This window comes from Paroedura picta, chromosome 5 (assembly GCF_049243985.1).
Source record: "Paroedura picta isolate Pp20150507F chromosome 5, Ppicta_v3.0, whole genome shotgun sequence".
NCBI classification, from domain to species: domain Eukaryota; kingdom Metazoa; phylum Chordata; class Lepidosauria; order Squamata; family Gekkonidae; genus Paroedura; species Paroedura picta.
This window is the reverse complement of record NC_135373.1, coordinates 78,072,630-78,124,153: the sequence shown is the minus strand read 5'-3', so window position 1 is coordinate 78,124,153 and position 51,524 is coordinate 78,072,630. Positions and strand designations below refer to the sequence as shown.

At 41.8% G+C, this 51,524-nt stretch overlaps 1 long non-coding RNA gene across 1 annotated transcript; it reads right to left on the bottom strand.

Moving 5' to 3' along the window:
* Window positions 1-12,643: 12,643 nt before the first annotated feature.
* Window positions 12,644-35,095, bottom strand: LOC143839087 (uncharacterized). The gene is made up of 3 exons (XR_013231597.1): window positions 35,044-35,095; window positions 13,261-13,325; window positions 12,644-12,887 (listed from the first exon to the last, which is right to left on the bottom strand). It is a non-coding gene; the product is annotated as an uncharacterized LOC143839087 (long non-coding RNA).
* Between the last annotated feature and the right edge of the window lie 16,429 nt (window positions 35,096-51,524).

The window sequence follows — 51,524 nt, the reverse complement described above, 5'->3', positions numbered from 1 at the left end:
TCCTCGTCCTCCTCCCCAGCTGCTGCCTCGGGGGCTGCCCTGCCACTCTGCCCCGGCTCACCTTTGGTGCTCTCCAGTGGCCGCCATGGCTGGGGCTCCCCCTCGGCGTGGCATTGCACAGCTGCTGCTGGCAGTGCCCCCAGTGGGAAGTCAGGAGCGCCGGCGAGAAAGCAAAAGACCCTCAGCAAAAGACTACCCCCCTCCCCAGGCCTTAGCAAAATTGTCAAGCATTGACCGGACCCCGGTGATAGAAAGGTTGGGGACCATTGTTCTAGAATACATTATTCTTGTGATAAATAAACATAAATGTGTGATGCACTGGAATATGCAATATACGAGAAATTAATATAAATGGGTAATAAAAAGTATTGTTACAAAAAAATTGCAGATCTATTGCATTATCCCGCAATTTGCCGATGCATGTTTCTACACCCCACAGGTGTTACAGGGCTCCACTCCAGTGTCACATAATTGCTTAACTGTAACTACCCATGGCCTCTAGGAAAAATCAATTTTACATATTGTATAGGTACAGCAAACACCAAAAAAAGAAAAGACTAAATGACTGCAAAGTTCAACATGTTGGAATCAGACAGCAGTGAAATAGGTGTGTTTCATGAAGAATAGCAGCTGTCAAAGAGTATACTTCTCTGCTAAATAGGTTTATCACAAGGTTCTCAGCATTCCTACTTAGTTATCTTTATTTTCTACACAAAAATCCCAAACTTTTAGATCTGTCTTCATATAGATCATTTTAGAAGTGCTGCTGGGAGATGAGAGAAGACCAGAGGTAATTCCAAATGAGGAAGTGCCTGCAGATTCCTATGGCAGCATGGTCCCTGTTTAATCTAATTTTCAGTCTCTTTACTAAAAATAACTACCACTGAGTTTGCCCTTTTCCCTGCTGCATCATGCTGAGCTTATATTTTCAACAAGCTTTTTACTACTACTTTTTTTGGTTGAAAGTCACTTTAGACCCTCATGTCTATCCCCCATCACATCTTTATTTTAATAGGGGGAAATTCTTCCCATCAAGATCAAACAATTTGTTCTCTTACTGCAATCTCTTTTCTTGGCTATTACAAGGGTGCTGATCTTCTAAAACATCTTTTCAATATGTGCCAATTTTCTGGTTTATAAAAGTTACTATAACCCTTTTGAACAGCTTTGACTCTTAGAACAACAATATTAATTTCCGTCTCAGATGTAGAAACCGAAGGAAGTATTGAGTTTACTCTGTAATTTTTTTTTTAAATAAAAAATCTTATCTCCATGGCTGAAGGGTATATGGAAATCCCCTACCAATTGTTTCAACTATTACTTGAAAGTCCTGGACACAAGGGAAATCTCTGGATTGGAGTGGGAAACTATTTCTGATTGTTGGAAATGTGCCTAACAAGTGTATCTGGTTTGGATTGTTCTACTTTAGAGAAGAGGGAAAGTTTATCTGTTTAAACATAATAGTTGGGAACATAAGGGGTACAGGTCTACTTAAACATGGTAACAACAGATCTATAATTGGCTGATCAAACATCTGTGTAAGCATTTGTATTTTAAAATTAGCATCAATATCCACATGATTTTGATTTAAAAAAATTTAGTGCTGGATTTTCCTTGCCTTGCAAATGCTGTGGGGACCTGAATCCTGCCCTGCACTGTGGCAGGGGAGAGGGGAGAAGTTCTTCAACCCTGGACCATTTTTCAAGAGCCTAAATCTCTGAGGATAGGGGCTGCAGTGTGGGAGGTTGATATCACCCTGCCCTCCTTCTTATGTTCAGTTAGCTCTGCTAGTTGGGCAATTTCACCCCCTTTCTTCTTCCCCAGAACCTGAACTGGATAGCCAAGGCTAGCCTGATCTTGTCAGATCTCAGAAGCTAAGCAAGTTGGGCTAGTAACCAAGAATCCTTAGCATAAGATTCAGATTACTACACGACATAGGGGGGAAAGAGGACTGGCAGTTCCAAACATCGTTGGATTACCAAGCAGCTAGCTTGTTCTGAATTACAGATTGGATCAATGTCAGCTGAATTTGACAGCAAAACAAACAAACCCCAGCAGGGTGCTCACTAAAAGTATTTGAGCGACTTAAAAATGAGCTGGGTACATTTTTAAAAATTCAGCATGCCATCATTAGTTTGTGTGTGGCCTATGTCCTGAAAACCAAGTCATTTTAGTTGTCCGTTTGGGGAAATGAAGCTAACAACTAATTGCCCAAGCAGGAAACAACTTCTACATTTCTTCCTATGTGTTGCTTTTGCTCTCACATTTAGATCATTTCAGTCAAAGGCAAAAAAATAGGTTGACATGATTAAAAATCTGACATTGCAACACATTATCTGATACCTCACAGCTTCGAAGATTTCAGGATTCTAAAATACCCACTGTAATATGTCAGAACCCTGTGTTTTTCTCAGACATGAGCAGAAGAGAGTTAATGCTCTGCACCTGAATAGAAACGTATTGTTAGAAGTTGCCATTGGTTACTGCAGAGACTTAGAAGGAAAGAGTAAGGTTCATTTGGTATCCCAGGAGAGCCTGAAAACATTATACATGAACATGATATCTTTCTTAAGGAAAGCAAACCTTGGAGTTGAGAAACAATGTTGATGAGAAACTTGAAAGAAAGTTGACTGAAGCAATGAGTATACTTGTCACCAAATACTATAGTTTATCTTGAGACATTATTAGAATTAACTTTTTTTTATTCCCAATTTCAGATGTGATCCAATCAGGTCTGCAAATCATATGCACAGCAATCCTACACAGCAGAATGATTTCTACTTTTGTTGTGAGTTTGTGTCAGTTGTGGTTAAAGTTATTTGAACACAGTAGACGGAGTTATGGAAAGAGCTGCTTTATTGTCAGACAGATCCCTCCAGTTTCATTAAATTATAACTGGTATGAAACAGACCTTTTGTTCTTCATTCATTTCAGTCTTTCTTGTCAATGTTTGTTTTTCCCCACCTAACTACATCTTTTAATCTTCTTAATGTAACTTGAGATTAGACTTTAAGAATGACTGTGTGGAGCTGGATCTACCTTCAAGTGATCATATTTAAATACAGTTCCAATACTCCTGATACCTAAGGTGTTCTACCAACTTTTTTCCAGTGTTATTTTCCAAGAAATATTTGAACCAGATCTAAAGGAAATCATTAGGGGTGTTCATTAGAAAAATTATCATTTCACTTCTATATCATAATTTTTTTAAGTTGATATATCCATTTTTTTAAATCTCAGAAATGTTATTATAGTGTGAAAACCTGTCAGGTTCAATTTCTGTTTTCATTAAGATCAGTTCAGATATCTGTCCATTATTTTCCACATATTGAAAATGGCAAATATGCCTGAGCATACTGTATTCACAAATGCTATCAGAATTTGAGAAAGTCACTGGAAATTAGTCCACCCTCTTCTCCCCAAGTTCAATGTGACTTGTACAAAGGATTCTGATTAAAGCCCCTTGAATAAGATCCCTCCAGTCATTCTCTTTGCATAGTGGGGAAAGGTCCTTCAAGAGGGACTATCTAATTAGATACCCTTTGTTTGTTGGAAGGAAGGGATGGGGGTTTGTTTGGGGTTGTTTGTTCTTATCTGTTTTGGTTTTAAATTGCATATTCCATTGTTGCGAACTGCCCCGAGTTGGCAGTCCAGGAGGGGTAGCATATAAGTCGAATTAATTAATTAATTAATTAATGGTTAGCTTGAGGTAATTTGCCTAGTTTGTCCTGTGCCTCTGATGGTCTGAGAGAAAAGCTGTTTCTTGGGAGCTGTGAAAAACATTTTAAAAAAAAGTTCAAGTGGACTCTGTTAAATTCCTGACAATTAATTCACAACATTTAAAGCTCCAGGAACGGTTTCAGGAAGACTTTAAACAGACAATATATCCAGTGCTGGTCTTTTAAAGGATGTGTCTAATTGGAGGGAAGTGAGGATAGCATGGAGTAGTTCCAGGTTTAAGAAGTAGATTAGTGACTTGGCCATCACCTTTCCCTGGAATCTGAAAAGATTTAGCCAGTTTTGTTATTTGTTACTTATTACAACAGAACAACAAGAAATATGCAGGCACAAAGATGCATGGCATGGTGCTCAAGACAAAATGCAACCAAAGCTATATTAACCTGATATGGAGCTCTCTTCATGCATAATCAATGAAGTTCAAGCAAGGAAAGCGTATCTCATGATAGGGTTTATATTAAAGTTAGCATACTTAGTGTGTACCTATATGCTTATGGTCACAAATGCAGCTGGGAACTTACCTCCAACTGCCCATTGATGCCACAGAGGAGCCGGGCAGAGAAGGAAGATGTACTGGGTGAACAAGCCTGGCAGCACATGCAAGAGGAGTGGAATTGCATCGTCCCAGCACAGGGCAGGGAGGCACAGACACTGGCCTTAAAAGGGCCACATGCGAGGAACCTGGCCTTGTTTGCCTGAGCTGCCAACAGGGCAGCTTCCCTCCCACTCCCCCACCTTATTATGTTGGCTAATATTGTTTATAGTTTTGTATGGGCCACTGTCACATATATATTCAGTCTGCATTTTGTCACAGCTTGTGGTTTGGCATGGGATGGCATGGGATGGGTTTGGCATTGGGGGGAATTCAGTCTGTGCATCAGACTCCCCAGGTTTGGGGCCTCCTTAGGCGGCAGTTATGTGAGCGAGGCCAACCCAGCTGGGAAGGCATGGGGCTCACAGTGCCAGGTAGCCAATGGTGGGACTAAGATGGTAGGCACCTCTCCGTCACACTCCAGGCTTTACAGTGCCAGGTGGCCTGGGGTGGGACCAAGAGAAGTGTACGCTTCCTCTTGGCACCTCATGTGGGTCACTTCCCTACAGGGAATCCAGCGGCCAGGGGACCCATGTTCCCATCAGGGGAACCCAGTGGCCCCCAGGGCACCGCTGGGCTCTGGGTTCTTATGGTCAGCTGACTACAAGTCAGGCTCCCTGTCCCATGCTGCGCCAACACTCCTGTGGAGTTAACAGTAAAGCTGTGGCCTTGTTTAAGCCAATGAAAATGTGTGCATATCTTCCTTAAGCCCAAGGTGTCCTCCTGAAAGTCAATGTGACAATCAGGGAATTGTATTGTTCATCATAATTGATGTCATGGACACTAGCAACTCAGCACCCATGGTGTTCACACGGCTACATTCCACACAGCACTCAAGTTGCAGTTATTCCACTGTTAAACATAACAAGATTTTTACAGCAAGAATATATTGCTGTTCAATTGCTTGAAAATGCAATGCCCCTAAAGAGAAATGTTTCTTTGAGAGAAGTCTATGATTCCCATGCAGCAAATTAGCATTTGTTGTGCAATAAACTAATTGTCTGGAATGGTTCGAGAATTATAGAAGAATGGGGCCAACTGTGATGTGCCAACTGTGTTCTCCAGTTAATTTAGCATTTTTAAATACCAAGCTTTGGTATTCTGGGCCTTCCCTTCTCTTGTTAGTTTTTTTTTAACTTGCTGCTACTTTAATTTCCCTCTCAGCACAGACAAAAATACTTTCCTGTATTCATTGATGTTAATTAATTATTCTTGTGAATGGTAATAGCTTTTAAATGAGTGTACATACCAACTGGGTCTTCTTAGTAGGCTCTGCTCCATAAAGATATGCAAAGAACTAGTCCTAGGCATTCAACTTAGCATGTGCTTTTTCAGAAAGAATTACATTTTCATGCTTTATTTGGCAGATGTATTTCAGATGATTGAGAAATCATGATTTTGTATTATTGTGAAAACTTTCCCAGGCAAAATAACTTTGAGTTCTAGCCATGAGTAGGATAGCACAATGGGTATTAAATCCTTTATGCTGGTGGATCAAAGTGAAATGTTGGCAGATTTACACAAAATGCTGTGTAAGAGTTATGTTCTGTTAATATATCCATGGCCTAGCCAGACCATAAGATCCACTTGTTCAGCAGTTCTCCATCCGCGCTAGCCCTATGACAGAAGTATTTAAAATGCTCGGGGGGGGGGGGGGTTATGTAAGTGGGTGGAAGCAAGATAATATCGGTGTGATATACATTTTCATTGGAACATGCCTACAGAGAATGTATTTACCCCTGCATGTGGATAGGGCCTTTTCTTCTCAAGGAAGTATGGGGTGTATAATGCAGACAAAGCAATTCACTAGTACATATATGTCTGTTTCTGCATGTAGACTCAATACATGCTTTTTCACTGAACATATTTAGGTCAAGAATAAAATCGCCATGATTTTGATATTCCCAGTACATATTCATCATCACCCCCTTACAGCATCCACAGAGGGCTTGGCTGAATATCAGTAGAGATCAAGAATGCCTCAAGCTTTCCTCTCCTATTTATCATGTATATAGATATATAGATGAGATTAGTAATGTTTTAGAAAGGAAACACTATAGTTTTGTTCTGTGCTAATGTTGAAGGCTCTTCTGACTTTCATTTCTATGTTAAATGTGCAGATATGAACCAGATTCATGCTGTTCAAATGAGCAATTTTACAGTGCTGAATCAGAATTTGTTTAAAAAGATAGAGGACAAAATGTTTCACTTGACAAACATCACAATTTGCATGGTCTGTTTTGGAATTTTGTCTTCCTGAAAATGTCAAACTTCCTCACTGTCATCTTGAGTTTGGGATTACTTCTGGCCTTTTTGGAGCATGGCTCTGGTTATTTAGCATCAAGGAGTAAAATAACTCTGCATACAATGTTCAAAGGCATTTCCTTATCAGTACAAAAATGTTAATAACCAGGATTCCTGCCAGGATTCACCGCAGCCATCAGTTGATACTGTGGAGAGCTAGCTGGAGGCAGACGCGACTGCCCCAGTGGCCCGTTTATGGCACGAGCTGCACATGCACATGTGCACAACATCTAAGTGGGTAGGCAGGATCTGCAGCACCTATAAAGGTACGATGTGTGCGGATCCTGGCCACGTAATCAAAGATGCGTTGGAGCTGCTTCCTTCCCACCCACCCTGTGTTTATGTGGAAACAGCCTTGTTCTAGTGTTTGAGGTGGATGTTTCATGGTTAATATTCATCACAGCTGTAGGTTTGCATGGGATGGAGCCTGTTGGCAAGGACTTCCTGGGGTGTGGGGCCTCCAGAAGAGGTGGCATGTAAACAAGCACAGCTTATCCAGCTGGGAGGCCAGGGGTTCGTTGCCGGGCAGCCTGGGGGCAGCCAAATGAGGTGGATGTCCTTTGGCTTCCCCTCTCAGGTTGCTTCACTTAGACGTTTGCGCATTAGAGGTTTCATGCCGGGCTGCAAGCTGGAGTTTTAGTCATGGCAGGTTGCCCCACCTTTTCTTGCACCCACATGGGGGAGCATTTGGCCTGGTGCACTTCAATCGCCTCCAATCTGTGCTCCTGCATGGGAGGTGGTACAGTGAAGTTCCCAGTGTATAAATGGTCCTAGGGAGGACTTCAGTAGGCAAGTGGACCTGCTCTCCCAGCTGGGAATGTTGTGGATCCCCAGGGCGCTTCGGGTGTTGGTGCAGTCCAGTGACTGATAGGTCAGGCTTCCCCTCCCATGCTGTGCCAACCCTCCCGTATGGAGGTAATAAAGTTGTGGCCTTATTTATACCCAACATTGGCATGGCATGCCTATTCCAGCCCAAAATGGCCTCCTGCAAGCCAACTAATATAGTAAACTAGGGGTAGGAGTGGGTGTGAAAAAGAGATGGATGACCAGAAGTGCACACATATGTACACAAGAAAAATATATAGGTGTGCTGCAATAGTATGCCTTACATGTGCAAAGAGAGAGAATATGCTTATTATCCATGTACCAGTTCCAAATCTTTCTACCAATTCCAAATGTTACCAGTCATCCTTGTCTAAATTTTCTTTGTGAAAAACCCTGTTTGTGTGTACTGATATGAGAACCTGCAAAGGTTTAAAGACAGACAAGCACTTCACCAATCAGCTTGGAGGCTTCCATGCAAAGCTAAAAATGATTTTAAAAAAAACATGTAGAAATTATTCCTTTTCCTCTAATGTGTGTGGGACAGGAGTATGAAGCAACTTCTGGTTTCACATTGTCCAAATCAGGCATTAGAGAATTTAAATCTTCAAGAAGCTCTGAACAATACACTGATTCCTCAAATATTGTTTGAATGCTTTTTAGGTGGGGAACTCACAATCCTTTCAGTATTTTAGCCAGAAGTTCATATTTAAACTAGCCAAAACAAATATGCTCTGTCTTGACATTTGTGAGTTCCAGAGATTAGCAAGTAGAAAGGCCTTTAGTACTCTAGTTCCCTGTGCTACTGCTAGGGAAAACTGGAATATTGGCAAAGGATATTCATGACAGGAATTAAATTTGGATAAAACTGGAATAACAGTTCTGCAATGGGACATGATTCTGTGGAATTTCATCATTGATAGGTTTTCAAGAAAAGGATAGAATGGCATCTATTAGAGATACTTCAGATAAAATGTACTCTGCCACAGAACAGAGTTCAGCTACACATTTCACTGAGCTTCTGTTTATAATTCTCACATTCTGTGATCCATGTAGATCAGATGCATATAATATGTGAAAATAGGAAAAGAGTTATTATTTCTGTACTCAGTGAATGTGCTGAAGGCTACCTTCATAAATCAGAAGATACAATTCTGTTCAGAAGTAGATGTCTAATACATTTTTCATTGAGGGACCTCTTACAGATACTACCAGAGCAGAACAACTAGTTCAAGTCCAGGTCACAGAAATACTTAGTTTAGGGTGAAATGATCAAATGTTTCTATAAATGCTGACATTTCATTAAAGTGGTTTTTAATGGCTTTGCCTCCTCCCAGTAGCCTCTTCTGCTCATCTGATAAAGAGAGGGAAGGAGACCTGAACAAAAATCAGTTGAGTAAATTCACTCTATTCATGGAAGTATTAATGTCATTTACATTGCTCTTTTTAATCATTTAGAAAAAGTACATGGCTATGTTATAATATGTATTACATTATTATACTGCATTGTTAGAAAATGTGAACTAGAAACACACAAATTGTAAAGTAAAATTTGAGATAGAGCGTTCGTCTGTCTGGAGCAAGGGAAAAGAGCAAGATCATCATGGTGGGACAAGAAGCAGAAATGAAATGAGAAACCCCGGGAAAAAAACAATTTATATACAATCATGAACAATGGATCTATATGACATTGGTCAGTTTCGGTTTAATTTCTGTGAAAAAATATTTGCATAATTTTATGGTTGGGAGGAGATCAACCCTGACTGCTCTTTAGAAGGCCAGATCCTGAAGATGAAACTCAAATACTTTGGCCACCTTGTGAGAAGGAAGGACTCCCTGGAGAAGAGCCTAATGCTGGGAGCGATCGAGGGCAAAAGAAGAAGGGGACGACAGAGAATGAGGTGGCTGGATGGAGTCACTGAAGCAGTAGGTGCAAACTTAAATGGACTCCGGGGAATGGTAGAGGACAGGAAGGCCTGGAGGATCATTGTCCATGGGGTCCCGATGGGTCGGACACGACTTCGCACATAACAACAACAACAACAATGGTTGGGAATCACCACAACATGAGGAACTATATTAAACGGTTGTGGCATTAGGAAGGTTGAGAACCACTGGCTTAGAGGATCTTCCTTTCTTGACGGTTGAAGATATTCTTTGTTTTAAAAAATGGATGTGAAAATGTTATTTTTTAAGCTACCTATTACGTTTTCTGCTTTTTACCCTTCCACCCAGTTGTGAATGTTATATGAAACCTGTGACAGATCCAGGTCTCCTTCAGTTTAAAAATGTCATCCGTGGGAAAAATTATATCTCTGGGGAGCAAGTTGGATATGATATCCATTGTGACACTTCCTTGACTTGGGCAATGTGCTTCTTTTGTTGTTGTTGTTGTTCATTATTTGAGATTCACCCAAATTAGATCATAGCAAAGCTACATACAATAAATCCTTACAACACTTTTTCCCCCTAAGCAGAAACAGAGGAGAACAGCATGAATAAAAAATGTCTTTGTAAAAGGAAGGTGTAAAGAAGAAGAAGAAAAAGAAGAAGAAGAAGGTGAAGGGTGAAGGTGACGATACTGGCCAGGGGAAGGGACAAGTGTATGTATAAGGACAGGCTTGTACAAGCATGTTCATCCCTTGATGCTACAAGTACATGTGAATTGGCTGTCAATCAGATTATTCATTACTCCATCCTGATATTCCATTCTGTTCAGCTTCTAAGGTCTGAATTAAACAAATCTTAGAGGCTGGGCAGTGTTGGCCCTTATTAGTACTTCAGTGGAACACCACCAAAGATGACAGGATTGCTGTGCAGAGACAGGCACTGGCACACCATCTCTGTTTATCTCTTGTCCTGAAAACCTTACAGAGATTCCATTTGTCAGCTGCAACTTGAAGAGTATCCTCTGTGATACTATTTTTGATCACTTTCATAAAACACAATAAAATCAGAGTCCAGTAGCACTTTTAAGAGCAACAAAAATTTATTCAAGGTGTGAGTTTTCAAGTGTAAGCACTCTTCCTCAGACTCAGTTTGAGGAAGAGTGCTTGCACTCGAAAGCTCATGCCTTGAATAAATCTTTGTTGGTCTTAAAGATGCTACTGGACTCTGATTTTATTGTGCTACTTCCGATCAACACGGCTATCCATTTGAATCTTTCATAAAACAGTTATTGCTAACTGTTGCTTGGACAGGAAGTTGCTTGAAGGAAAAGTGTACCTGTGAGATACCTTCAGTGTTTTATTCTCATTCACTGGAATGGACATGGAATGGAATTGATTTCAAGACAACCAGTGATGGGTTATTCCTATGTCAATAGTCAAGTTTAGCTAGAGTCTAAGTGGTCATTATTTACAGAGTGCCATACATATCCTTCCATTCATCATACCCTCTGAAAATGTTATTTCATGATACATGTTGAAATCCAGGGCCTGTCAAACAAAGGGTAAAAGCTCCCTTTAAAAAATGCAACCATGTTTACATCCTTGCTCTTTGTTGGGATTACGCACCATCAACAACCACTCTGTTCTGTGTATACTTCTCTTTTACCTGTCCTGGCAAATACAGTTATTTTGGGCTTGGCTCAGTTATTCAAAATTTGGGTTACTATTGACAATCTCACTTTAAAGAGAACGAGAGAAAGGAAAGAGTGGGGTAAAGCAAAAAAAAAACAAGAGGGGGTCATTTTATTTATAAGTTGTAGGTATGGTTTTTGTAGAACATTTACGGGGGAGTCATTCTACATTCAGGGTCATCTTCCTTTTGGGTAAAACAGGTCATACTTTGGCATGTCGTTTTTTTAACACGTCCTTATGTCAGGGGGGGGAATCAAAACAATGAAGCAAAGCAACAAACAATTAACAAGGGAAAGGAGGAATGATGGCTTAGCTGTTAACGTATTATTTAACGTGCCTATCTGTGCCTCATGTGGCTGTTATACAGGTAAGACCACACACACAGTCATTTATTGAGACTGCAGGTCCCTAGCTCCATTATTTCATATTCTTTCATTTTAAGATTTTTCTGGTTGCATTATTGATACAGTAGTCATTTACTTTTGAAAGTAACATAACTTTATGATGATTTATAATGTGCAATCATGCTTGTGGTATAAGAGAGACTCATAAGTGGATTTGATTCATCATGTTGTATATACTATTCTGACTCATCAAGCAAAAAAAAAGAATGGCTCTTGAAGAAAGTCCTTTCCTTGTCATTTATTTTTGTTGACATTAATGAAAGAAAACAAAAGTGAAAAAAATGTTGAAGGATTGGCATGGGTGCACATTTTTCTATGTAAAACTGAAGAAGCTGCACTGCCAAAGAAATACCATGTTGCCTTAGACAACTATTTTCAATGGTTACCATTAATATAATGGCTGATCCTTTACAGAAATAAATGCTATTAAGCTCAATGGGATTTATTTTCCAGTTAAGAAAAAAACCCTTAGGATTGTAGCCAGTCAAGAACATCTTGAAATGGATGTTGCTACACCAGAGCTTTAGTTAATATAAGTTGTTAGGGCCCTATGCTCCCTCAGGCAGTAAAAGAAGGATACAATAATGGAAGCAGGAGGAAAAAACAATGACAGCTGACCCATCCAAGTCTCTAGTGACTCTGGCACAACCTACCAATCATAACATCATTCCAAATGATGCCCCCATATTAGCCACGAATGGAAGATACTAATCAACTTATCATGAAAACATTATCCTTATGATGACATCATAGAAACCATTCCATGCAATTTCACATTGGAATCTCCATACAGGAGGCAATTCCTTGAGCTCATCTGGAAAGGGCATTACAATAAATTCAAGTCTCAGCCCAGAGAAATGGATATGCCGCATCCATAAGAACATAAGAAGAGCCCTACTAGGCCAGAGACATAAGTACAGTACCCTGTCTCATACAGTGGCCAACCAGTTCTTTGGAGTGGCCAACTATATAGCATTGAGGCCAAGGCCTTCCCCTGATATTTCCTCATGGCTCTGGGATTCAGTATCTTATATCTCTGAATCCCCTCAGTCATCATGGCTAATAGTCATTGATAGACATATCTTGCATGAATCTATCTAATCTCCTTAAGCAGTTTATTCCTGTAGCTATTACTACTTCCTCTACCAGAGGATTCCACCTTTTAATCACTGTCTGGAATTTACTGCCTATCAGCTTCATTGGATACTCTAAAGTTCTAGTATTTTGGGAGAAGAAAATTTCTCACAAGGTGAGACTTACCATTCAGAGACCCAGCTGGTATCAGTAATCTAAATTAAGCTGAAATAAAAATCTGATATTGGGGAAGTATTATCAACTTTACTTCAGGCTCGTTCCTTCAGGTAATCATTATAAAATGCTTGATTGGTTATTATTTCCTTGTGAAGAACCACCATTAATAAAGCATGGTGATGAAGAATCGCCACTCTGTGAATGAAATCAATGACATATCATCAATATAGAATCATAGAGTTGGAAGGGAACTCCAGGGCCGTCTAGTCCAACCCACTGTACAATGCAGGAACTCACAACTAGCTGCCCATACACAGTGACCCCAATTTCATGTCCCAGTGATCCCATTACCAAAATTTCCAGAATCCAGCCTGAGTTGGCAGAAATTTACCTACCATCCCACAGTGGTGATCAGCAATTCCCTGGGTATGCAAGGAAGGGCCACAAGAGACAAACACTGACACATCCCTTCCTGCCCACCCATTCATAATCTGCCTAAGTTCATAAAATCAGCATTTCTGTCAAATGACTATCTCTGCTTAAAAACTTTGAAAGAAGGAGAACTCACCACCTCTGGAGGAAGCCAGTTCCTCCAAGGAATGCTCTGTTAGGAACTTCTTCCAGATGTTTAGCCTAAAGTTCAATATAAAGTTCAATTTAATTATTAATTAAAAAGCATTGTGCATGCCCCAACAAAAGTCAGAAATATTCAGAGAAATGTGTCCCCCAAGTTTGAAACAAAATCCATTTAGCCTCAGTGTGGCCCTGATCCTCAGATTTAAGTATATGCAAATGGAGGCCACACATGGCTAATACTATATAGAGAAGTGAAGGCCTGCAAGACCCGTGAGGGGAAACCTATTTCTCCTTCCCATTGAGACTCCAGGCCCCACCACCCACCTGAGGTGACAACATCAAGCATCCGCTGCAATGGTAATCAGACACCAAACTGATCCTGGAGTCTGCTGTCTCAGCAACCAAGCCTGTAGCCACTCGGGGCATCCTCCACAATTGTCAGAACCCTGTGGTATTTTTGTTTTGATTTGGTTTTGCAAGCTGAAAGCCATTAAGCTCTACAAATTCTACATGCCTCTCACACCCCATACATCACTCACATTCTCTAGTCTTCTGCTTATCCCCCACATCCTCCCAGTCACCCCCCTGGGCTAGCCCGGCACCAGGGCTACTTCCTACTGAGAGTGACCAGCCCCCCACCATTGCCATACTGACCACCTGCAATTTCAGGCAAAGTGTTACCCTGTGGGGGAGTGGGGGTAGACTGTTGAAAAGATATTTAAGACCTGAACTGGGTCTATCTCCCCAGTTCAAGGAAGAACCGTGTATGGTGTTGCTTCGATGTTTCCTATTAAAAATTCTGATTTTTACAAATCACGAGTATTTGTCGTGTCTACGAGACAATCCTCACAACAATAGCAGCTGGGCTCAGAGTTGAAATCTGCAGTAGTGGCCATTACTGACTGCTCATCTGATAAGCGTGCTGTCTGCTCATGTGACAACATTGTGCTTTGCACCTTCCGATTGGCCCCTCACCTGACTGGCTGGAATTCTTGTCAGTCCGGGGTCAAGGGGCCAATCATTGGCCCCTGTTTCCTTTCCTGGACTCAGCCTGCCCCCCTTACTGTTTTATTTATACCACTCCCCGAGCGGTTTACAGATGTGTATTAATTAAGAAATATGTTCCCTGGCTGAGACATGTATATTCCTTGTGCTTTTAAGTGATGCAGTCTTAGTAGTCTTCCATTTTGGCTGTGGGGGTGGAGAAAGAAGAATTGAGAGGAATGAGTTGTTATGGAACAATACCTTCTAAACCAATGTGAACTACAGCTTAAAATGGAGGAAGAGATTTAGCAGATAACAGTGAGGAAAATGAAGTGGGCCAAGTCTCAGATTGGCCAAGTCATGCATATGCAATTTAATTTAGAAATAATTTATTTGAAAATCCGTTCTCTCCTTAGTTTGGATGTAATCCCAACAGATCCACAGAACGTTGAGAGTGATGTCAAATTAGACAGTAATTGAGCATAGACCAGAGCAGACAGGTTTATCCCATATGGTTAGGGCAGACTGTAAGAACGAGACCTATGAATGAAAAATTACTTTCAACTGAATTGCTGAAAAATCACATTCTGTTCATATTATTCAGGAGCCAGGTAGCACCTTGAGAAATGAACTCTGATCCTGGAATAATTTCGGTTAGTTTTAATTTTTGTTTAATTTTGCCAAAACAGACTAACACTGCTACCATTGCTATCATTAGTACTATGAAAAAGTATATTTGCAATTTTTTAGGACTATACTTTTTGCAATATTTTTTTCTATGTTAGTGCCGAAGAATTGCAAGTATACCAATTACAGTTTACCCAAAAGCTACTGGGCACCAAATCCCTCTCCTCTGCTTAGCTTCAATGAGAGCCCACTTTGCTCAAATACAATGCCAGAAACTACTCATTTTGTTTATTAGTTGCTGTCTGTAGCTCCAGCATCTCAACTGTGGCTTTATCCTGGAGAGGGAGCTGCCTCATTTTGATGTTTATGTTGTTGCTGGCTGGAGCACAGTGCTATCTTGCCACCATCAAATTGCTAGATACTCTTCTCTAGTCCACACCATCTCTTTTCTCGCATAATGTTATATTGTAGCAAGCATGCAACCAGACTCTTAGTGGATACAGGATCATCTTTACTGCCTGAATTTTGGGCATTTTTCTCCTTCCATGCGGTCTTGTAGTTACATCTCTGATTTTCTGAATAGGTCACTATGGACACGAAGAACACAGAAATCCATGTTCAGCCCATTCAAACTTTCCTGAAATGCTAATTTGACACTGATCTATGTTTCAGTGGACTAGCATTCCTGAACAAGTCCTAAACGCAGGACTTGTTTTTAATGTCAAGAGACAGGCCTGGAATATGTGAGTCATAAAGCATTTGAACATATGTTTTCCAGTTCACAAAAACTGATTTTGTATACATTTAATAGCACCTGAAACAATATAATTTGGTCAGTAATTTTAATGTATAGAACAATATGCAAATATTGCTGAGGTGATTCTTACCCAAATATAAAGAAGATAAATTGTCCTTTCCCATCCTTGTCCTTGATATACAATACTTGCCATAGTCATGGGCTCTGCTGCAGCTATTACTGGGCCTGCTATGGTTCTGCAGGTTTTGCCACAGGCTCTGCCAGGCCCACCATAACTTTCAGGCTCTGATCAAGCTTCCACTAGACCAGCTGCAGCCCCCAGGTTCCAATGCAGCTGCTATTGGCCTGGTTCCCAGAATCCACCACAGCCCCCACATACCCCACAGTGTGTGGGGGGGAGGAAATACCCCCCCATGTATATATTAAAGTCTCTTCCAAGACTGCTGTGTGAGAAATAGATATATAGATGATGATTTCACTCAGGGCCAACTCTTATGTTCTTACTTTCTTCCTCTTAATAAGGAATGTGTATCTTGGAGTGTCTTCAGATCAATAAATCAGTGGAATAGGCTGCCTAAGGAGGTGGTGAGCTCCCCCTCACTGGCAGTCTTCAAGCAAAGGTTGGATACACACTTTTCTTGGATGCTTTAGGATACTTAGGGCTGATCCTGCGTTGACCAGGGGGTTGGACTAGATGGCCTGCATGGCCCCTTCCATCTCTATGGTTCTATGATTCTATGATTCTATTACCCAATTCCTGCAAGCCACTTGCCCTTTTCATGTGTACTATACTAGTTTTAAAAAAATCTGTCCCTTATACTGGATTCTGAAACAAGCAAGAGGGTCCCAAATGCATACATTATCTCACTAGGATAACTAATCAGACCGCAGGGTAAAACCAGCTAAGATACTGGGGCTTCCATATCCAGAACCCCCAACAAGTTTAAAATTTTCAGTTACTAAATGCATGGAGGTCCAATTCAGGATGGACTAAGGTGAGAGGGATGGAGGGATTAAAAAAATTCTTTTGCATCCATTATCCAATTTAAAATCCGCCAGTGTACACAGACTGCCCCAGCATAGCGTGTGTAAAACGCCGGGGCTGGAAATCCTGGTGCACTGTCTGCTGACAGCAGGGGGAGCGGGGGGCATGGGGCCCCCACCACACAATGGTAGGGGAATGGCATGCCTCTCTCCCAACAAAGTGGGGGTGAGGGAATGCTCCGGCCAGCTCCATGGCTCCGCAGAGCTGACAGAGATATGGGGTGTCCCTGCAGGCACACCGTAGGTTGGAGGAGGAGCTGGGCCCAAAGGCCTGGCTCTTCCAATTATGCACAGCACTTGCCTGACCCAGCCTCCAGTGGCACCCATGGCATCTCAGGAAATGCAGAAGAATATGTGTTCCCTTACTGGGGGCCATCCGAGGGCCTGAGTTAGGCCAGGGCTGGGAGGCGACTGAGATGGTGGCAATGTTGGGCATAATTGAGGATTAGCCCTACAGTCCTGTCACTGCCAGCCTGGGCATTCCGGCCCATGCATAATTGGTCTGATATGGGTAAGGCAAATATAGGGTCCCTGGGGCCATTTTAGCTTATGACAATGACTCAGGCAGGAGGTTTCCAGCACAGTTGCATCTTTAATCAGGCTTCCCATACCTGGTAACTGAATTTATAAAAATACTGAGAGCTCAGAGCATAGAACTAGCTTGGCCCTGTGATTGATAAATTTAGATAAGTTGGTTTCAAAATATTCACACTATATCTGTTTATCATGTTGAGGATTTTATTCTTTCCTATGTGCTGCTATAATGCTATATGTGATGCTGGCAAAGTGAATGACAGTTCTTATAACAAGTACTCATTACCTAAAAATTACTGCAAATGTCACTTGATGTAGATGACTTTCTTGACAGTTGAAGGAGTACAGACCTAATTTCCAGCCTCCCCCAAGAAAGGGAGCTGTGAGTTTTTGCATTCTGATTTCCCATGAACAGGGAACCTGACTCATTATGCAGCTTTGAACAGTAACACTTAGATGTGTAGAGATTTTCCTTGAAATTACAGCTTTCTTGTCAGAGTATTATGGCCTGTTTTGGTTAGTGTGGCAGCATTGCAGAGATTGTTTTATATCTCACACCTTTGTTTGTTGTGGGGAGAAGAATGGGAAGGCGACTGTAAGCCGCTTTGAGCCTCCTTCGGGTAGGGAAAAGCGGCATATAAGAACAACTCTTCCTCTTCTTCTTCTTCTTCTTCTTTAACTTTTCATCACAATATTTCTTAGCTTATACTAGAACACTTTTGCCCCCGTAGCAGGTGGAAAGGTCTTTCTGCTTTAATTAGCATAGAATTTGTTACTTTTTCTGCTCAGCATGGAGAGAAAGAAAAATTGGGATCTGATACTATGGAAAGTCAAGAGCCAGCATATGACTGCAAGATTACAACCTAGCAAAGGGGCCTATATTTTACATCCCCAAATACAGGATAAGAGTCCACAACTGCATAAAGAAGCCTTTAGGCTGAGCAACCTAGAGCAGAGTGGATGGAATTAGAGGCTAGAGATTCATGTTTCCTATGTCCTTTGCCTCAAAGAAGCCTATTTACTTAGTGCAACCTTAGGGAATAGGACATGACTGAGGTAAATATTCAGTCAAGTGATCATGCCAACTTCCTATTTTCCCTTTCCACAACCCATTCCAGGTCTTTATTCTTGATAATAAATGCACAGTTCTGGAATAGGGCATCTGGCAGTGGATGAAGCAATTCATTATCTCTCTGTTTATTTGTTCATTTTTTCATGTGCAAAAGATTTTTATTTGAGACAGCTGTTCATTTCAGTTCACTGGTGGTTGTGGCTCTATGGTGTTAGATCTGTTAGTTTTAGATTGTTTTTGTAAGTATAATTTTGATTGGGTTGTTTTATTTTTTCTAAAGAGAAGGGTAAAAGCCAAAATAATGTGTTCATCTACTAGTAGCAAAATGAGAGGAGATTGCTGGTGAATTAGCACATTTTTATTTGCATCTCTCTCTCTCAACAAATTATTGAGCAGTAGTTATAGCTAGAGGGTGTCACTCAAAGAATCAAACACTGGAATTAAGATTGGAGGAAAGAATACAAATAATCTTTGGTATATTGATAACACTACCTTCCTATCAGAAACTAAGGAAGGCGTGGGACAGCTGATTACAAAAATCAATGAAGTTAGTAAGAAATTTGGCCTTTTATTAAACACTAAAAAAGCAAAAATAATGACCATTGCAAAAGAAAACCCCAGACATCACAATAAAAATTGATGATGAATAAATCAATGCATTCAAGAATTCATTTTTCTTGGATCACAAATTGATGAGAATGGTGATTGCAGCATGGGAAAAATGTCAAATTGCTCTGGATCACTCAGTAATGATGAGCTTGAACAGAACATGGAAAAGCAAGGACATAAGCCTGATATCAAATGTGGATTAGTTAAATCTATCATATTTCCAGCAGTTACTTATGGCTGTGAAAGTTGAATGATGAAAAATTTGGACAACAGGAGAATCTATTGTTATTGTTATTGTTATTGTTATTGTTATTGTTATTGTTATTGTTATTGTTATTGTTATTGTTATTGTTATTGTTATTGTTATTGTTATTGTTATTAAATGTATATCCCACCTCCCCCCAGAGGCTTGAGGCGGGTCACATAAAAACCAATCCCCTAAAACAATAAAAGCACACTAAAACATAATACAATTAATACAATCACCAGAGTTGTTTGAACTCTGGTGTTGGAGAAGGCTTCTGCAGGTTCCATGGACAGCAAAAGTCACAAACAAGGAAATACTACAGTGCATAAAGCCTGATTAAAATCACGAAACTCAGACAAAATCACGAAACTCAGGCTCACTTACTTTGGCCATATCAGGTGTTCCAACTCAATGGAGAAAGCAATTATGCTGGGATTGGTCAGTGGAAAAAGGAAACCAGGCTGATGAAGAACTTGGTGGTTAGATATGAAATGGACACCAACCAGAACATTATACAACTAAAAAAAGCAATGCAAGATCGAAACTTGTGGAAACAGTTGAGCCATAGGATTGCCAAGAGTCAGACTTGACCTAATAGCTAACATCACCAGCACAACCCAGAATTGCATTTTCTCTTAACTGGGGTGGGAATATCACTTGTGACATGTGGGGAGGGGGTATCCAAAAGTTTTCTTTTAAAATATGCAATTGCCCTGTGGCAGGTATGCAGTAGCTTCAAGTAAGCACCTTCCATGTGGTTCAGTTTCTTGAATAAAATGATCTCTAAGGAATGCAGTCAAAGTGAAAAAAAAATCCTGAAATTAATCAAGCTATTTTTAAAACTGTCTAGAGCAGCTACCAAGCTCTCTTTTCCTATTGTCAAGCTCTAGTTGTATTATTGGCTACTGAGAAATATGGGAAATAATCACCACCCTCTGCCATACCCCCTCTTTCATTGCCAGTCTTTCCCTCCCCGCTTACCCCTTTTAGAGGATGTGAAGAGGCTTTTTGAAGAGCTGCCAGAGAAACACGGTTTCCCCACCCTGTGAACTGAGACTAGCAATAATGCCAGATCATCACTAAGCTCATACTGATTTTTTTAAAAAGTAAAACAATGAGGGAAAAGGACATGACGTGAGACAATGAAGGGGGTTGGTGATGGAGAATCAGCCTTTAAAAAAGTGCTTGGTAGCCCATTCTGCATGTGGACACAAATACACCAGCTGAGAATTTGCCACTGCCACATTGTTTCTGTGAGAGAAAATTGTCTGATTTTGTATTAACGGTGTCAATTAGTGGCAACACCCCCTTCCCCAGATACATCACTTTGGTATGCTGCTTTCCATTCCTGTAAAAGAGGTGGCAGGTGCTCCTTGATGTGGCCAGGATGGAGGAGGCTGGGACTATTCATACTGGCACATAGGCTAGAGAGGGCAAGTCAGAGGGCTCTTGCTTCTTCTGTGAAAGGAAGGTGGGCAGTGGAAGCCCCAGCATTTCATAAGCCTCTGTTGCATCAGAGTTGGAGCTGCTCCCCAAAAATGAATAATGGGGCTGCTTCTGACAATGAGCAACCTTATCTAAATTATATTTAAGGAACTTTTTGCACAGCCTGAAACCTAGAGAGCCATAGCACGGAAATGAAGGAAGCGTTTATATTTGGGTACTCTGATTCAGCAGGATAGGGGAAGCTTCTCTGGTGTGGAGCCAAAAGGAAGGCAAAACTCCCTTTCTTTTATGCCAAGAAGGGCTACCAGACATCTAACCGGGTTCTGTGTTTAAAACATTGAGAAAGTCTTCTCCCCCTGTCTTTTGCTTTCTCTTCCTCTTTTGCTCCCAATGTAGGTGGTGGAATGGCCTTTAAGGGACAAAAAAGGGAGGGGAATCCAAGGGAATCTATGCTTTTGAATTATCTTCAGCTTAGAAGCAAATCTAGGGGGAAAACCAGGACATAACCACTGTCAGAAAATGCAGGGAAACAGTGAGCAGAAAGCAAACTGAGTGTTGGAAGGAGGAAAATCTATGCAGAATGAAAGAGAAAATGTGATGGACATGCACAGTGAAAATAAATGAAAACGCAGGTCAAAAAAGAAAACCTGACAGATATGCACAGTGAACATGAGAGAAAACAACCAATAGTCTCTGCAAGCTCTGTAAATACAAATTGGATGCTTTTGCAATTACAGCTGTATTAACAGCACCTATTTCAATATTAATACCAGAGTTTTGGAAATGAAGGTTTTTGTCCCACCATGTGCTACATATAAAGAAAATAGATAAGTATTTAATAACCTCTTTCTTATTTGGTTTAGATAGCTTGCTTTGTGCTTTATCACATCAAGTAAGAAATATACAGCTTATTTTCTCTCAAAATTCAGGAGCTTTTCAGGACTTGCCCACAGATCTTGGAGACTTAAATATATTTCCCTGGGAGAGGTGAATAGGGTGTAAAACTGGGCCCATGACATAAAGAAATTACAGACTGAAAATCAGATATTTTGAACATGCTAATGTTCTGAATGTCAGAGCAGTCAGAGTGACTTCGTAAATGTATGTGCAGAATTTTGAGCATGTTGTAGTGGCTAGAGTGTTGAACTAGATCCAGGTTCAAAATCCCTACCCTGCCACGGAAGCTTACTGGGTGACCTTGGACCAAACTTCGTCCTAATCTCACATTTATCCTGTTGCCAGGATAAAATGGAAGAGGGGAGGATGATACTGTAAACTACTTTGGACCTTTGGAAGAAAAAGCAGGATAAAAGTATCTAAACAAATACATTTCACTTAGTTTTCTGAGGTGAGAAGAACCTAAGAATGAAATGGTGCTTAATTTAGAATACTGATAAACAGTGTGTGTATGTGGGGGGAGGTGTAAATTTCCTCTGAGCTAGATAGTTACATCACTAACTTAGTTTGGTTAAACTGATGGTTTCATGACTTGAAAAGAAACTTCAGAAAATATAATATTTTACAAGGAGGCATATTGCTTCTCATTCGCTGCAGATATAACGTTGGTTTTTATACCACATTTTCCATTACCCTAAGGCAGTGGTCCCCAACCTTTTTTATCACCGGGGACTGGTCACACTTTTATTGAGGCCCGGGGGAGGGGGGAGTCTTTTGCCAAAGGACGTCACCGCCACCGCCTGAGCCCCTGCTCCACTTGCTTTCCTGCTGGTGCCCCTGACTTCCCACCACCCGCTAGGGGGCACTGCCAGCAGCAGCTGTGCAGTGCCATGCTGAGGGGGAACCCCAGCCATGGCGGCCACTGGAGAGCACCAAAGGTGAGCCGGCAGCAGAGTGGCAGGCAGCCCCTGAGGCAGCATCCGGGGAGGAGGACGAGGAGGAGCTGCGGCCTGGTACTGACTGATCTACGGACTGGGACCGGTCCCCAGACCGGGGGTTGGGGACCACTGCCCTAAGGAATCTCAAAGCAGCTTACAATCACCTTCCCTTCCTTTCCCCACAACAAACACCCTGTGATGTAGGTGAAGCTGAGAGAGCCCTGATATCACTGCTCAGTCAGTACAACGCTATTAGGGCTGTGACGAGTCAAAGGTCACCCAGCTGGCTGCATGTGGAGGAGCGGGGAATCAAACCCAGCTCACCAGATTAGAAGCTGCCACTCTTAACCAATATACCACTACATCCTGTTGGAACTACATGAGGTAGCAAAATTCTATTTGGCTTACATCAGTTCAGAGTGTATATGGAAAATGAGATGGCTGAATACTAGATATAAAAAGACCTAGATTTTTTTTTAAACTTCAAAAATTAAACGTCAGGATAAAGTTCTATTCATTTTTTATACTAAAATACCATAATTTATAATAAAAGCTGCATATTCAGTAGCTGTTTTTTGCATCCCACTTCATGACAATGATGCCACCATTGTGTTAATTATATGCAACTAAAATGCACAGATTTGTCACAACCTTCTAGTTGAAGACAGAGGTCCAATTTTGGCCCTTTCTACTAAATAGCTTTCTCATCTGTAATTTGAATTGCTGTGTTCCAAATATTATAAAAAAATGGGAGATGACCTTTTCTGGAGAATATTGTTTTTACCAGAATTAGAAGAATTCAGAATCTGATCCTATTATGAATTCCTCTTTTGTTTATTTTAAAATAAGTGCTGAGTTGTATTTTGGGGACAGTTAACAAAATAATTATTTAGGGTTCTCAAGAAGAAGAAGAAGAAGAGTTGGTTCTTATATGCCGCTTTTCCCTACCCGAAGGAGGCTCAAAGCGGCTTACAGTCGCCTTCACATTCCTCTCCCCACAACAGACACCCTGTGGGGTGGGTGAGGCTGAGAGAGCCCTGATATCACTGCTCGGTCAGAACAATTTTATCAGTGCCGTGGCGAGCCCAAGGTCACCCAGCTGGATGCATGTGGGGGAGCGCAGAATCGAACCCGGCTCGCCAGATTAGAAGTCCGCACTCCTAACCACTACACCAAACTGGCTCTCTTTTATTATCATTTATTTTGTTTCTATGAACAGAGATTTAAAATGAAGCCATCAGGAAATAAATCACTATCTGGAGAAACTTGTTGATTAAATATATCTCACTTCAAGCAGCAGATGTGAAAAAGAGAAAAGACTAATTACCCGCACAATAGATGCTAAGCAAATGTTTGACTTATTGATTACAAAGAAGCACAGCTATTAGTGGCAATTACTTCCTCCTGATGTATTGTTTTTCATCTCCTGTGGAATGCTATTCTTGTGTATTAATAACCACCTAATTTCCCCTAAGAAAACAGTTCTTGGCAGTAGGATGTTTTATTCAAAATGTAATTTATTATACCACATGCCACTCCTGAGGGTAGCAAAATAGATTAGTCAAAGACTACCTGCTCTTTAATTTTGAACTGCCTATACAGTTGTCTGTATCTCCAGCCATTCATCTTACAAAGACACAGTCATGGCAAAATTGACCGATTGGGACATTTATGCAAAATACCATTTCCTGCCTCAACAAAACTAAATTAAAATAAAGTGAAGGGGAAGAAGAAGAAGAAGAAGGCAGCCACAACTACAATTCCACAGTTCACTGCACAGCTTGCTCTCTGGGAGATGGAGATGCACAGGAAGGAGGCAGCCCATCTCCTATGGTTTTTCCCCAAGCAGCCAAACCTTTGGAAGATGTGGGGGTAAGTAGGAAAGAGGCCTTCCCCACCCAGCAGGGCCTTTGGGAGATGTGGAGAAAGGGACAGGAAGGAGGAAGCACCCCTGCAGACTTCTCTGCCTGGTCCAGCCTTTGGGAAGTGGGGGGGGCAGGAAGTTGGCAGCCCCCCCTGCAGCCTTCTTGGCCCAGTCTTTGGATGATGTGGGGGGTGGGAAGGTGGCAGCCCACCCCTCCATGGTCTGCCTGGCCTGGCCTTTATAGTGTGGTACCTTTTAGACTTGAGCTCTCTTACAGCACATAGTTGGCATTGCTTAATTGGCTCAGATGAGCCAGGAAGGCTGACAAGGCCTTCGGAAGATGCAGGGTTTGATTGGAAGGTGGGGACAGGGTGACGTGTATAGTCACTGTTGTATGGAAGTGGTGGTAGAAGGGCCAGTGCCCCCCCCCAGGGCTGCTTTCTCCATGAGAACTGAAGGTTTCCAGGCCCCCTGGAAGTTGGCAACCAACTGGCTGCATATATAGTAGGAGTCAGGAATCAAACCCAGCTCTTGAGAATAGAGTCTGCTACTCTTTAACCACTTCACCACACTGGATCTCAAAATCAGAGAGGGGGGGCAGAACCCAGGAAGGTCACAGTACAGGTGTACGTGCTAGCACCCATTGTAATCCTGTGTGCAATGGGCTTTGCCTCTAGTATTTAAATAATACAGTGATGTGCCTGGTGTTAAAAGTCTTATTGCAGGCAATAAGCCTGCAATCACAGAGGTCTGGGTGTAGCTCAATGTGTGTGTCTGCCTACTCATTGAGCAAATTTACTGCTTGGTGCACAGGAGAGTACAAAATGATACGCATTAAGTTGGCATCTTAATTGCTCTGGCATCTTGAATTAAAATCCCACAGGAGTCTTCATTTTATAAACATAGGGTATATCTACATCCCCTAGGAGTGGTTAGCACTTTGTTTTTGCTATATGAATGAACAGTACCACAATTACTTGTTCATACATGTTCCAGTAAGTATGCTGTACATGTTGGCAGAGTTTAAATATGCAGAAAGTCCAACCCCAGACTATTTAAAAGAATAGTTTGATTGAGATGAGAAACAGCTTTGTAAAGAAAAGAGGAGAGTCCTAACAGTCTAATTGACTAACTTGTAGAAGGAATGCAAAGAGAAAGTGCTCAAAGGAACAGGAAGTCTCCAATTGAGCCAATCAGGAAGAGATTATTTGAAAATACCTAGAAGTTCCTATCTAAATAGGCTAACTACACATCTCCTCAGTGTCCTTTTTGGATATGCTGTTAAATCATGCACACTACATATCTTGCATATTCTAACACTATTTGAGTTACAGTTAGAAAGCTACAAAACATATTGGGGGGATTAAAATCCATTAGTCTTGGATGTTGTTTTGGTTGTCTCCCCCATGCAAAAAACATGCAGACAATTTTTGTATGTAAAAAGGAGCAGGCATAGGGCTGCCTGCTCTAAATTGGGAAATACATGGAAACTTTGGGTGTGGTGGCTGAGAAGTGCATGATTTGGAGAGGAGAGCAACTTCCGTGGGGCATAATGACATAGAGTCCACATTCTAAAGTGGCCATTTTCTCCAAGGGAACTGATCATTCTGAGATCAATTGTAACACTGGGCGGTCTCCAGGTGCTTTCTGGAGGCCTGCAACCCTAATCTCTCTGGGACATCATCTGTAATCCCAGGAGATCTTGGTTCTTATATGCTGCTTTTCTCTACCTGAAGGAGTCTCAAAGCGGCTTACAGTCGCCTTCCCTTTCCTCTCCCCACAACAGACACCGTGTGAGGTGGGTGAGGCTGAGAGAGCCCAGAGCAGTTTTCTCAGTGCTGTGGCAAGTCCAAGGTCACCCAGCTGGTTGCACATGGGGGAGCGGAGATTCAAACCTGGCATGCCAGATTAGAAGTCCACACTCCTAACCACTACACCAAGCTAGCTCTAACAAACTGAGTCTCACACACAAACACACACAAAAAACCCTAATGATATCACCAGAACTCCTTTGTATTTCATGAAAAGTGGTTTTTGTGAAGAGGACTTTGGCCAGTTCTAATAAGTAGCTTGCTTCCTATTCAGTCCTGTATCTCAATAGTTCAAGTGCTAATAGAATATACTCTGAAGATAATTTAGATATTTATCATGGCAGAAAATTATAGAGTAAGAACTACTATTATTTAAGGCAGCCTTTGTCAACCTTTTACCATTGAGTAACCCCTGAAACATTATTCAGGCTTCATGAAATCCCATAAGTGGTACAATCATGCAGAATATGATTGGGAAGCATAGCTGCATACATACCCACTTGGGGCCCCTCCCCTTCCCACTCCCTCCAGGCCCAGCACTGGCCAGGGTGGGGGGTTGACATGACCATTAAAGGTCATATCACCTAAGAAATGTTTAACACATTTAAAAAATATATTAAAACTTAATTAATTCCTACTCATTGGGAAACCCTTCCAGGGCCTTTCACAAAACCCTGGTTTAGAAAGCCTGATTTAGGGATTTGGAGGACAATTATGGTATTCTATCAGGGACTTTACTTAGATCCAGTTTGTAGCATGTTTGAGTTGCACTTTCCAACTTATTTCTTTAAGCTACTTTTCCACTTGAGAGATCCACTGGATCAAGTGCAACGTAAGTGGGTGTTGCTGTTAAGGCTTTCTGTGCTTACATGCTTTCATCATTCCCTCTTGATATCTTCTCAACAAATTCTCACAGCACAAGGAAGGTAGTGTTCAAGATTATATTGGTGCAATCATTTCTAAATGCTTGGTGTTGGCCAAGCACCCAGTTTGAAACAAAAACTGTTTTTGTTTCATTCAAAACCCTTAGAACAAAGCAGTTGCTTCACCAATTTCTTCCACTATTTGTCTTGTGTAAGGGCTAATTTTGTGTAACAACATCCAGATTTTCAGGGCAAACTCTATCAACCATTTTTGCCTGTTCTCACAACATGGCGTTGAAGGCTATATTTGTTCCTTCTTTCTAAAGCACCCACATGGGCTCCATAAGCCCCATGACAACAATAGCTAGAAGTGTTTCTGTAAAGGAGCTGTACACAGTCCACTTCAAGCCATGGAAACGAATTGTTATTTTGACAGCTGGGGAAGTGATGCTGAGATACTAAAAGCCACTTTCCATATCATTAGACGCAGCTTCCCCCACCTTATTCAATACTCATGGTGAAAAGGTGTAATCTAGGCAGGGGGGCTTTGGCATGCTCCTTTCTCTGTAGTTAATTCTTTAGCATATTAATCACATATGTCTTGGCACTTTTTGTAAGATTCAAATTCAGCAGGGTATTACAGCAGCCAAACTGGCGTGCAGCCAGTTTAATAAAATAGTGTTTTTTTTTTGTTTTTTGCCAATGATCCAGGAATCACTGAACTTTCCTTTTCAGTTGCACCAAAACACGGAAACTTGTTCCTAAATAGCACCTACTTTTCAGACATGCTCAACACTGTTCATTAATACAAGATCTACTGCTAAAATCCGAACCACTCAAGTGGCAAATGATGCCATGCGGGCAACACAGGTACTTCGCACTGGCATTTCCTCAATTTCTAAAGAAGACCAACACTAACATCAAATGTTATCAATGTATGGTTCTTCTGTCGCTTGACCTTTCATATGATAGTTAAAATGAAATCAAAATTACATTTCTTAAGAGAAACCTCATAATTTGATTCTTTTTATTCATACTCAGATTGCAGTGCTACGATGCCTATTTATTGCTTCAGTTTTAAAATCAGTTCAAGTCTAAACTTTACAAAATTGTAAGCGGTGTTTATGATTTAAAATAATTTGGCTTCCAGTTGTGTCTGCTCAGAGCACATTAATGTTTTCCTGTGTAATAAACTCCCAACAAAATAGCAAACAAGGAGTAAAAGGGGGCTGAATTTCACTTTATATTAGTCATACAAGCAATGAAGCCCATTACATCCAGGAATGTAACGGGCCTAGTGCACATGGCCATCCCCCCACCCCCTAGGTCCCCAGAGAGTAGAAGTTTGCATTGTGAATGGAGCAGGACAGCCTGTGGGGCCTGCAAGTGTGGCCAGACACCTCCTCTGCTCCCCAGTGTGTGGGAGACAGCAGCATGACTGAAGCAGGCCAGGTGGCGAGCAGGTCCATAGTGGTGCCAAGCATAGCCATCCCTCCTCCCCCCACTCCTTGGGGTGTGGGAGATGGCATCTGGATGGGAGCAGGGCTGCCAGGGCTGGCCCTCCAACTGTAGCATCGCCTAGCGTGGCCATCCATCCTTATCCTGCTCCCTGGTGGGCAGAAGTAGGGGAAAACAGAATGCATGTTATACATGAAATTTGGAAAATAACTTTTTTAATGAATGGAAACATTAGAACTGGGTAGGTTTAGGCTTCCATATCAACATCAAGAAAACGAAGATCATGGCATCCGGCCCTCTCAATTCCTGGCAAATAGATGGGGAAGAAATGGAGGTAGTGACATATTTTATTTTCCTGGGCTCCAAGATCTCTGCAGATGGGGACTGCAGCAAAGAAATTAAAAGACGCTTGCTCCTGGGGAGGAAAGCTATGGCAAATCTAGACAGCATCCTAAAAAGCAGAGACATCACCCTGCCAACAAAAGTGCGTTTAGTCAAGGCTATGGTATTCCCAGTTGCAATGTATGGCTGCGAAAGTTGGACCATAAGGAAGGCCGAGCGTCAAAGAATTGAGGCTTTTGAACTCTGGTGCTGGAGAAGACTCAAGGCGAACAAACAGGTCAGTCCTAGAAGAGATCAGCCCTGACTGCTCCTTAGAAGGCCAGATCCTGAAGATGAAACTCAAATACTTTGGCCACCTCATGAGAAGGAAGGACTCCCTGGAGAAGAGCCTAATGCTGGGAGCGATCGAGGGCAAAAGAAGAAGGGGACGACAGAGAATGAGGTGGCTGGATGGAGTCACTGAAGCAGTAGGTGCAAACTTAAATGGACTTTGATGAATGGTAGAGGACAGGAAGGCCTGGAGGATCATTGTCCATGGGGTCGTGATGGTTTGGACATCACTTAGCACCTAACAACAACAACAACAACAACAACAACAACAACAAGGCTTCCATCACTTTCAAGACTTATTTACTGAATAAGCAGGACTTCATTTGCAAACTGCAGTCAAAAGTTCACATCCATATCTCTGGCAAATGTGCTCAGAAATTAACTTAAATACAGCTAAGAATTCATCTCCGTTTGTAGCCAAATAAGAGTAACATACAGCATCAAGCTGGATGGAGATTTATTATCTGAGTAAATTAGGAGCTTGTTTTCAAATGCTGTTGTCCTCTTTCCTGGAATCGAAAGATAAAGGCAGTTGTGTAAGCAGCTGATAAGAGCCAAGCAGTTTTATGTGGGAAACCTTTTTTATCTTGTTCCAAACCAGACAGAGACTTTTTCCCTCTTCCATATTTTTCTTTTCCATATGATACACTTTCTGTAATGAATTGAATCGAGATTGTTTATACCCAAGAGAAACACAGGCCTTTCCCATTTAGTACATGGTTAACCAGGCATAGTCCATTCATTTTGGAGCTGGGTGCTTCAAATATTCTGTGGAGGTCTCAGGTTCAGCATGGATGTGTGTGAAACAGCATGACTTGCGCTGTCTGTAATGTTCTGCCAGTTCTCTGATTAGCTGTACAACAGAATGAGGGAATCAAAGTGAATTGTCCTTGTGCTCTTCTTTTTGTATTCCAACAGTGCCAATCTAAGCAAAGTTTCACCCTTTTAAACACATTCACTTTAAGAGGCTTTGAATAGTTTAAGTTTGCTGAGGAAGGCAGGCACTGTAAAACACTTACCTAGGAGAAGTATAAACATGCCTGTAGAACAGATTAACATTAGTCAGACCATTCTACAGTTTAAACCATTAGGAGCCAAGTGTAGCAAAAATGACAAATGTTTGTATGGGTGGAAAGCAAGTAAGTTTTTCTTTTTAGAATCTAGCAAAGATGATTGTTTGAAGTCAATGCCAGATAATCCCAGTTTATTTTCCAAGCTGAGATTTAAATTTCAAAAAACAAGAAAGCATTCTGGACAGTGCCACTGAGGTGCAGCTGGGACACACACAAAATTCCCACACTCCAAGTCAACTGGAGGGATTCAGAAGGCAGTGTCAAACTCTGACCATGGAATGCAACTTCATTTTTTTAAAACTTCTACTGCAGTTCCCCAATGCAGCCACTAAGGAGTACAGGAAACACAGGGCAATTGCTCAGACGCGGCTGGCTGGACCTTTCTGCAACATATGGGTATAGGTCAGATACTGCTAAACCCAAGCCAGCTTTAGAGTAAGGCTAGCCACTACAGTTCATGATTTCTACAGTTACTGCCAGGATGTATCCTCCTAACAAGGTCATTATTACTATCAGTCTATGGTTTCCCTCTTCTTTTAGTTCCATCCATAGACCATGGCCCAGATCTTCTTAAAGGGCAACCTGTTAATATGTACAAGCAAAATTGTCTTTTACTTAATTTTACTTCCTCTTTTCCACACTTTTCTCCTCCTTTGTTTTGCTCTCTTCCTTTCATGATCTGTCTTCATTACGCCTCCCCTTCTAATCCCCCCCCCATTTTTTCTGCATGCAACCAGCAGAAGGAAGGTATGGAAGCTAAAACATCTGTATTGTCATCTGTATTGTCCAGCCCCCACACCCGCCTCCCACTCCCGGGGACAGGAATTTATTTTTTAAAATGGTGAATGTGTGAAGCGACGAATAGGTGAACACACGTATAGGCAATGCCAGAAATAAAAGAAAATGTTTTCTGTGTTGTGACACAAAGTGTGCCTCTTGGAATTTTTTTTCCCTCCCCAAATCAGAAGAAGAAGAAGAGTGGGTTCTTATATACTATTTTTCTCTACCTGAAGGAGGCTCAAAGTGGCTTACAGTCGCCTTCCCTTTCCTCTCCCCACAGCAGACACCCTGTGGGGTGGGTGAGGCTGAGAGAGCCCTGATATCACTGATTGGTCAGAACAGCTTGATCAGCCCCATGGCGAGCCCAAGGACTCCCAGCTGGATGCATGTGGGGAAGTGCAGAATCGAACCCGGCCTGCCAGATTAGACATCTGCATTCCTAACCACTACACCAAGCTGGCTCTCAGCTGGTTGGCTCTCAGTTGGTTGGCTCTCAAGAACAATTCTTACCCCACCCCAAATCAAAAAACTCATGAATCACTAAGTACTCGGTCCAGCTGGTTTGGCTTCAGTGTCCATTAAAGTCAGTGTGGCCATTGGCTATAAAGGAAATTTTGGCTTTTCCAACTTTCCCAGGGCCTGGGAGGTGGGAGTTTAAGTTACAGCCTCCAAACTTTCAGGGTAGCTCCGGGAGGCTCTTCTCTGACTCTCCTCCAAATTCCATATTGATCGGTCCAAGTGGTCCACTTCTAGGTCCTCCCAAAGGGTGTGCCCCCATCCCTCCATTATATCCAATGGATAGTCCATCCCATAGGACAGGGGTAGTCAAACTGCGGCCCTCCAGATGTCCATGGACTACAATTCCCATGAGACCCTGCCAGAAAATGCTGGTAGGGGCTCATGGGAATTGTAGTCTATGGACATCTGGAGGGCTGCAGTTTGACTACCCCTGCCATAGAATGGAGGGATGGGGTATAATGGAGGGATGGGGACATCCTCTTTAGGAGCCTCTAGATGTGGATCCCTTGGACCAATCATTCTTAAATTTGGAGGGGAGTAAGGGAAGCACCTCCCAGAGGTACCCTGAAAGTTTGGAGGCTGTACCTCAAGCCCCCCCCCCCCACTAGGCCCTGGGAAATGCAGAACAGCTGAAATTCCCATTGTAGTCAATAGAGGAAGGAGATTGGTTACCTGAATTGATTGACAGGCGGAAGCACAAAGTTTCTCTCTTCTGCCTTTTCTAGCAGCAAAAAAGGTGGCAGATGAAGGCAAAGACAACATAAAGGTGAGGAGGGTTGAGAAGCGTGATAAAATTTAGCGCTTTGCCATACAGCTGGCGTAATGCTATTTTTACTAATGTGCAGAAATGCCCTTAGCGCTACAAGTGATGGTTCTGCAATTGGAGGGGGTTGCTAATGTGCTGTGTTTTTTAGTTTTGTAGAGAGATCTGTCTTGTCTGTTCATGGCTCCAAATTTTGGCATGTTTAGAATTAGGTGTATTGATGATCTTGTTCCTCTTTAAAATTAGTATTTTAATAAATGCTACTTTTATGTCAGTTGACACTTGTATATGCCTGTTAAAGGAATAAAACCCCACTCTTTCCAGATCACAAATTCATTTGCTCCGATTCTGTCAGATTAATTGTTTGTATGCACACAGTGGAAGACTGTTATTTTGAACATACAGCTGTTCTGTATACATTTATGTTAGAATGCCAGCCCTTCCTCTAAAAATGACAAACTATTTTTTGCTTTGTTTGTTAGAGATTGATGGCATACTAAACAGATGGATCTTAGCCTGGACAGAGAAGTAATGCTCACAAAAGTGCATGCATAGCAGAAGGCACACAGAGTGTGCTTTTTTGTCAATGTGTTTAAAGAGGAGAGTTTAGATAGCAAATGAGATACAAGGGGTGTCATTTTCTAAATGCAACATGGGCCTTCCTAAGCAGATTCAGAAGATTCCACCCTACAAACAAGCATTGTGCTACAACTCAGAATAGGCATTCTCTAACTAAAACAAATTCAAACAAGAGAACAGCAAAGATACACCAAGTCTCATCTTTCCACATAATAGAACATGTATCATACTGTCCAAAGACTTAAAACAGGAGGCAACTGGCCCTCACTGGGGGATATTCCACCAATAGAAAAAGGCAGTCTGAGGGTTCTGCCCAGCAACTGCCAATGAAACCAGACTGTTTTTTCCTACTGGTAAAGGCAAGAGATGGCAAGGAATCTCTAGTCCTCAAGGTAACTAGCCAGCCAGCTCCACCATCCCACTGCCATCAAACCTAGGGTTTGGGTGGAGCACCCTTTGGGGGGGGCATAGTATGCCTGTTTGCTGACTCCCCATCCCTCCCTGCATCAGCCAGGCTCTGCCAGCAGAACTGAGCAGGAGAGCGACAGCCCTCCAATCCTTCCTTTTTTCCCTCCTTCTGGTGCAAGGGCTGTGGCTTTCCCCTCCACTCTCTGTCCTTCCCCACCGCCACGTACTCATGTAATAGCCCTGGTTGTACAGGAGGTACAGCAGGAAGCCTCAGCACTTGCCAGCAAAGGCAAGGAGGCTGAGCAGGCACCGGGAACATGTCTGGCAGGCCCTGCTATGTCCACAGCCCAGCCCCATCATGAGAGTAGGAGGAAGAACATGGGAGGGGGTAGAGAAGGGGGCACCAAGGCAGGCAAGGGGCCCGTCTGACCAACCATCCCTTCCTCTACCCCCAGCCAGCAGCCCCTTACCTTCTTCCTACCCCCCCCCCCTCTCTGGAGGATACTACCCTGGGGCATGGTGCAGCTCCTGCCACCAGTTACCACCCCGAGTAGACCCCCTCCGCAGCCATCCTGCTTCCATTCTGGACATGCCTGTGCAGTCCTTATATGCATCAATGCTCACTAGTGCCCATTGCATCTCAGCACTCAATAGGCTTTACTACTAGTATATCAATACATGGGATGAATTCAGAAGAAGCATTAGCCATATTGTGTTGAAACCTTTACCGCACAAAACATTATTTAATAGAAGAGCTGGGCTATTATCTGTCTAAGAGTTTATCTCTTCTAAATGATCTAGCAGTTCTATCATGAACAGGGAAATACACACTTTAAATCCAATGTACAGAGAAGGATGTATCTCTGCTTAGGAAGGCACTATAAATCTTAGAAAGTTTAACTGTGTTTATAAATGTCTGGAAAGTTAGGGGGAAAATGTGTCTAAGTAGCAATAAATACTGTAAATAGCAGCACAATTTCCAAAAGTTATCCCCACCCCTAAATCTAAACAACCCCCTCTGATCTAGAAAATATTATCATAAGTGATATGAATGCAGTGCAGCTGATCACTAAGTCCAAAATCTGGAAGAAACTCAATTTAGAGACTCTTTAGCAAGGCCATCTGTCCTTTTTTCCTCTTTTAATTAACTATTGGAAGAAATTTCTTATCTTCAAGCCCGTTCTGTAAAGACACTGTACAGTGTCTTATTTCTGTGGGGAGTCAGATCTTCCAACCTGAAAGTTCCATCCTAAACTTAGATGTGTAGACACTGATTTGAGTTAACTGCTTTCCTTTGCACATGTTCAGAAGTAATCCTCTTTACTCTCATATTTGAGGAACCCCTATTGGTGATGCCGAGTTCAAATTTACCCCTATAGCTAACATGATATTGCCTAGAAGAGGTAAGCAATGTAAGAATTAAACAACACATAATGCTAAGTAGAGACTGTGGCTCACTGGTGGAGCATCTGCTTCACATGCAGAAGGTCTCAGGTTCAATGCCCAGCACCTCCTGTTAAAAGAATCAGGTAGTACATAATGGAAAAGTCCTCTACCTGGGACCCTGGAGAGCTCCTGCCAGTCTGAGTAGACAATACTTGCTTGCTTCGACTGAACGTGAAGCCACAAGACATTGCATCAGAAACTGCTCTAGATTTCAAAATCATCTTACTGCAAAGGAAATATAATTCTGTTTTCAATTCATCTTCACAGGTATTCCCAAATGTATATTTCCAGAACTTACCAAACTGCAGCTATTTCATGAAAATAAAATACCCCATCATCAGCAAAATAAAAGCAAAAAAGCCCTGGAGATTTAAAGTTACTTACTTTGACACCTGACAGCAATAAAAGTTTGGTCCCTTGGTTTCTGGAGTGCAAAGATGCTAAGTAAAGCATCTTTCTGACAGGCTCTTTATTAATGGCTCTCTTTGCTATCTAGAGAGAGAGAGAGAGAGAGAGAGAGAGAGAGAGAGAAAGAGAGATGTGCAGCCTGTCAGATTGTGGAGCTAAGCCCAAGGTGACTGAAATTAAAGAAGCCTTCTTTCTTTTTCTTCCAGAGATATACAAAGCAATGTGAACACTTTTATTTTACTGAGAGAAAATGTACAAAGAGAGTTCAGGAATAAAATATGTTCCATCTCAGCTTCTTTCTCTGCACTCTTAAGTCTTTACAATGGCTTGTTTGATACATTTTTAAACTAGGAGAAAGCAATGTCCAAGCCATTTTAAAACAATGACTTCTTGCCAGGATGTCTTGCCCACGTGGAAGCAGCCATGCAAATGTGAGTGGAGTGGGGACGGTGTCAGGAAGAGAACTGAAGACTATGCAACAAAATGCAAAGACTCCAGGCCCAATCACTGACAACTGTGAGTTGTTGCAGTTCCAGGTGCAGGAGATAAGGAATGCCAGGCAACAGGATTTTCTGGCTGCAGAGATCTGAACCAAGCTTTCCAGTGGTGTGTCAACTGGAGTTTGGGGGCCCTTCAGACTTCTAATATGGGAAGAGAGAAAAGCAAGGGACAGGAACAAGATGGGGCAAAAGCACTCTTGGTTATGTAATCAAGAACCAACTGGATAAGAACACTGATCTGTATTCTACCAAGCAACATTTGAACCCATTCTCCACACACCTCATCTCAACAAGCAGGGGCACAGCGAGCAGGAGTTGGGAGGATATTATAGGACCACAGAAATAGAGTAGTAGCCCACCGCCGTTGGAGTGCCCTTCTCTTTGAAGCTTCTAGTTCTTCCTTTTTTACGATTGGTCTTCTCCAGGCTTTTAGCTAGGGGGGCTGATATATTAAATTGCTTTTGCAATCTGCTTCTAGTCTGAGGACTGTTGTGAGGATCTGTTAGGCTTTTATACTCCAGATTCTTGCATGCTTTTTATCCTTCTATATTTTTATGGCTAGTTTTACCAGTTGCTAATTTTCATTGTTTTATGTTTTTATGATTTTATCTACTATAAATGTGAGCAAAGTGAGAGGCTGGAACAAAGCTAAATGCTGAGAGTCACCATCATGACTGGAGTACAATCAAAGAGCTCTGGGATCAGACCCACTCTCTACCATGAAGTTTGCTGGGTGACCTTGGACCAGCCACTCACCAGTCTCATAGGGTAAGGCTAAAACATGGAAGGGAAAAGCTTGTGTGTCACTCTAGATAAATGTTACATGTAACACTTGGCTATTGTTACAGGTATGCAGTTCAAAATTCTGGAATGGTAACTCAAATCCAGAAAACGTCAACATTACCCTCCCCCCAAAAAAGAAATCACCAAAATCTTGTTGTTTTCTTTACCATTAGCTGGCAGGCAACTTAGTGGTCTTTGATTCCACAGGTTTCTCAGGCAGTGGCATTTCTCCCTTCCAACTGGATACTTTCAAAGGGTCATGAAATGTGTGGTCGGGTATGCACCAAGAAAGAAAAAAGGTATAACTGTATATCCTGAGTGTGGGGTGAGAGAACAGATATACTGTGAGTGCTTTGGTTTATGTAGGACATTGCTGGTTCAGGATTCAAATCTACATGGTTTGTTTGGGTTACAGAGGTTCTGCACTATTATTTTCAAAAAGGAATCTGTTGAAGGACCTGAGACAGCTGTAGTGAGAAAACTCACAATATAGCAATGTCGTGATGTTTGGGTGGTAGTGGTAGTTGTATTAGATATTAACCAGGGAAGATAAGAAGAAAAGGTGCAAAATGACTGTATTCACTGACAGCCATGCGTGTTCTTGAATTTCCAGTTTTAGTCTTTTTTCAGTCAGTCCAGACCTGTCATTCAGTATGAAAAATGTGATGGTTCAACTAGATTGATTCTTACCTACTCTCTCACACATACCCTTCCATTTGTACAAGTCGTAAAGAATGTCAAAAATCTTCACAAATGTAGGGTGAATAGGGAATTGATTACAGACAAGCTATTTTTAATTTAAGACATTTTGTGCTATAAACAAGGGTGAATAATACCGATGTTCAAGGTATTAGGATTAGCATTATTTACTATTTAAATATGCATCTCCCACCATACCGTAGTAAAAAGAAAAAGTAGTTTTTTATGGCCTCGTTTTGCTTTAAAAATAATTTTCATATAAGCCAGTACTTCATGGACACCCATTTTTGTCAGAGTCAAACTACCTGTATTATTCAAACTAGCATGGGTAGATGAGGAAATAGTCATCTGTCAATAGACTTTATTGGTAATACTGGTTTCTTCAGTGATAATGACAGATTTGGGGCACAGATATGTTGACATTGTGTCTGAAAGAAGCAGAAGGAGGAAAATTGCAGTTTCTGTAACCAGAGCATTTTTTTGGACAAAACCAGAAAAGCAAGACTATTCCTAAGTCTGTAACAAGTCATGTTCTTACTATGTATCTTTTAGCAATGAATTCTGAGAACAAGATGCTGTTTTTCTAATTCTGTCAGCAAGCTTAATGGGAAAGAAAATTGTGTAAAACAACTGAAGCTATTTTCATATCTTGATTTTTTGGTCAAATCACATTTTTGTATATGGAATGATGACCTATGAAATTATATATCTGTAGTTTTTGCCATAAAAGCTACCAGAATCATTAGTTTCCCCTTGATAGCTGAAAAAATTAAAGACTTCAAACACTAAATAAAAGGAAAATATACAGTAGAGAGGGGAAGGATCAACATTGTGCTGTGAGGATTTGGTCCTTTTATTTTTATTTTGCAATATTCTTTCACATTCACTAAAGAAGTGTCAGGGTAAATTTACTAGGCTCTCAACTGGACTCCCCTACCCCAGCTGTTCTTTCATACTGCCATTTTAGCTGTCAGTGGGAGGGGGGAAATCAGCATGAGATGATGGCAAGAGCTCACTTCTAGGAAAATCCCTAATCAGTTCACTAGGTTTCCCCAGAAACTGTATAGTTTTATCATTGAGTTTCTGGTGCTTCCTAAAGAGGCATGACATCATTTCTAACTTTTCATAGGAACTGACAACATGCTATTGTCTGATAGCACCCCCATGCATCCCCTGATTTCCTATTTCAGATGCAGACAGTGTTAATATTTTTGTACTGCCAGTAATAACATATAGCAATTTTCTCTTGTTACATTGACCTTTATCTTTCTTTGCTTTTTGCCTCGTCATTTCCTTAAAATTTCAATATATCTAGGGAGCAAGCCATCAGAAATAGTATTTGAAATAAACCAGGCTTGTTCTTCATATATCAACAGCCATCTTCAAAATATATTTTGTTCTACACTAGGCCTGCATTCAAAGTCTTTTAAAATGTATAGTGTTTTCAAAACATTTTATTTCATTCAGACTATTTTATTTCATAAGTGCACAGCCTTGGGAAGAAAAATCCATAAAAGAAAGTACTTATATATTGAGACTGAAATCAATCTGTTACCTTCCCCTGAACTGAACTTGACTAAAAGTTCAGCAGCCTGACAGCTTCATTAAAATTAAATAAAATGCCTCTAATTTCTACCGAGACATCACAAGGCATTCAATTTTCTTTCCATGAGTAAAAAAACACATCATTAATTTGGACAGAAAGATTTAAAAGCAAACCATTAAGGGGCTTCCCTTTTAATCCTAATGAAACCCCCCCCCAAGAGCCAGCTTGGTGTAGCGGTTAGGAGTGCGGACTTCTAATCTGGTGTGCCGGGTGTGATTCTGCGCTCCCTCACATGCAGCCTACTGGATGACCTTGGGCTTGCCACAGCACTGTTAAAGCTGTTCTGACAAAGCAGCAATATCAGGGTTCTCTCAGCATCACCTGCCTCACAGGGTATCTGTTGTGAGGAAAGGGAAGGCGCCTGTAAGCCACTTTGAGCCTCCTTCGGGTAGAGAAAAAGTGGCATATAAGAACCAACTCTTCTTTTTCTTCTTACCAAGAGCTATCTGGAAGAGAGAGAGAAAATGGATTTGTGGATCACTATACCAACAGGTTGGGAACCGCAGCTGTAGTGCATGAAGTGGCCTTTAGTAAATGTGCTTGAAACTAACATACAATAAGCTATTCAGGACCTGTACACTGAAAATTAAATTTGCAAATGTAGCTAAACCTCAGCATTCACACTGGGCTTATGAAAAATTTGGGTAAGAATAAATTACCTGTCTATTCATCTATCAAAGTGCCTTATACAATGGTTCCCTCCCTTCATGGGTTTAGATGACCAGCAAAGTGCCTGAATGTCAAAGAGACAATAAAGAGCAATCCAACTGCAAAAAAAGACATCCTATCCTATTTAGAAATCAAGCCAAACTCTCCTGACATCAATGCAGTGATCCATGATAAAAATGTCTGCTAAATTACAATGAAAAAGCTCTGTGAAACAGTTCCATATTGCAAAGGCTTCTAAAAACCAATGGATAAGCAGAATGAAAGGTCGCCACCATGTGAAATTGTCACTGTGACAAGGTCCGTTGATTGGATGGCAAGAGGACTCCGGAGCCAACTGAGATCATGCAGGCACAGAGTCAGCTATGGCGGTGTTTTCCACGGTGGCTTCCCACTGAATCTGCAGGCATTGACCACCATGATTGGTGACAGGCAGCAGATTTCACACCAGAACAGTAGAGGCCCACCACTGTAATGGGGCAGTGGGCAGTGGGTTGGATCAGAAGGCAGATCATTCATACCCTTTAAAAGGAGTTGGGATCGATTGAGTGCTTCAGTGGCTCTGACATCACCCACTTGTCCCACCCTGTTTCTACTTTCTATAACAGTCATTGTATTTCATGTTTTAGTATCCTTGTTGGTTGATTTACTATTGTCATAGCTGGCAGTTGTAGTGCATGTGATGGATTCATTTTGGGGAGGGGCTAAGCTTGCACACTGTATCCCCCGGTCAGGAGCCTCTTTAAGAGACTGCATGGATGCTGAACTACAGTCCTATTCCAGCTTGGCTGGCTGGCTCACATCTTCAGGTGACAGCGAAGTCCTACTAGGGGCTGATGCCCACAGGACCCCACTTCACCTGTCAACTCCCATTTACCCTCTGTGTAGTAACAACACAACTAAGTAAGAGTTAATACAATAGGGGAAAAGTTTACTCAATGTTTTAAAAGCATGGAACATTGCTACTCTGCAGTAAAATCATGAAGGTACTCATTAGGACATGACTGTTACATAGAGGCTTTTTGGCACTTGTGCAGTAAAGCTTTTAGTTGGGGTCCACAGAGGAAAGCCAATTTTTTGCCAAAGTATGTCTTTGTGCTTGTGTTATTATTCTGCCCCAGGAACTGTCCCCTTGTTATGGAAACTTTCCTAGATCCTGTTACTTGTGTAAATACATGGCATGAATGAGAATATCCTACACTACAGAATCATAACATGGTACCTGATACAACTCAGTTTGGACACAAAATGCAGAAACATTGTAAAAGCTAAGCAGGTCTGGGTTGTCTCTATGAATAGAAAACCACCTGGGAATCCTTGGTATACCACTTTGTATTCCATAGATGAAATATTTGAATATCTGGAGTTTATATTGTAGTTTTCAGAATAATTAATTGAACAATTAGATTAACAGAACAATTTCTGCCAGACTAAAAAAGAGCCTTTTTTATACCCCTATTAGGACTGACTGGCCCAAGGTCACCCACTGGCAGCATGTGGAGGAGCAGGGAATTAAATCTGGTTCATCAGATTAGACTCCATCATTATTTAACCATTATACCACGCTGACTCAATTAGATAAAATATCTGTGATGAAATACTTGAAGTCAAAATAGGTGCACTTTGATTTACAATGATACATCATTATCTTACAATGACAGTATGGACATAACTTTTAAAGTTGTGTCATTGCTTAGAGGCAATTTGGTTATGCAGTTCATTTCCCTATATACATGTGACTCCATAGTGTTAACTATTACAGTGAACAATGTAATACTTGAATCTTTCCATTAACTGAAACTTTGGTTTCCCAGACATTGAAGACATACCTCAATTATATTCCAACCGCAACTGAGACCCTCTGCAGTCCATTACTTCATAATATTCAGTTTCTGTAGTTTCTACCTTCAACAATTTCTCCCTTCCTTCTTCCCTCTTTTGCTTATTTCTAAAAACTGTATGAACAGCCTCCTTTCTCATGGATGCATTTTTGCATGTGTTTAAGGGCAATAGGAAGCCAGCAGCACAACTGTATGGCAAGGGCACTTTTGAACAAGTGCAGATGGGTTTGAGGGAATGGTGACTAGATCAGTCTGCTATTTTAACCTTCAACAAAGATGTTACAAAGATCACAGTGAGTTCCTCATCCAATTGTATTCTTATACAGGTATGATATCAACTGAGGCTGTGTGAAAGCAGAATCTGGTATTTAACCCTTCTATGCTCAGTCTGTTTTGCTAATAGAAACTAGGCTTCCTGTATCATTCACATTTTAAAATTGGGAAGAGCTAAAAACAGGTGTGGGGAATCTGATTACCATCAACAAAATTAAGTTGTACTTTGGGGGATTAATAGCCTCCTCTTTTCCCATCCGGTCCTGATCCAAATCACACAATTTACTTTTTTTAGACTCAGAGAGAGCTATCAGATTCTTCACATCTATTTCGGCCCATGCCTCATGCTAGAATGAGGGAAGGCAATACAAAGCAGACCAGAGTTATGTAGCAATTAGTACTTTTGTTCTCAATGATGTTATATATATTTATTTAAAGTTGGTCTGAGATTCATGTACATTTAAAATTTTTGTCAAGGATCTGATAGTGTCAGTTTCAAAAACTTTTGAGTGACACAAGGCAGGTCTTTGAGTGTCCTATTTTTTGCGCGAAAAAGAAAGTTTGCTTTGGAAAGAAATCTTACATGGATAAAATCAAGAGACTGAATCCATTGTTATCTGCCAGAAGAATAACTACTAGTAGATTAAATAAGGTTAAACCACAATAAGTTTATTTCTACTAGGAGACAAACAATACACAGAATTCATTTGTTCATAATGTTAGGCATTTCTGAATAGAGTCATAGAGTTGGAAGAAGCTATACAGGCCATCTAGTCCAACACCCTGCTCAGTACAGAAGCAGCCTGGAGCATCCATGATAAGTATATGTCCAGCCACTGCTTGAAGACTGCCAGTGAGGAGGAGCTCACCACCTCTTTAGGCAGCCTGTGATTATTTTCTCTGATAACTAGCTGGTACCATTCTACATCTAGCTTAAAACCATTACTGTGGCTCCAATCCTCTGCTGCCAACAGGAACCATTCCCTACCTTCCTTGAAGTGACAAAAATTCAGATACATAAAGAGAACAATCATGTTCCCTCTCAGCCATCTCTTCTCCAGGCAAGGCCTCCAGGACTGTACACAGTACTCCAGTACTGCAGGTGTGGAGGGGTTTTAATCTATGTATTTCCCACATGACCAAAGGATTCAGGATTATGTCTATTACTATAGGGAAAGCCCATTGCACCCAGGAATACAATGGGTGCTAGCACATACACCTGCACTGTGTTCTGGCCCTCCTCCCCTCAGCGCCCCACTCGATCTTGAGATCCAGTTTGGTGAAGTGGTTAAAGATTAGCAGACTCTAATCTTAAGAGCTAGGTTTGATTCCTTTCTCCTCCTCCATTTGCAGCCATCTGGAATACCAAATTCTAAGTGGGGGCTTGGAAACCTTCGGGAAGATGAAAAAGAGAAAGACAGGATGAAAAAGAAATTTATTTATTTAGATTTAGAAAGAAAGAGAGAAAGAAAGGGGGGGGGAGGCATGAAAAGCATCAGTTGTCCTGGAGAAAATAGCTGCTTTGGAGGGGCACTGGCCCTCCTACCCACACCCCCACACAACAGTGCTTACATAGGTCAACACTGTCCCCACCTTCCCATCAACCATCATGTTTTCCAAAGGCCTTGTCAGCCCACCTCAGCCAATTAAGCAATGCCAGCTAAGTGCTAGAAGAGAGCGCCAGTCTAAAAGGCATCACATCTTGTCAACTGCTGATTGCAGAGGACTGTGAGTCATCACAGAATGCACACTGAGAGGTTGCTGACAGCCTATATTAACTTGAGGCTTGTTGTGGAACTGCTCCTGCTGCTGATGCCCTTGAATATACCCTTGACTCACTTACTAAGTTAAGACATTCATTGCATTCTGTCTGTCCATTGGAATTCTGTTTTGAAATACTGATTGGCTCTGCATTCCTGGCAGCTTGTCCTTCCAGCAGAGAGCTGAAACTTGAGACCAGCCCAGGAGGCAAAAGAAGCAGCTTACTTCCCTCTCTTGCCTGGGGTAGATGGAGTGTGGGAAGAGGCTGAGGATGGGGCAATTTACCAGAAGCAATGCATTTCAGAGAAGCCAGAACCTCTTCCGACAAGCAAGCAGCAGGAAGAGGAAGAAAAGGACATATAAGCCCCATGATTGGCTCTCATTGGCAAAGTGTTCTCTCCTTATTGGTGTCACACCCCCAGGGAGGGCCAATCAGGTAGGGAGAGCATTGTCTGCATGAAATTGGAACTGATTGATCCTTACTAGCAGAGTGTTCTCTTCCTATTGGCGGCACACCCTCAGAGTGGGCCAGTTAGGTAGGGAGTGAGTTATCTGCACACAATTTGAACTGATTGGTGCTCATTGACAGCACATGCAGTTTGAACTGATTGGCCCTCACTGACAGCATGCTCTCTCCCAGTTGGTGGCACACCCCCAGGGATGGTCAATCAGGTAGGGAGTGAGTTGTGTGCACGCGACTTCAACATAATTTTTAATGAAATGTATTTGCCCCCTGTACCTCTGCAGTAAGAATGTTAACATCTTTGTTTGGGTCACTGGGACCAATGAAATCGGGTTCTGGTTGTTGATTTTATGGAGGAGCTATGATGTCAATATGGAATTTTAATGAGCATCTTAATTCTTAAATTTTATTCTTTAATTTACAGGTTTATTGTAAATCCTATTCTTATTATCCACCCTGAGACACTGTGATAATAAATAAATAAATAAATAAATAAATAAATAAGTGAGGAGACAGTCTTTAAGTTACATGAGTCTTACCTAATTATACATAATTTTGTTCAATTTCCCTAACAAGGTTAGTGGGTCCCTTGCAGATGCACCAGCTTGATCCTGGCAGCTCAAATTTGCCCACTGGAGAAGTTTAAACTGTCAATATGGCACCACAGGCCACATCCCTGCTTTGTTACTTGTCACGGACACAAGATAAATCCATGTGGGAGGAAATGGCTTCATAAATCCATTTGGATGCCAACTGTAGGCTGCTCAACAACATGTGTGTGTCTCTGATATTACCTCTGTAAGGCACTGTATAATAAACTACCCTGCAGTGCCCTAAGTGTAGAAATGGTTTCATTGTCTTAATTTCTGGCATGGTATATGCACTTTCTTCAGACTGTTGGTTTCTTATCTGGAACAGGCAACATCATCCCAGCAGCTTTAATGGATGCAACATTTTCTTCCTTCCTTTTTAAACAAGGCAATAAGTTCTATCAGGAGACCTCCATCAACAATCTGTTCTTCAGAGACTGAAAGCCTGGCAAAGCAGATGAACAAAACAGTCCTGATCTGAGCAGCCCCTTTTTTCTTCAGCAGCTTTTGTATGAAAGTCTGCCAGTATTTATACAGGCAAAGCCTTTGGCTTCAGTTGTGCCTGAAACCAATCACAAAATGGAAGGCAGAGATTTATCCAGCCCGGAATGCTGTAATCATCATTATTTTCTGGATCTTGGTATGTACAAATGCCACAGAAAACCATTACAAATGTTCCAGAAGGAGGGCATTCAATAAAGGACAAGAATGCATGACCCTCATTAGTTTTCAAATTCAGCTTGGTACAATGAAGAGCAATTTCATAGCAGGAGTTTAACTGATGTTTCACAAGAAGCCAAACATATATTTTATCTTTAAATATGTACTAATATCCTTTTAGGAAAGCAAAACCAGCAAAATAAAGAAAATTATTTTAAATATAAGAAATGACACCAATTGCCTGTACATATTACGTATTTCAAAATCATTGGACATTCAGTGCAGTTTACAAATATTAGTTACAAAATGAAATTACATTATCACTGGGCATGGAGCAAAATGTCCAAGTGTTAAAGCTGGTTGCCACTGATGGGGCACACAAACCTACATTATCAGCTCCTGTTTGAACCCATTCAGCCTAGTAATACTGGGGATGGGGGAGAAAATAAAGAAGGTGTCTGCAATTAAATTGCAGAGGTAATACATAGAACAGTCTAAATAAATAAGGTAAAGGTAAAGGTATCCCCTGTGCAAGCACCGAGTCATGTCTGACCCTTGGGGTGACGCCCTCTAGCGTTTTCATGGCAGACTCAATACGGGGTGGTTTGCCAGTGCCTTCCCCAGTCATTACCGTTTACCCCCCAGCAAGCTGAGTACTCATTTTACCGACCTCGGAAGGATGGAAGGCTGAGTCAACCTTGAGCCGGCTGCTGGGATTGAACTCCCAACCTCATGGGCAAAGCTTTCAGGTGGCTGCCTTACCACTCTGCGCCACAAGAGGCTCTTGTCTAAATAAATAGCACAGTCAAAAATAACATATCAACAATCATACAGTGGCTCCAAATAGAACAATAACATAGACAAGCCCCCAGGGAAGTCAGGCTGCTTCAGGTCATGGAGTGGGTGTCTGAGGGGGGACCAGCAGATGTTGTTGGGTCAGCTAGACTCAAGCAAATACCTGGTGGAGGTCCCTTTTGCAGGCCCTATGGAATTGTGGGAGTTCGGGTCCTTTCAACCAACGTTCCCAGAAATGCTAGATGGGGCGGTCAGGTTTTTTGAGCAATGGGCATACCACTGCCTCTTTTAAACCCTCCTAGAATTCTCCCAATGAAATGGAGAGGATGATTATTTCCCAGAGGGCCCCCCCCCCAATTATTATGTCTGTGGTTTATGAGCTATGATGGGCATGGGTCCAGTGGGCAAGTGATTGGCCTCATCGCTGTTAGCATCCTGTCCACTTCAGCTAATCAGAGTCGTCTGAAGTAATCAGTGTTTTCTTCAAGGATGGCTAAGGGGCCTCTAGTTCGCTTTCTGTGTCCAAAGTTGGAGGGAGGTCGCGGTGGAGAGTCGAGATTTTGTCTGAGAAATGACTCGCAAATGACTCACAGCTAATATCCAATTGACTACTGTTTTAGTGCCTTTCATTGAGGGTAGTGAGGGATCAGACTACCCTGAATAATTGTGCTGGGTGTGAGTGCACAGAAGCAAGGCCTGTCGAGTAAAACTTGCATTTCACTGACTTCACCGCCATCACATAGGATTTCATCTACATTCTATAAGATGCTCTCAGTTCTTTGTCATGAGTCTTCCTCCAATCTCACTCTAGTAATCTCAGTTCCTGTTTCTTCCTGCAAAGCAACTCAGTATACTGGGGGGGGGGGCGCTTGAGACAGAGGCGGAGAGGACATCTTGGAGGTATCTCATTCATGGTGGCCAGCATTCTATCATTCCAGTTGCTGAACAGTCCATCTAGAGAAGTGCCAGGGGGCATAGGGTCCCACAGAGCATTCAGTAATCCAACTGGATCCATGTCTCTGCGGGCAAGCTGAAATTTGCTCGGCACACAACTGAGTGGTAGGTGGCAATCTTAGCCATGTCTTCAGAGTGTAGTGGTCCTACCATGGCACGGCATTAGCTATGACCAGATCCACACTCAATCCTGTGCCAAAAATGAGGTCCAGGGTGTGACCTGCTTGGTGGGCAGTTCCAAGAACAAATTGTGAGAGCCCTAGTGTCACCATGGCTGACACCAGATCCAGCCCATTTCCAGAGGACAGCAGCTCTGCATGGATGTTAAAGTCCCCCAGAATTATCTATGGAGCTGTAATGTCCTGGCAGCAAACACCTCTAGCAGGGCAGGCAGGGCATCTAGAGGTGCATTGGGTGCATGGTACACCATCCAGATGGCCACACTCTTGGTTGTGCCCCACTGGAGGCCAAAACATTCAAATCCAGGAATTGTCAGCACAGGAACAGCCCTAAAGGAGATGTTGTCAAAGATCAGGATTAGGCTTGTGGATTCGGCCGCTTTGGCAGCCGTTCCCTCCGGGCGCAGCCACACAGGCACACACCTGCGTGGTTGCACCCGCTGTCACGCCACTGCTGGCACCGCCCTCCCCCCCCCACGGTACGGCACTGGCTGCGCCTGGAGGGAACGGCTGCCAAAGTGGCCGAATCGCACAAGCCTAATCAGGATTGCCACTCCCCCTCCCTGTCCCAATGGTCCACAATTGATGGTGGACGGAGAACTCGGCAGTGGCTAGCTCTTTAAGGGTGACTGTTTTGCTATCCTTGGTCCAGGTTTCTGTCACGCATGCCATTTCTACCCCCTGCTCTGGTGTAGTGGTTAGGAATGCAGACTTCTAATCTGGCATGCCAGGTTCGATTCTGCACTCCCCCAATGCAGCCAGCGGGGTGACCCTGGGCTCGCCATGACACTGATAAAACTGTTCTGACCAAGCAGTGATTTCAGAGCTCTCTCAGCCTCACCTACCTCACAGGGTGTCTGTTGTGGGGAGAGGGGGGAAAAGGTGACGGTAAGCCACTTTGAGACTCCTTCTGGTAGAGAAAAGCGGCATACCAACTCTTCTTCTTCTTTAAAGTAGGCTTGCAGAATGGAGCTTTTGTTGTTAATTGACCTGCTGTTGCACAGGGTCAGTGGTGGAGGTGGGTTTGTTCACCTTTGCCTCCACCCTAATGGCCCAAGAGTTGGGGTGGAGATTAGAAGGGACTCAAGCATGGTGGTATCTCAAGTCCCTTCTTTAGTCCAACCTCCTCCCACCGTTGTTTCTGCCTCTTCCCCTAAGTATTGGGATCCCTGACCCCCTTGGGGTCCCCCCTTGTTGTTAGTTCCCCTTTAGTTTATTGAGAAAGCAGATGCAGACTGCATATACTCTAAACACCATGACACAGAAATAATATCTTTCCTCTATATAACTGATTCACTCTTCCTCACTATTCACAGAAGCATTATAATTCTGGTTACTTCCTGTTTGATCTGCTCAGTCATATGTTTGTGCCTTGGCAATCTGCAGAAGAAAATTTAATGAGAGAGGGGTTTGTTGTTGTTAGAAATAGGCAGCATTAGAGTACACAATACTAAGCAGCTTAAAAACAACTTTTATGAGACCAGACATATGGCATATCATATTTGAAATTAAACAGCAGGTGAATGAACAGATTTCAAATACTTTTTGGACCATCCCTAGGAAGTCCTGTTTCACACTTTGAAAAACTGTTGTAATTCTCTAAAAGACCAAGATGAGAGAAGAGAAAAGCTTTTATTTTAGGAAATCACAGCTCCACATAAGCAAGTCATTCACATTTTCCTTAATTCCTTAACGGACTACAAGACACTTATACAACCTTTAAGTTCATAGACTGTAGGTAGCAAGAAAAACATTTAATGTAATTGTATGGAAATCTAAATTCAAAATGTGCCTACTTATACAATCAGTCTGAGGCAGTCTTCTGAGCCATTCTCCTTTGAAAGTAGACATGTACAGGTGTATATGCATATACTAGGCATCTGGAAACTATAATAATGTGTGTGTTTCAGTTAACACAGTTTGTCACTATGATCCCTTCCTCTCCTTCCTTACATGCATTTATTGTATTCATCTAGGTTCAAGTTTAGTAACACCTTAAAGACCAAAGTGCTAGACTCAACTGTAGCTGTTGGACTATTATTTAAGAGTGGTGGCCTCTAATCTGGAGAACTGGATTTGATTCCCTATTCCTCTTCCATATGCAACCTTGGGCTGATCACAACGGTGACCTTGGGCCAATCACAATTCTCTCAAAACTCTCTCAGCTTCACCTACCTCACAGGTTGTCTGTTGTGGGGAGAGGAAGGGGAGGCAATTTTTGAGACTTCTTTGGAAGTAAAAAGGGAGGGGACTCCCAGCTCTTCTTCTTTTGCAGACTAACACAGGTAGTATATTGTACACAGAGCACCTGATATAGCTAACATCAGAAGCCAATGTTTAAAATCTCTAGGGTTTTGTAGAAAGTTATAAGCACAGTGAGGATCTGAAGGACATCTATTGATGTTCCCATCTGAGCATGCTTGTGGGATTTATATACTTCTTTCTCGGTGGTATTTTCATATGCTGCTCTGAAAAGCCCAGCCCTTTGAAATGTAGTTTGCCATGGGGCATGTAGGCCTAGTATTTTGGACATAAGCCCAAATCCTCTTTGGGTACAAAGAACTAGCTGTGCTGTACTTTGGATGCTGGCAATAAACCTTGGCTAAATTCCCCGCAAAACAGAAATAATGTTTTTTCCCTAGAAAGGTTAGGGGTATGGAACATTTTCTCTCTGTCATTTCTTTTGCCTGGCCTGGAAGAAGGAAGTAAGCTTTAGTTGAATGGCTGGGAAGTTGCCAGACTGCCTACTTCTTTTTCTAATGAAGGCAGAAAACACTAGTCATAAGGAAAAAGAACATTTGAAGCTATATTGCACTGATAGAGACCATTAGTATTCTCATTTAGTACTGGCTACAGTTCTCCAGGGACTCACACCGAAAAAAAAGATTATTTTTATATTCTTCAATCTTTTTCAGTTCTAGTAGTTTTAAGTTGCATGCCTAGGGACTGTGGTACATGTTACCCCCCCCCCCCCAAAAAAAGAAAAAAACACTTGATATTTTATGTATTTATTTTAAGCCCATCTTTCTGTTGACCACGTCAAGACATATTTGTGTGAACAGAACCAAAGCATGGGAAAAAGTCCTCCCAAGCATGTACCAAAGCTGGAAAATATAATCATTATCCTATTCACACAAAATGGTTGAATGTCTGTATGAAAGAGGATCACGCATCATATACTGTCCTCATAGGAGTGTGAAAATTATAATAAAAGAATGTGATTCTGAAGATGTCAGGGCCTGAACCAGGGATCTTCTGCATGCAAACCATATGCTTTCCTATTAAGTTACAGAATTTATCCAACTGAAGCCCATTTTCAACTGTCCCCCCCCCCCTCAACAGTGCTTACTAGCAGCCTCAGATAAGCAACTTCCAGGGTATAAGCCACTGTAAAAAAAAGTATTGCTAAATTTTATAAGTACAATGTGAATTTGTTGAGCTTTGGGTGGTATAGTGGTTAGTGAATTAAGCTGCGAATAGAGTTCAGATCTCCCCTCTGCCTTTTTTTTTGCCATGAAGTCTTGAAGTATTGCAACATTTATGCAGAAGTCACCTTGTCAGGCCACACTCAGGAACTCACAGCCACCATGGCATCCATAGGATTGTTCCAGATTGTTTTGTTTCTGGTTGTTTAGAACCCAGTTTCTGAAAATGGATTTATTGAGCAGATTTCTGGTAATCTAATAGAAACTAATTAATGTCATACTCCCATTATCTAACCCAATGGTTCGCAAAGTGGGCAGTACCACTCTTTGGAGGCAGTGCAATTACCTGGGGAAGTTAAGGACATGGGTGCTGTTTTTCACTCATGGAGTTGGCCAGACTACAGACTTGATGCTGGCAAATGGCAGTCACAGCTTTTGCCCCTCATAGTGCAGAAATCTGATAGAAACTATCAGTACTTTTGATGAATAAGCTACTAGAGCTCTAGTCAGACCACTACATCGTGATTCGAGAAGCTGTCATCACCATGTGTTTTCAGGTTTTTACTCATAAGTCCTTAACATTATAGAACACAATGTGGTATTTTATTTCCCCATGAACTCTGTAACTGAACATGTTTGCAAAGTGCACTTTTTAGTTATACAAGTGTTATTTTTGTTGTACCCTGCCCAATATTAATATTTCTAGGTTAGAGAAGTGTAACTTCCACTGGAGTTGGTCACTCAAAGGTATTTTATCCTGGACATAGAGCCTTAGGAGAGTCTTGAAGGGAAAGGGAGGATTCTAAGGAGAAAAGGGAGATAGAAGCCATCCAGGTCTGAGGGCAGAAAACCAAGTGACCTGAGAATGAGCTTCAAGAGAGCTGCAGCCTCCAGAAAATTGCAGCAACAAAAAAAGCTTGAACACAACCACCATCACAGGGAGCCATGAAATGACTCTCAAAATGTCGAAGATACATTGTGAAATATACTAAACACCACAGATTTCAATTACGACTGGATGAGTCAACTTTGCCAGGCAACAAAACTTCACTTCTCACTTCCATGTACTTTATAAAAGATGAACGTTTGACTCAAGATTTGTTATTTGTCGGGGACTAAACCCAAAACGAAACTGTGAATAGATGCTAAAGGGAGTGGGTCAATATTTCATGGAGTTAAACAGTTATTCAAAACCAATGAAATTTTGCTTACTAACATGCTCACTTGTACAACTGATCAATGAATGGTCACTATCATGGATG